Source organism: Schistocerca gregaria, chromosome 1 (assembly GCF_023897955.1).
Source record: "Schistocerca gregaria isolate iqSchGreg1 chromosome 1, iqSchGreg1.2, whole genome shotgun sequence".
Lineage (NCBI taxonomy): Eukaryota > Metazoa > Arthropoda > Insecta > Orthoptera > Acrididae > Schistocerca > Schistocerca gregaria.
Genome location: NC_064920.1, coordinates 63148975 through 63221063, shown reverse-complemented (window position 1 = coordinate 63221063; position 72089 = coordinate 63148975). Strand labels below are relative to the sequence as shown.

Below are 72089 nucleotides of genomic sequence, written 5' to 3'. Positions count from 1 at the left end.
GGAGGAACCCGTGGGGAGGGTAGGTTATTTATTGTCCCTACACCCTCCCTCATACCCCCCCCCCCCCCCCCCCATCCGACCAACCAACAGTTTCCACCGCTTTCTCCTAATGCCTCCTCACAGTTTGTAATCTTTTACCCTCACTGTGTGTCGTCCTATGCCATTACACCCACTCATGTTTCCCATTACCTGCTTTTCTCATTTTCCACTCACCATCCCCCCACCCTGCCCTGTAGTCTCTTCGGCACTGCACCTTCAATCTTCATGCCTCCCTCAAGTCCCTGCATGCTCCACCAAAGAGAGCTCACTACTGCTTCCACCCGTATCTCCCTATCATTTTTTATTCCCTGTCCCCTGCACATTACTGCTTCTGTTTGACATGAGAGTGGCATTGCAGTTCAAGCTTCCAGATATTGCTGTCATGTGTGTAAGGTGGGCATGCTGGTGTGAATGAAAGTGTGTCTTCATTTCTGTTGAATGTTTTGGGCAAAAGTAGAATCCTAACAATCTTTTCGTTGTATTTGTCTGCAACTCATCATGTCATCTTTAAGATGAGTAGAAATGTATCCTTTGGCTTTTCCAACTTCCAGTTTCCGTTGTTTGACAGATGTAGAAGTGATAATTATTTTCTGCTGAAAATTACAGCTTGGTACTTGTATACCTAAAAACCTTAACCCATGATAATTAATTGTAGAATTAAGGTTACTCTACACTGTGCCACTGTGGAAACTGTTATTGGTGTGTATTTAAGGATAAAGGAAGCTAAGAAATGTTACAATGTTGAATGCAGAGCTTTTCCTCAAATTGTTGTAATTGAGTGTAGGATTAAGAAACATCCTAAACATAATTGCCATAGTTATTGATTTAATTGGTGGTGTCTAGTGGACCCCCCAGGGGCTCAGCATTCACTTGCTGAGTACGGGCTTGGCGACCCCGGGGTCCTGAGCTGGGGACTGGTCTGCGCCGCCAGTGTCCTGTCACCGTAACCCCCGGACATGCTTCAGCGACCACCGTACGGCGCGGCGGTGAAATGTTGTGTGCTGCGGGGAATGGTAATCTTGGCTTGACCGCCTGGATTGCGAGGAAGGCCAACCTCTATAAAAACCCCTCAATCTTTCGGTGTGCTCCGCGCCTAGAAGATGCATGGCTGTTGGGGTGGAACAGTCGCAAGCGGGCAACCTCTGAGGCACCTGCCGCACCCCAGTTGTATAAGGCTTACTCAGGCACGCGGGGCTCTGTCTGAGCGGACTTTTAGTTCCCTAGCTGCTCGTGGGACCACAATGGACCCTTCGACCTCTACATTTCCCCCTACCAGTGGCTTGGGTGGGCCGCTGGTAGGAAAACACACCCAATCGAAAAAGCGGCTACGCGCAGCGAGTCCTCCAGCGCCTGGTGTTGCTAGAGATTTAACAGAATGTAGTAACGGAGCACATGCTGATAATCAGAATGTGTTTTTGATTATTAAAAGGAAGGAGGGTAGCTTTGAGAGGGTTTCTCCCTTTTACATCCACAAGGGTCTTGAGGGAATTGCAGGAACACTGAAATCTGTAAAGCGACTGCGCAATGGGACTCTGTTAGTTGAAACTTCTAGTTCCCGTCAAGTCGCTGCCCTTCGGAAAGCAAATTGTCTAGGAGAGTACGCTGTCGAGACCGAGCTCCACTCCACTTTGAACTATAGTAAGGGTGTTGTGACGTGTAGGGACTTGGTGGATATCCCCATAGACGTGCTAAAATCTGAGTGGGCTGACGAAGGAATTGTTGACGTGCAGCACATTATGAAACGAGTCAATGGGGACCTCGTCAAATCTGACTCGTTTATTCTCACATTCAGTTGCCCGAGACTGCCGGAGCATGTTAAAGTGGGGTTCTTACGTTTGTCCGTACGGCCATATTTCCCCAACCCATTGCGCTGTTTTAAATGTCAGCGCTTTGGGCATACTACGTTGGGGTGCAATGGAATAGCCACGTGTGGTAAATGTGGTCAGCCTGCCCATGACGGAGCCGATTGTTCATCGCCTGTGAAGTGCGTGAATTGCTCTGGGAGTCACCCTGTCTGGAGCCGGATCTGCCCCATCTATCTCGAAGAGCGGAAGGTACAGGAGATTAAAACATCTAAGCGCATCCCCTATGGTGAGGCCAAGAAGATCTTTAAGGCCATGCAACCTCCTGTGTTTTCCACATCTTTCGCTTCCGCTCTCAAAAAACCGGTACAACTGGCCACTGTTGCTACACAAACGGAGGTTGCTAGTGTTAGCACTAAAACCTGCGCTTGCCAGTGCACTTGTGCTGCTGCGGTTGTTTTGAAATCTGCGGCTCTCCCCGCTACATCGGACAAGGCCGTGGTTGCTGACATTGAGGTACTTCCAGCCTCCCCCCATATGGCGCCTTCTGCCCAGGCGAGTCCACCTCCAACTGTTGACAAGGCTCTGCATTCCAAGCCCCCCAAGACAAAGCCTCAGAAGATGAAGGTTCTGCCACCTGAGGAGACTAGTCAGCGTCGGTCCGATGATGATGCCATCGTGCTGTCTGACATCTCCCGTGGGTCGTCATCGGATCTTATGGACATTGATGTCGACCGGGGGCGATCTTCTCGCCCCAGGAATAAATCTCCGGCCAGTACGGTCTCTCCTCCAAAGCACAGAGGCAGGGTGAAAGTTCAACCACCCTGATCACTGGCTCCCATATTACAGTGGAACCTGAATGCGTTCAGGACGCATGTGGCCGAATTACAACTCCTCATACGAGAGTTCCCCTTCTGCTTATGTCTCCAAGAGACACATTTTCGGGCCACTGATTCTCCTTCTTTACGTGGCTATACCGCATATCGAAAAGATGATCTGATGGGGCAAAGGGCAAAGGGTGGTGTTGCAGTTTTTGTCCGTGATGTGCACCCCTCATCTGAGCTCCCTCTCGTCACCGACTTGCAAGCAGTTGCAGTTGACATTCTTGTGGGTCGGAGGCTCACAGTCTGTTCTGTTTATTTACCACCTCCGGATGCGATAGACACTGAGGCTCTCATGGACCTTATTAGCCAACTCCCTCGCCCGTTTCTTCTTCTGGGGGACTTCAACGCTCATAATGTCTTATGGGGCTCTCCGACTACTTGCCCCAGGGGTCGCATTCTGGAAAGCGTCATGATGTCTGAAGAACTGTGCCTCCTCAACTCTGGTGCTCCCACTCATTTCTGTACTGCTTCCGGATCGTCATCGGCTATTGACCTTTCCTTTAGCTCTCCAGCACTCGTGGATTCTGCTCTGTGGGAGGCTGCAGCTGACCTCCATTCTAGTGACCACTTCCCCCTCTGGATTCGCCTCCTGGATGAGGCTGTGGCATTACCAGTGCCGCCCCGGTGGCACCTTTGCAGAGCTGACTGGACACTTTTCAGCCAACTGGCTGTTTTGGAACACCGTGCCAGCGTCCACGAATGGGTAGACCATGTTGCAGCCGTGATCTCTCATGCTGCTGAATTGTCCATCCCACGGTCATCCGGTCATCCCAAGAGGCGTCCTGTCCCTTGGTGGACCACTGAGTGCCACTCAGCCATCCGCGCCCGCCGTGCAGCACTGCGCCGCTTCAAGTGCCGTCCCTCAGCTGACAATCTTGCGGCCTTTCGAGTGGCAAGGGCCAGAGCGCGGCGGGTGATTAAAGAGAGCAAACGACGGTCATGGCAATCGTTCTTGAATTCCATCTCTCGCTCCACTAGTTCTACGAAAGTATGGGAAGCCATCAGGAGGATTTCCGGGAAACTCAGCCAGCTACCTGTCACGGCATTGCTGCATCAGGGATGTCTCCTCACGGCGCCGAGAGACATTGCCCAGACACTGGCCATGCATTTTGCGGAATCTACCGCCACTATTAACTGTGATCCAGATTTCTGCCGCTACCGCACTGCCGTCGAAAGGGGTCATTTGGACTTCCGGTCTCTAAATTCTGAACCCTATAACTGCCCCTTCACAATGTGGGAACTGTATTCTGCGCTGTCTGTGGCTCATGATACTGCGCCTGGTCACGATCAAATCCGGTACAGCATGCTGCGGCACCTGTCGCTGCCATCCAAGGAAGTTCTCCTGAACTGTTTCAATATGATATGGTTATCTGGCACGTACCCTGACTCGTGGAGGGAGGCAATTTTGATTCCCCTCCTCAAACCAGGGAAGGACCGAACGCATCCCAGTAGTTATCGGAGTATTGCCTTGACGAGCTGTGTTGGGAAGACGTTGGAACGCATGGTCAACCGCCGCCTGGTTTGGCTGCTCGAGACCAGGCAGCTCCTTAGCCCCTCTCAGTGTGGCTTTCGGAGATGTCGTTCCACTGTAGACAACTTGACCCTGCTTGAGGCCGCCATCCAGCAGGCCTTTCTACGTAACCAGCATTGTCTAGGGGTCTTCTTTGACATTAATAAGGCGTATGACACTACTTGGCGCCGCCTTATCCTCAATCAACTCCATGAGTGGGGCTTTCGTGGCCGTCTCCCCATCTTCATTTGGTCCTTTCTTTCTCACCGCCTCTTTCGGTATCGGGTTGGTAATGTGCTATCGGATTTGTACGTGCAGGAGAATGGTGTTCCTCAGGGCAGCGTTTTAAGTGTCACCCTCTTTGCCGTTGCTATTAACAGTATCACGTCCACTATCCGGAGTCCTGCCCAATGCTCCTTGTTTGTGGACGATTTTGCTGTTTTCTGTTCTTCCTCCAGTCTTGTCACTGCTAGCCGGCAGTTACAGCTTACGATAAAGCGCTAAGAGGCATGGACTGCAAAGACGGGTTTTACCTTTTCTGCAGACAAATCTGTGTGTGTTCATTTTAATCGTTCTCGGCGTCTTTTTACCTCCCCTGAATTGCGTCTGAGGGACACCGTTCTTCCTTTTAGAGACACTGTGAGGTTCCTGGGCCTCACTTTTGATTCCAAGTTGTCGTGGTTGCCTCACCTTAAAGACCTCAAGGTGCGGGCCCTGAAGGCACTGAATATTTTGAAGTGTCTGAGCCATCGGTCCTGGGGAGCAGATCGGGCGCGTCTGCTGCAGTTTTATAGGGCTTTCGTCCGATCGCGTCTTGACTATGCTTGCACCGTGTATGGGTCAGCAAGGCCTTCGTATCTGAAGATCCTTGACGCAGTACACCATAAGGGTATCAGGCTGGCCACTGGTGCCTTCCGTACCAGTCCCATCCCCAGCCTGTGTGCTGAGGCAGGGGAACCGCCGCTCGCCATCCGGCGGAAACTCCTCATGGTGCGACGGGTGTGTCATTTCCTTGCCTGTCCTACCTCCCCTGCGTACCCTACCGTTGCCCGACCGCCTATGGAACGTCTCTTTTCCAGTCGTCCCAGGGCAACAAAACCATTTGGGATTCGTGCCAAGCATTTGCTTGAGTCCCTTGGTGTGGAGCGTGTGGCCCCCCAACGACAAGGTTTTACTCGCCTGCCTCCCTGGTTGCTCCAGAGGCCCAGCGTCCTCTTAGACTTGTCGGAGAACCGGAGGAACTGCACTCCGGCGTTTGTTTTTACCTCCTTATTTTACGATATTTTAAACCAGCATCCGGACCATGTACCTGTATTCACAGATGGCTCTAAACAGGGGGACACTGTTGGTTGTGCTGTTGTTTTCCCTGATCGAGTCGTCAAGTTACGGCTTCCTGCGGTGTTTACCATCCTCGATGCCGAATTGTTTGCAATACTGCGGGCATTGGAGCAGATGAGATGTGTTCCCAGTATTAAGTTCCTCATCTGTTCTGACTCCCTGAGTGCCCTTCAGACCATTCAACACTTGTACCCAGCGGATACGGTCGTCCAGAACATCCATGATGCCCTACACCACCTGCAACGGCAGGGGAAGGAGGTTTCTTTCTGCTGGGTGCCGGGGCACGTGGGTATTAGGGGCAACGAACTGGCGGATGTGGCTGCCAAAGATGCATGTTCCCTCCCTCACGTTGTTGAATGTGCCGTCCCCCTCCATGCTGTAACCTCCCTTTTGCGTTTTCGTGTTATGCATCAATGGGAAGAGGAGTGGTTGGCAGTTTCTGACAATAAGCTGCATCTGGTAAAGGCCACTACGCGACCATGGCGTACGTCCTACCAGTCATACAGGCGGGATGAGGTTCTCCTCACTCGCCTCCGCATTGGACACAGTCCCTTCACGCATGGTTTTTTACTCCGGCGGGAGGACCCCCCAATCTGGAGTGCTTGTGGCGTCCAGATTACTGTCCGCCACATTTTACTTGACTGTCTTTTATTCTCTGACCAGAGGGCGGTGGTTTCCTTGCCACCGGATTTGCCCTCTATTTTGCAAGACGACGCAGCGACTGTGGTTAAGGTTTTACGGTTTTGTGTCCTGTCCAATCTGTTGCCTCGGATTTTAGGGAGAAGGTTTTAATGTGCTGCTGGGTGACTGGCTCACCCAGTTTTTAGGTAAGAGGTCCGCCAGTCACGATTACCTCCTTGTTTCACTTCGGTATCTGTTCTCTTTTCCTTGTGTTTCCTTTCCTTTTTTAGTGTGTTTCTTCTCCTCTTGTTTTGCATCTGTATGTGCGCATTTGGAACTGCGTCAGGCCTGTGTCTTTTAGCCGTTCTCCTTGTTCGGCGTCCGTCTTCGTCCCTTCACCGCCTGTGTTCCTGTTTCTATGCGCTTGGGCGCTGATGACCACGCTGTTTAGCGCCCGTAAACCTCAAACACACACACACACACACACACACACACACGGTGTCTAGTGGAGATCAATTAAGCATTCCACAAAATGAATGTTAGTTACCATTTTTTCTTCATATCATTCAAGAAAGTGTCTTAATGACATTACCTTGTCAAAACAAATATTAATTCTCAGTTTCACTTACTAACTTAGATAGACACTATGAATGTGCCAACAACACTGAAAAACGCTGTATTTATCAGAGGCTAGACGGCATCTTTCCTGGTGGCAAGCACAGGAGTGAGAGAACAACTGCAAAATGTGAGACTGTAGCAGGCATTAAAAACTGCATCATGTCTGTTAGCCAGTACTCCAGCACCCACAGTAGCCTGTATCACTCAGCCATCTACTATTGTGACATTTCAGGTTTATTACTTGATAAACATTTCTACAAAGATAATAATTTAACCCTTGAAAACAAATAAATAAATATTTTAACTGCTCATCAAAAAATTATTTGTTTGAAAGAAAAAATAAAAATTAACAAAATTTGCAGGCAGTCTCGTGAGTCTCTTAGCTCCCAGCAATAAAAGCCTGTTCCAAAGAGGAATAATTTGAAATAGTAGCAATATGTATTGAAGAAGTTATTCAGAACTTGCATTATTTGTGTGAATCATTGAATTAGTTTTTCTCAAATGAACAGCTAATTAAATATCAGATTAAATTGTGAATCAAGAACCCATAAATGGGCATCACATACCCTTTTACCATGTTGGCAAAAGGGTATGAAATTTCTGTTGAACTAGTGTCTGCTTCGTTCTTTGAAGAAAATGCTAGTAGGAAACCATTAACAGAATTCATGCACATATTATGTATCATCCCAGGGCTTGCAAATATTTTTTTGAGCATGTACTTGCTTTCCATGTATTGCCAGCCTTTGCAGCATTACTTCATTTCTGTGTTGTTTGATTTTACTTCCACTATCTTTTTCCCCCTCTTCCACTGCATTGGATTGTTTTCTCGTTACTGGTCCTGCTTGGACCTCATTTGTGATTTATCTTTGAATTACAACTTCTAGTATATTCTACAAAATATCATCAAATAAACATATGACCCCATTCATGGGTTTCACCCACCACCTGTTTTCAAAATCTCCAGAACTCTGGATTGTGCAGCAAGAGACACTCAATGTGGAGGGTGAGTTTTGGTGGTGGTGGTGGTGGTGGTGGTGGTGGTGGTGGTGGTGGTGGTGTGGGTGGTCAGGGGGTGTGTGTAATTAAGAACCTGCAAAGTGGTGGCCTCTTGACCCAGCAGGGGTCGCACTGTCTGTGCCTGAGCTGAAAGCTCCCCAAGGAGTATGTGGACAGCACAAATGGGCTACAGGACTTCGAGCAGGGATTACTGACCAGGTAGCCATTGCTGAGTCTGGTTGACAGCAGTGGGGATAAGCCCTGTTCAGAGATGGTGGCATCATGACAGATCAGCCACAAATTAAGTGGGTGAGGTTATCTCCCATAGGGCCCCAACAGTCTCTATGAAAGAACAGTCTTCTTTCAATGCAGAGAGGTGGAACCCTAAAATTTTCCCTTTGCTGGATATACCTTGGGAGGAATAAAGGGCTAAGTGCTAGCAGAGCAATACTCCGTGCCATATTTTGATCTACAATGTTGTTCTAGACTCTCTGTATAACAAACTTGTATCTGTTAATACCTCTTTGGAGGTTGTTGCTTCTTGGTTAAGGGCATTTCAGATTATTGCCATCTGCAAAGTTTACCTCCGTTCCAGTGGTGAAGTGTTTCAGAACACATTGTTCACATTGGTATCTCATGTGCCCCACCTTTATTGGTCTTGGGTAATTCCAATGCCCACAAACTTTTGTGTGGTGGAACCATGGTAACTGGCCATGGTAAAGACTTCTGAAATGTACTTTCACAACTTGACCATTGCTCTCAACTTATGGCAGCCTAACACACTTCAGTGTGCCAAACAAACCTTCTCAGCCATATACCTTTTCATTTGCATCTTTTGCCCTCTCCCATCCATCCACCGGAGAGTCAACAATGATCTATGTGGTGGTGACCACTTTCCAAACTTCCTGTCCCTCACTTAGTATCACTCACCTGGATGCCTGCACAGGTGGGCTCTCAACAGTACTGGCTGGGCTGTTTTCACTTCTGCTGTCTACCTTGGCTCCCTACTGCACGGAGATATTGGTGGGGGAGTCTAACATACGACAACAGTCATTCTTTCAGCAGCTGATTTAGTGATCCACTGTTCCTTGGGCCTGCCACAAATGAATACAGTAAATCCGTAGTCCTGAGAAATTGCAGAGCCCGTTAGAGATCTTATATGGATACACTCCTATGCCACAAGTGGCACCTGTTAATGGAGCACCGCATTTCCTCCAAGTGTCTCCATGCCTAGGTCCTCCACCTAATGAAAAGATGAAAGTGAGAATGCTATATTTCTATGATCAGACCATGTACCTCTCCTTTGCAGGTCTGGGTTGAGATCAGACCTCTGGATACTAGACACCTGCAGGTATACCTGGTATTAATTTGAGTGGCACTATCTATATTGACAAAGGTATCATCACTGAACATATTGCTCTGAACTGCTCTCGAGGGTCAGAGGCTGAGAGTTACCAACCTGCCTTTTGTTTCCTAAAAGAGAGGTAGGAGCAGAAGCAAATATCTTTTACTACATGCCACCTGGAGTCATATAATGCTCCATTCAGAGCAGTAATTCGTCAGTGTCCTGGACTGCTGACCTGATACAGCCCCAGGACTGGATCACATTTACAACCAAATGATCAGGCACATACCAAATGATCAAATACATATCCTCACCACTGTTAATCACATCTGGAGCCATTGAAATGGCGAGAGAGCATCATTGTCCCAGTACAGAACTGTGTAAGTGGCCTCTAGAGATTGACAGTTATCGCCTGATAAGTCTCACTGATGTTCTTTGTTAGTTGCTTGAACGTACGATGAGCTGGCAGCTGTGTTGGTTCAGAGTTTCATGATCTTTCACCTCTTTTCTAGGGTGGTTTTTCCTGAGGCCATTCTAGTACAGATCATCTGATTTACCTGGGGTCAGTCATCTGAAGAGCTTAACAGCTTTTTCCCACTGTCAACATCTTACAGCTGTCTTGTTCAGTCTGCAAAAGGCCTATGACACCACACACCACATGGCAACACCACAGGCTTGGTACCATAAACGAGTAGGGTCTCCAGGATCCACCCCCAATTTTAATCCAGAACTTCCTGTCTTACCTTATGTTTTGGGTCTGAGTTGGTGCTTCCCACGGTATCCCCCGTACCCAAAAGAATGGCATCATGCAGGGCTGTATACTGAGTCTCTGTCTCTTTCTAGTAGTAATCCATGATCTTTCAGCAGCTGTGAGTTGATCAGTATCCCTATCCTTGTATGCTGATGACTTTGCCTCTACTGTGCCTCCTCTAGCCTGGATTTTGCTGATCGTTGACTGTAAATGCCATACGAAAGGTGAAGGCACTAGTCTTTTTAGGACTGGTCTTTGATTCTCGATTGACATGGGTTCCCCATCTTTGCCAACTTAACCAAAATTGCTGGCTGCACCTCAACACCCTTTGTTGCCAGAGTAAAACCAGATGAGTCACAGAACACTGTACCCTTCTGCAACTTTATAAAGCCCTGATACAATTCCACCTTGACTATGGGAGTCTGGCACACAGTTCAGCATCATTGTCAGCATTGTTCATAGTGGATTTGGTAAACCACTGGAGTTCGACGTGCAACAGGAGCTTTGTCAAACTTGCCATGTGAACAACATATCTGTGGACCCTGGGGTCCATCCATTGTGGATCAGACACTGACAGCAGCTTGCTGATTACACTATCCACCTCTTTCCAAACACAGTAATCTATCTCCCACAACGGCAGCCCCAATCTGGGATTACGATTGCAATCTGCATCCAGTTTGTCCTCTCTGAACTTTAGTTATTTCCTCTCCCACTTCTCCTCTGGGCCCTCTCCAATATGCCTCCACACTGCATCCATCAGCTACACATATCACAATGTGCAAAGACTCAGTTCATCTGGAGGCCCTCCACTGTAAACTTTTTTCCATCCTCAGTGCATCCCAGGACTCAGAAGTTGTCTACGCTGATGGCTTGATGGCTGCTGGTTATGTAGGCTTTGCTTATACTTGTGCAGGAGATGCTGAACTGCTGTCTTTGCCACACGGCTGTAGTATTTTCACTGTGATGTTGGTCTCTGCCTCTTGTGCTCTTGACCATATCCGATCCTGCACTTCCTGAACAGTTTGCACACTCGACCACTGCTACCTGACCATCCCTTGGTTATTGCTGTCCGCGATACCCTGTATGCCCTTAAATGATATGGAAGCTCAGTGACCTACGTCCAGATCCTGGGTCATGTTGGGACCTTGCTGGAAGCCTGAAAACAGACTTCTGGTAAACTGACTCTTGAGATGGATTTTCTAGAGACAGACCTCTTATACGTATTACACTATCAAGTTGTAGGTTGCCCGGAATATGAAATGGCTCGGTCTGACTTAAGCAAACTAGCTACGGGTGAAAAAGCAAACCATGAATCTGTGGAGGGCCTCCATGCTGGCCTGTCACAAGGCCTCTACCTTTGCTGGCTCCATATTGGCCATACTTGTCTGACTGATAGTAACACCCTCCATAGTGAGGACCCATCCGTTTGTTGTTATGGCATCCGTATGACAGGGATCCAATTTTTTCTAAACTGTCCCAACCTAGCTGACCGATGGAAGACCCATAGTCTCCCTGACTCACTACCCCTGTGTTAGGAGACAATGCCCCAATGTCTGATTTAGTTTTATGCTCTATTTGCAAAGTGAGCTTCTACCACTCTCTTTGAGAAGGGTCACTTGAGCTTACCAGCCAATTTAGGGTTTGGCAGCAAACTCTGTCTTCTCTTCTGCCGAGACCAAGCTGCAGCTATCTGGGCTTGGAGATCTGGTGCAGTCCTGACTTACCTGCTCTGACTCAGTTACTGCCGTTAGACCCATCCTCATGTGTTCTGTACAACTTGTTCATCTTTTGTCTCTCTGTGCTTTGCTGGCTGCAGTGGCTATGTAATTTGTTCACACCATAAACAACAGTGAGGACCTCATTTTCTATTTGAGAATAATTGCACTGAGATTGAGTGAGCAACTTTGAGGCAGAAGCAATGGGTCTGTCTTGTGCACCAATTCTGTGTGAAATCACCGTGCTGATTCCTTAGCAACAAGCATCGACTTTTAAAACTATTGGCTTTGCAGCATCAAAATGCACTAAACATCTGTCACTAAGCAAGGAATTTTTGAGTTTCCAAAATCTGTCTTGACGGTTTTTAGGCCAAACAAAAGGTTCATATTTGTGATGCAAGCTATGCAATGAAGCCACAATTTGTGTGGCATTTGGTATGAACCGAATGTAGTATGTCTCTTGTCTAGTACTGACTGCGGTTCAGACACAATGTAAGGGACAGATAGGTCACAGATTGCAAGCAAATGATATTGGAGGGAGGTGCACACCCTAATTTTTTTATCACAAAATCTAAGTACTGAAGCTCAGTCTGAAAAGTCATGCTTTTTGAGATGACACTTGAGAAAAAAAAAGAGTACTCAAATTGGCGATGTGTTCCTCTGGTGTATCACCTGGGATGACAATATCATCAAGGTAGTTCAAATAAAAAGGCACTTTTGCAGTCATCTTTCCAAGTAATATTGAAAAATAGTGGGTACAAAAGTGTTGCTAAAGGCCAAATGCAAAAATTTTAACAGTCCTAAGTGTGATTTTTCATCCAAAGGAATCTGGGAGTAGACATCAATCTAATCTAGCCTAGAAAAGTAATGTCCTGCACCAGGCATGTTCACAGGTTCCTCAGGCTGAAGTAACAGACAAGTGTCAAATGCTGTCTGTAGTTTGATTGTAGACATAGTCATCACAAATGTGAATGCGGCCAGAAGGCTTAGGCAACAAAACGTGATGACTTGCCCATTGACTAGCTTGAATGGGAGCAGTTACATAATTATCCTCCAGTTCTTTCAATTCGCCAGCTGTTTCACCTCTAAAAGCAGTTGGAGCAGGGTGGGTCTGAAAAAACTTCAGCTGTGCACTGCCTTTCAATGTATCATATGCTACAAAGTTATTAGCTTTTACTACTCCTGATAAAAAAAAAGTTCAGGATATCCTTTAAGCAAGCTGGCAACACTGTCTTTTGGTGCAAAAGCAGTTACTGATAGTATGTTGTCTCGATGGTAAGTCCAAGGATATCAAAGGCATCTAAATAGGAATAGACAATACAAATATTAAAGAAGAACCAAAAGAAAAATATAGACAGAGACTGACAAAAATACTGAAAACAGAATTGACAGCAAGAAACAAGACGAAAGCTATAAATACTTATGCTATACCAATATTGACCTACTCATTTGGCATAGTGAAATGGAGTACCACAGACCTAGAAGCACTCAATACACTTACACGATCACAATGCCACAAATACAGAATACATCACATACATTCAGCAACAGAAAGATTCACATTAAGCAGAAAGGAAGGAGGAAGGGAATTTATTGCCATAAAAACCCTACATTATGTACAGGTAGACAATTTAAGAAAGTTCTTTCTAGAACGGGCATAAAGTAGCAAAATACACTAAGCAGTCACTCATATAAATACATCGGCTACAACACTGCAATTTCATAACCACTACTACAACCCTTTAGATCACATAACATCAGCAGATACAAAGAATGTACATTGGAAAAAGAAAAGACTACATGGAAAGCACCCGTATCGTCTAACACAGCCACACATTGATCAAGACGCATCCAACACATGGCTAAGAAAAGGCAATATATACAGTGAGAGGAAAGGATTCATGATTGCAATACAGGATCAAACAATAAACACCAGATATTACAGCAAGCATATTATTAAAAATCCCAATACCACAACAGATAAATGCAGACTTTGCAAACAACGAATAGAAACAGTAGATCACATCACAAGCAGATGTGCAATACTAGCAAATACAGAATACCCGAAAGACATGACAATGTAGCAAAAATAATACATCAATGACTTACCATACAACGTAAACTAATAAAACAACAAGTTCCCATGTACAAGTACACACTACAAAATGTACTGGAGAGTGATGAATACAAATTATACTGGAACAGAACCATTATAACAGATAAAACACCACCACTTAACAAACCTGACATCATACTCGCCAATAAAAAGAAGAAATTAACAACTGATCGAAATATCCATACCCAATACAACATACATACAGAAGAAACCAGGAGAAAAAATTGAAAAACATATATATAAAACTACAGAAATCTCTAATTATTGATACATGTTCAATTACCAGAAAGTTCCTAAATGCAATGTAACATATACTGTACAGTTAAAAGGAAGTTACGCTTAATCAAGGTCCACATCACTATACATTGTTAACCAGAAATAACGTCTGAGACAGGAAAGAGAAATAATTATACGCAGTGTTTAGCACACTGGACTCGCATTCAGGAGGATGACGGTTCAATCCCACATCCGGCCATCCTGATTTAGGTTTTCTCTGATTTCCCTAAATCACTCCAGGCAAATGCCAGGATGGTTTCTATGAAAGGGCATGGTTGACTTTCTCCCACGTCCCCAAATCCGATAAGACTGATGAACTTTCAGTTTGGTCTCTTCTCCCAAACAACCCAACCAACAATAATAATAATTGAAATTTTTGTCGTTTGTTAAAAACTGTTACATTAAAAATGTATCATAGAAACACAGCAGAGCACCTATGATAAAAGTGGTCATTGAAAAGAGTTGCACTTACAGAAAAGTCTTAGAAATGATGATGTAGATAACTCTCCTGTGTTCCTTATATATATTTTTAAAAATTGAGTTAATTTCTTTGTCATGTTGTTATATGTATTCCTGTCACATTAATTAGAATGGAATTGATTCACCAGTACAATCAGAATTAGTAATTTGACTTTTCCATGCAGCAGGTACTGGAATTGTGCTCTGTGTGGTACAATATAATGCACTGGTGAATTGCAATACATGCTGATTTTTGGAAATGTTTTTAGTATGCACATCCCTTGAGACCTTCTTTCAGCGTCAAAACACACATTTCTGTGTTAACAGATTCAGTCACATGGTGAGCATGTGAGAGATGATGATGATGGGAAACCAGCACATGTCCCAGGACAGCATCAGATACAGCTCAACCACTGTGGAGAGGGCTACCATGAAGCCTGAGGGTATCAAAATTGCCATCTTCACATATTGAGAATGTGTCCAGGCCATTGTGTCTGTACTGCAGTAAATTGAAGCTGGAAAGTACCATGACTTTGACCGCATCAGTGCCAGGTATAGAGCAATGAAATACTATCACTAATTTGATTTGACAAAATAAGAAATAATATATTTCGATAAACACATCCTGCACAGTACATGTTCCAGTGAATTATGATAAATATGTGGCTTAGGGGTATTGAAGTTCTGTTGGAATTGTGTTTATTAATATTTTGCTGAAGAAAACTATAACCAATCCATTCCAGCTGACTTCCTTCAGGTAGTAATGAAGAAGACAGCCAATACCAAGTCATGAGTGAATTGCAGTTACCTGTAGTTCAATTTTAGTTACATAGCAGAACAATGGTTTTTTCTGGCCATTTCTTATGATACTTTCTCAACCACCTTCTAGGACTGGTAGCCATATCTGATGCCATATGCTGTATCTTTTTCAACCAGTATACATAGTATAAATTTCATTTATTTAATGGATATTAGTCATTTTCCAGATATTCAGTTTTTCTTAACAGCCTTTAGTTAGAAAGCTACATATAATTACAGAGATTCAAAATCCCTGTGACTAGCATTTCCCAATTCTATTGCATTTGAATTGGAGTTCTTGTTACCACATTAGCTGTTTCCAGAAATCTGGTTCTCTTCTTAAGCTTTTCTTCTATTCTCCTCTTCTCGGGCAAAGAAGTACATTTACAGTATTGTCAGTTGATATGCTATGAACTACAATTATTAACCAGTATTGTGATGTAATATGTTCAGGATGTATTGGTTTCTTTGTCAAAATTTTCATTTAATAAAATTTTATGTACACTATATTGCTTCTCTGTGCCAGTTGACATCAAACTTAATGTTAATTACGAAATAATGTCGATGGGGTGAAATTAAGAAGATAGATTCCCTGTACTTATTCATTTTTAAAATTGTGTAATGAATTTTGCAGTAATCTTTTGGTTGCAGATATAATATTCACAGATGGCACAGTTGGCAGTAATTACTAAATGAGAGCTTGAAGTTGTTAACAGGAAAGACAGTTACCTGTGAAATTACCTGCTGGAACTTCTTGCAGCTTGCTGTCTTCACTTGGAGCTTTCTCTCCAGTCAGCCGGATCTGCCCCATCTATCTCGAAGAATGGAAGGTACAAAAGATTAAAACATCTAAGCGCATCCCCTATAGTGGGGCCAAAAAGCTCTTTAAGGCCATGCAACCTCCTGTGTTTTCAACATCTTTCGCTTCCGCTCTCAAAAAACCGGTACAATTGGCCACTGTTGCTTCACAAACGGAGGTTGCTAGTGTTAGCACTAAAACCTGCGCTTGCCAGTGCACTTGTGCTGCTGCGGTTGTTTTGCAATCTGCGGCTCTCCCCGCTACATCGGACAAGGCCGTGGTTGCTGACATTGAGGTACTTCCAGCCTCCCCCCATATGGCGCCTTCTGCCCAGGCGAGTCAACCTCCAACTGTTGACAAGGCTCTGCATTCCAAGCCCCCCAAGACAAAGCCTCAGAAGATGAAGGTTCTGCCACCTGAGGAGACTAGTCAGCGTCGGTCCGATGACGAGGCCATCATACTGTCAGACATCTCCCGTGGGTCGTCATCGGAGCTTATGGACATTGATGTCGACCGGGGGTGATCGTCTCGCCCCAGGAATAAATCTCCGGCCAGTACGGTCTCTCCTCAAAAGCACAGAGGCAGGGTGAAAGTTCAGCCACCCTGAACACTGGCTCCCATATTACAGTGGAACCTGAATGGGTTCAGGACGCATGTGGCCGAATTACAACTCCTTATACAAGAGTGCCCCTTGTGCTTATGTCTCCAAGAGACACATTTTCAGGCCACTGATTCTCCTTCTTTACGCGGCTATACCGTATATCGAAAAGATGATCTGACAGGGCAAAGGGCAAAGGGTGGTGTTGCGGTTTTTGTCCGTGACATGCACCCCTCATCTGAGCTCCCTCTCATCACCGACTTGCAAGCAGTTGCAGTTGACATTCTTGTGGGTCGGAGGCTCACAGTCTGTTCAGTTTATTTACCACCTCTGGATGCAATAGACTCTGAGGCTCTCACGGACCTTATTAGCCAACTCCCTCGCCCGTTTCTTCTTCTGGGGGACTTCAACGCTCATAATGTCTTATGGGGCTCTCCGACTACTTGCCCCAGGGGTCGCATTCTGGAAAGCGTCATGATGTCTGAAGAACTGTGCCTCCTCAACTCTGGTGCTCCCACTCATTTCTGTACTGTTTCCGGATCGTCATCGGCTATTGACCTTTCCTTTTGCTCTCCAGCACTAGCAGATTCTGCTCTGTGGGAAGCTGCAGCTGACCTCCATTCTAGTGACCACTTCCCCCTCTGGATTCGCCTCCTGGATGAGGCTGTGGCATTACCAGTGCCGCCCCGGTGGCACCTTTGCAGAGCTGACTGGACACTTTTCAGCCAACTGGCTGGTTTGGAACACCGTGCCAGTGTCCACGAATGGGTAGACCATGTTGCAGCCGTGATCTCACATGCTGCTGAATTGTCAATCCCACGGTCATCCGGTCATCCCAAGAGGCGTCCTGTCCCTTGGTGGGGCACTGAGTGCCACTCAGCCATCCGCGCCCGCCGTGCAGCACTGCGCCGCTTCAAGTGCTGTCCCACAGCTGACAATGTTACGGCCTTTCGGGTGGCAAGGGCCAGAGTGCGGCGAGTGATTAAAGAGAGCAAACGACGGTCATGGCAATCGTTCTTGAATTCCATCTCTCGCTCCACTAGTTCTACGAAAGTATGGGAAGCCATCAGGAGGGTTTCCCTGTCACGGCATTGCTGCATCAGGGATGTCTCCTCACGGTGCAGAGAGACATTGCCCAGACACTGGCCATGCATTTTGCGGAATCTACCGCCACTATTAACTGTGATCCAGATTTCTGCCGCTACCGCACTGTCATCGAAAGGGGTCACTTGGACTTCCGGTCTCTAAATTCTGAACCCTATAACTGCCCCTTCACAATATGGGATCTGCATTCTGCGTTGTCTGTGGCTCATGATACTGCGCCTGGTCATGATTGGTTGTGTTATGCATCAATCGGAAGAGGAGTGGTTGGCAGTTTCTGAGAATAAGCTGCGTCTGGTAAAGGCCACTACGCGACCATGGCGTACGTCCTACCAGTCATTCAGGCGGGATGAGTTTCTCCTCACTTGCCTCCGCATTGGACACAGTCCCTTCACGCATGGTTTTTTACCCCGGCGGGACGACCCCCCAATCTGCAATGCTTGTGGCATCCAGATTACTATCCGCCACATTTTACTTGACTGTCTTTTATTCTCTGACCAGAGGGCGGTGGTTTCTTTGCTACCGGATTTGCCCTCTATTTTGCAAGACGACGCAGCGACTGTGGTTAAGGTCTTACGGTTTGGTGTCCTGTCCAATCTGTTGCCTCGGATTTTAGGGAGAAGGTTTTAATGTGCTGCTGGGTGACTGGCTCACCCAGGTTTTAGGTAAGAGGTCCGCCAGTCACGATTACCTCCTTGTTTCCCTTCGGTATCTGTTCTCTTTTCCTTGTGTTTCCTTTCCTTTTTTAGTGTGTTTCTTCTCCTCTTGTTTTGCCTCTGCATGTGCGCATTTGGAACTGCATCTGGCCTGTGTCTTTTAGCCGTTCTCCTTGTACGGCGTCCGTCTTCGTCCCTTCACCGCTTGTGTTCCTGTTTCTATGCGTTTGGGCGCTGATGACCATGCTGTTTAGCGCCCGTGAACCTCAAACACACACTCACTCTTCTCTCCAGTTGCAGTAAAATTCCAAGTGGTGCTGTATCTATTGGACTCTACAGGAGAGTTCTAGGTGAATAATACAGCATTCAAAATACAGCAATTTGTGTACTGTGGATGGAAAGGAGTTTTTCAGTTCTTCTGCTACTGTGCTCTTACCACAGGGAAAGGGTTGATTATCCTTACCAGTGGTATCCATGAAACTTAAACTTCAGTTCAGCAGCAACAGAAACATGTTTCTGAATAATTGGGCAGGAGCAGTGCTAGATGTGAACTTATTGGCTTTAAGAACTTGGTTTTCTTTCACCTGATTGAAGGGAATGAGAATTTATACAGAAAATAATCCAGGGCTCTGTATAAATGGAACACACAGTATGCTTGTTGGAGAATGAAATCAACTAATGCTAACTGTTGTTGCATCCCATTGCATCCCATTTTCAAAAAATTTTGTTCTATGCTCCACCCTTACACGAGACTCTTTTTGTTGCTTTGCTAATGCTCATTTGCACCAACCCTTTTTTACGCCACCTACCAGGAGGAGCACATGGTTCTGAAAACTAACAACATATTTTTCTTTTCACTGTTGGTGTTATTGCTGTTTACTAAACAGGTACTTCATTTTATCTATTTATCAACTGATAGTTTTTATTAAAGTGTACACATTCATGTGCCATAACATAATTGTGTAGAACAAGAGATCGAAAATTGTAGCTGTTGGCTGCCTCTTGCACTTAAGTTTGTGAATGGTATTGATTACTGCAGTTTGTTTAAGGTAATTATAATTTCCAAGATGATGTAGTCATCTCCTGTTATTGGACTATGTGCAGATATACTTTGATTGTTCTATCTAAAAACCACTTGATGGTCAGTTTCAAAAACTACTGCATATGGGCAGCTGCTATCGTGGTCCCTGTAGAAGCTGTAGAAAGGTATCTCTTACTAAAATGGCTGAATATTTGGTGTCCTGGAGTACACTACAGTTACAGGTCACATCTCGATGGTGTGTAATACTTTCATTTTGATATAAACTATGATTGTGGAGCTTGTATTGTAACAAGTAGTGATGGTCCAAAATACCAGAACATGGGCCCTAGGCATCTAATATTACAATATGTAAAAATGTGGTACTACTAGTGGCTGAAGGGAATTACATTCACCAGAAAAAATTAAGGTACCATTCATTCAGATCTATCCCTTGTCCTTATGATGGCACAATCTGTTTCATATTTTAGACTAGAAAAGTAGAAGAATTAACAGAAAGGAAAACAAAAGCTGAAATAAGATGATGGACAGTTAGCTATTTCTGGGAAGTTTTATTTAGAGGATTATTTCAGTTTCTAATGTGATGATAGCCTCAAGACACTGGTCGCAAGCATGAAAACTGATTCAGTTTCCTATTGTAAACCTCTCTTGTATATCACAAGTATTAGATTGCAGGCTCTCTCTTCTGAGCATAACGGCAGTACATATGTTTTGCAATATGTTCAATTTAAGAATTCAGATTCTCTTACTTATTTGGTTTGTGCACCAATCTGATTCTGGTTTCTCCAGCTGTTTTGAAAAGTTGGAGAGTGGGTCGTTAATTATTAAACTGGACACAAGATGTTATTTGTTTGTTTATTTCCGAAAGTCACGCCATCTTTTCATAACTGCTGCATGTCAATCACAGTTTATAAAGCACAGTTTGTTGTGCAGCATAGCCAAGCATCAACGCATAATAAGCTATTGGCTTCCATCGTTGACGTCTCTCTCTAACCAACTGACAAAGCATTTCCCTTTCTTTACACACAGAATTGGACACTTTCCGATATATGGTAATGCCATACTTACTAGACATTTCAACAGGTTTGTTTTAATAAATTTAATTCTTGGAATTATATGATTGTTTGGTTAGTTGTCTTTAGTTTTTATAATAAAACATATGAAGAATTGTCATTTATGTAACCTTAATTAAGGAAGTCAAATTTGGTTGTTAATCAGTCTTAGCACAATTTAGAACTATAAATGCAGTTGTGAAAATGTGTCTTGGGTTTTCATGCACTAATAAATGTTTAAATAGATATATACCTACTCTGTTTTTCCTCTGAACATAAATACAAAAATTGCAGAGAAATTATATTACAAGGACATAACATTTTTCTGTTATGTGATAAAATTAGTTTAGTTACAGTGTGTTGGTTTGGATATCCTGTGGTCTAAATTTGGAAATGTTGTTGCAATGTGAAGAAAATGACAGTGGTGGAGGCGGTGGTGGTGGCGGCAGCGGCAGCGAGAGAGAGAGAGAGAGTTAAGTTTATTGAATATCTCTGTGACACTCTCCCATGGATCAGAAAAACCTGTGAACGTTTGTGCTGCTCTTCTCTGTGTACATTCAATATAACCTGTTAGTCCTCTTTGGTATGAGTCCCACACACTTCAACAATATTCTAGAACCCGTCACACAGATCATTTGTAAGCAATCTTTTTTTGTAGATTGATTGTACTGTATTCTATCACCCACTCTACCCCTGATTGAGCCTATATGATTGTCCCATTTTGTGTTCCAAAACATGTTACGTACATGTCTTTGTATGCATTGGCCAATTCCAGCAGTGACTCATCAGTATTACAGTCAAAGGATACAACTTTTCATTTTGTGAAGCGCACAATGTTACATTTCTGAATATTTAAACAAAGTTTCCAATCTTTGCACCACTTTGAAACTTTAACAGGTTCTGACAGAATATTTATCCAGCTTCTTTCAAACAGTTGTTCATAATAGAAAACTGCATGATCTGTAAAATGTCTGAGGCTACTAGAAGTACAGTCTGCAAGGTCATTAGTATACATCATGAACAACAAGGGTACCAGCACATTTCCCTGTGGTACACATGAAGTTACTTCTACATTTGACAATGATTCTCCATCTGAAATAGCATGCTGTATCTCCCTACCAAAAAGTTGTCAATCCAGGCACGAATTTCACTTTCTACCCCATATGATTGAACTTTCATCAGTGAGCTTAGGTGTATTACTGAGTCAAATGCTTTTTGGACAACTAGAAATAAAACATCTATCTGACTGCATTCAGTATGTCGTCTGAGAAAAGTGCAAGCTGGGTTTCACACAACCAGTGTTCTCGGAGCCCATACTGGTTGGAGTCAAGGAAGTCATCCTGTTAGAGATACTTCTTACCTTTGAACACAGAATATGTTCAGAGATTCTACAATATATTGGTGTCGAGGATATTGAGCAGTAGTTTTGTGACTCACTTCTATTACTCTTCTTGTAGCCAGATTTGACCTGTGACTATTTCCAATAACTGGGCTTGGTTTTTGGTTCACAGGATCAATGATAGATTATAGTTTGAAGAGAGCTAGCTAAGCCACAGGTTCAGTATAAAATGTGGCAGGGATTCCATCAGGCCCTGGAGCTTTGATCAGTTTCAACAATTTCAGCTGTTGCTCAACATCAATCACTTGCGCTCATACTTGTTTCATTTATCTTTTCAGTTGTACAAAGATTAAATTGGGGCACTTCTCCTGGGTTTTTTCCTTTGAAAGGAATATTTGAAAACAGTTTTATGCATTTCAGGTTTTTGCTTGCTAATCCCAATTGAAGTTCCTGTTTCATTATCTAGGGACATGACAATAATTTTGGTGCCACAAAGAACCTTTACATAAAACCCAAACTTCTTTCAGTTTTGTGAAGTATTTTTTGACAATAATGTGATACAATAGTCATTGGAAGCATCGTGCATTGCTCTCTTGGTGTGTGAATGCATTTCATCTGGCATCTCTTTGTCTATAGCCCTATGCTTTGTTTTACACTTACTTTCCAGTAATCACTGTTTCTTTAGAAGTTTCTTTACAGTGACTGTATAGTATGGAATTCCCTTGCATTATGAACTGTTGTGCTGGGTACATATCTATCCAGCATGTCATCAGTTATTCCTTTAAATTTGGGCAATAATTTTTCTGTGTGTTCCTGCACTGTGCTGAAAGTTTCAAGTTCCTCATTGAGGTAGGGCAGTATTGATTTCTTATCTAGTTGCTTTATGATTGGGTAGTAAGTGAAAATTCAAAGTGCCAAATTTTACTTGCAACTAACATAAGAAACTGGGAACCTGTTGTTCAATTAATTAGATACATATTATATATGAAATGGGAGAATCAATTTAGAAGTGACGGCATGCACACAGGATTACAAGCAGTCATTATTCATACACTGAACTTGTGAGTAAAATGGGAAGAATTGGGTATGATTAATAAAACCTGTGCTGCACTATGGAGGGTGGGGGATGTGATATTGACCAAAGAAGGAAAACCTTTCTAAGCAAAATTGCTTTATTTTATGTTTCTAGTATTGAGTATCATTATTTTTTCTGATTTAAAAAGTAGTCACTAACAAACTAACAATTTAAAAAAGGAAGCAACTATTGTTTTAAGTGTCTGAATTATGTCAGAACCTTTTTAGAATCAGCTGCAGCAAATTTTAGAAACGTGCACCCTCTCCCAAATCCTTTTCTTATGTTCTGAGACAGACTTCAGAGCTAAGATATTGTTACTGTACCGCTAATTTTACAGCTACTCCTGCTTTCAGATGACTGCAGGAAGCTTTCATGGGTGTCGGAGACATCCTACAGAAGAGTTCTCTGGTAAAAGTAGACACACATACATTTGGTCAGACTGAAGGTGCTCGTGCAGCAGTCGCAATGCTACCTTGACCAGGAATTTGCCTAAGGCTGCTGTCCTTGTAGCCCTGCCAACACAAAAGAGTGCTACAGCTGGAGGTGAGTCCTGTGTGTGTGTTTCTAGTAGGGTTTGAATACAACAAACACAATAGCTTGCAAGACAAGTTTTCTTTTAATTATAAGGTGTGAAACTTTGTTTCTGCGGCTTGCTGATAGGTGGTGACAACGGTAAGTAGCAGTTGAAAGAAACAGATCGCAGCCATTAGGCAGTTACCTAGGACCTTGGTCAACATAACTTCATTCAAACATTAGTTGATTTGTGTCTGTGTCCTAAAGTTGTTCTCGACTGAAAATGTTAGTTTATGAGACTAATTCTCGTCATTTGCTGGAGGTGTTACTGTTTTGTTTCAATGAGAAGAAAACAGTGGTTGAGTCTCATTGAATGTTCTCAAGTACATATAGTAATGATGCAATTAGTGAAAGAACATGTGAGTGGTTTCAATGCTTCAAGACCATTGATTTTAACATCATAGTTTGGCATAGTGGTGGAAGAGAGAATGTTTCCAAAGTTGTAGCATTGGAGATATTACTGAGTGAAGACTCGCATCAAAAACTAGAAGACTTGGCAAAATTAGTGGGAGTGACACTGCAAGCCATTTCAGAACGTCTCAAGTCTATGGGCAGAATTCAGAAATGCAATGCAAAAAATTGTGGGAATATCCCGGCCTTCTTGCACATCAATGGCCAAAATGAATATTCATGGCTCCAAGATCATATTCTGCATTTGGTGGGACCACTTTGACATCCTGTACTACGAGGTGTTAAAACCAATTGAAACAATCACAGGTGCTCATTATCAAATGCAGTTAATGTGTTAGAGCAGTGCATTAAAAGACAAATGGCCGCAGTACATTGACAGGCAGGATATAGTGATTTTGCAGCATGATGATGCTCGACCCTACATTGCGAAAGAGGTCAAAATGTACTTGGAAATTTTACAATAGGAAGTCCTACCTCACATGCCGTATTCTCCAGACATTGCGCCGTCTGACTGTCAACTGTTTAGATCAATTGTGCATGGCCTGGCTAACCAACACTTCCGATCTCATGAAGAAGTCACAAAATTGGATCGATTTGTGAATCGCTTCAAAAGATGAACATTTTTTGGACACGGGGTTCATACACTCCCGAAAGATGGGAGAAAGTAATGCCCATCAATAGAAATACTTTGAATGATATGTGTGGAACCAATTTGCTTCATTAAAGCCTCAAATGTTGGGGAAAAATGACAGAAGCAAAGTTCTACACCATTTAATATTTCTGTATTTACACCCTGGGGCATTGTACTCTGTATGACAGTCTGGATTTATTTCATTTGTTTCCAGTAAATAAAAAAATTAAAAAAAAAGGCACCTGTCATTGTTGTACATGTGAACACTTCTGTTAAAAGATCTGTGTGTTTCCTACATGTCACAATGGGGATATTGAGTTCGCCATATATTTAAATTGTTAAGATTGTTATGTAGGGAAAAAAAGAATGTTGATAAAATACTTTTTACAATAATTTATTTCATATAGTAACATTTATAAAAGGAAAAGTTTGGTTTTTATTTATTTACGTATTTGACAAACCTTTCATCCAAGACTGTGCAGACTGTCTCTTACAGGCTTTTAATGTTTTCGTTAGATATAAACTGTCTTGAGTGAAACTACTGTATTGTTCCACTTTAGTAAACTGCAGGTGGAGCCACACCACTATTCTCAAGAAAGCAGTATTATTGTTAAGTGGTTGAATCTGCTTCAATTTATCATCTAACATAAGTGAATAACACAATGGTTAGTTTAATGCAAAAATATCTTGAGTGAAATTATTTATAATTACCTCCAATTTGACCACAATATTTTTACCTTGTGTGTGCATAGAAAATATATTGCACTTGCACTTGAAATAGTTAAGTACACCATTCATCCAAAAAGTACAGAAACTGATTTTATTGCTGGTAAATTAGTATCATCAGTGGAGTATTAGGGTGGCAGCTTGAACTAACAACATTCAACAATAGATGTGCATCTGACCAGTCAGTTGTGAGCAGGCTGTGTTGAACAGTGGGAAGTGTGGTCACATCTCATCAGCATTGTTGTTGTCACAAATCAGACTAGCAACATCCCTAAACTGTGTTTGTTATAGGGTCTCCAAAATGCTATTAAAAAGAGAAGTGTGTGTGGAAAAATTGTCCCACAAACCTTGTTTCTAAGCAAAAACTATGGTGCTTGGACGCTTTTATGTGATGATTGAAATGCAAAATGAGGGCATTTGTTTTTTCAAAAAAGTAAGACAAGTGATGAGACGTAGTTGTTGTAATCTGAGAACAATAGTTTTCTGCTCAAACAGTACACACACTAGGAAGACAGAGTACAGTAGAATTAGCAATGCACAAGTGGCCAGGGAAGACCGGTGCTTTGGCCTGTGTATTCACTAGTTCCTACAGGGGGCACAGCTGACAGGCAACTGGTGTCATATTAGCATGCCATATGGCCTCTAATGGCAGAATCAAACACAAACTTCACACGCAAACTACGAAACGATGTACACACAAAGTTCATAGTTACAGCACACCTCTTCCTTCACAAAGAAATGAGCAGTGTTTTCACATCAGTTTCTTTTATGGTCAATGTAAGTCTTCAAATTGTGATACACTGCCATCAGCATGTAGGGTGGGAAGTGGTGAGACCACAAATGAGAGCGGTGCTCACACCCCCGTGAGAGGCTGAATTATAAGACCAGTGTTGATGGATCCATATTAGACTTCAGCCACAGGAAAGGAGACGGCAGTGGAGGCATTGCAGCAGGCAGCACTGGCTGCAATGGATGTGGCAGCAGCATTGGTGTCAGCTTTGACAGCCTCCGACAGGTTAAGGGGCGCCCACAACAGACGAGACAGTTGTGATAACATTGGCAGTAGTGGCAGAGAGGTGAGGGCCCCAGCCACGGAGTAGCAGCCAACTGGGCAGACGGAGGATGTGGTGCAGTTGCGCAGCTGCCATGTGGTGATGTAACTGGTCAACATGTCATGTTGCCCTCCCCTTGACTGGATGGATAGTGCAGAGGTGTGGGTCACAGGCATTCCGATTACCTCTGATACCCGTTATGGCCAAAGGTCGAACCTGTGATCCCAACAACAGCCTTGCCGAGTCAGAAGTTTTGTGGCACTACTACTGGTGGATGGCCTGGCATTAGCCAAAGCAAATGTCACAGAGACTGAAGCTGACGACTGTGCGACAACTCTGGCACACTGTTATCGCAGTTGGGGGTGGACCTATAAGAACCGAGGAACTAGTAGAGAGCTCCTGGCATGCCCCAAACACATTTTTTTTTGTATGAATCTCAAATGTCTGTACTAATTGTTCTGATTCCCCATTTGATTGAGCATGGAAAGGAGGAGCTGCAACATGTCGAACACCACTTTTATACTAATATCTTAAAGTTTCTCAGGTGTGAACTGAGGAACATTGTCTATAAGTGATATGGAAGGCCTTTCATTGCAGAAATATTGGCTAAAGCTGAAATTATTGCACTGGAGAAGTAGATGGACAATGCACCACATATGGAAACCCAGAAATTTATGAAAGATCCTGCAAAATATACACAATTTTTTCCCCAAGTGTTTTGTGGATCTGGCCACGGTGACAGGGAAGTATGCAGAGCCTCCTGACGGGTGGCCCACTGTGTGTGGGCCATTACACTCGCTCCATTTCCCCATTAGTGCCTAGCCAAAAAATGTCTACTTGCTAATTCTTTTGTACATGATACACCTTACTGATACACATGCAATAAACACACAACCTCACACTGAAGGATGGAGGGTGCTACAACCTGGGAGCAGTGTTCTCTGTAGCCAACATCAGCACTCAATACCAAACAGAAAGATGGATTTGTAACGCAAAATGATATCTTAAAGGATCAGAAGCATTGCCCAAGAGGCTTATCTGGCCAGTCATGTTGCACAAAAGAAACAGCTTTGCTTAACACAGGATTAGTAGTTACCATGGCTGCAAATTTAGTGCTAGTAGTAGTAGGGGAACCATCAATAACATTTTGATCTTCCATGGCTATATGAAAACAGGGTAATTCCTATTTACCAATGTCTGGATCCATACCAAATGGCAACTGCAATAAGGCACCACTATTAGCATGTTGCACCATAAGGTGGTACTGAATCTCATAATTGAATCACAATAGGAAAAGAGCCCACTGCTGAAAGCTATGTGTGGCTTTTCTGAAAAGGATGCCAAAGGGTTAAAAAGAGACAATAGTGGCTTTTGGTCTGTAATTGGGTGAAACTAAGAACCGTATAGAAAAATATGAAATAATTTAGAGCATAAACGATTTCCAAAACCTCTTTCTCTGTCTGAGAAGAAAACTGTCATGCTTGTTATGCTGAATTTAAGGAGGCAGAGTCATATGCGATATGGCATTCCGATCTGTCTCCATACTTTTGAGCAAGGGTGGTGCAGAGTCAGAACTGAGATGTGTCTGTCACAAATGAAAGTGGCTAGTCCTGTTGAAAAGTGACCAAACGAGGAGCTGACTGCAGCTTAAATTTAATAAACTTTGATGCCAAGTCACAAGCCAGGCATTAGTGGAAAGGAACATCATTAAGTAATAATGGACACAATGGTTGTGTCACATTAGTAGTGTCCTGTATTGATTTGGGATAGTACACGGTTTTGCTTAAAAATGCCTGCAATTCCTCAAGGGTTGTGGGATATGGCAGTGCAGCAATAGCATCAATGTGTGGGTGAAATGGTTGAATTCCAGCTCATGACATTAGAAACTCCACTACAGAGTGAAAATTTCATTCCAGGATAACGGCTGGTTGAGAAAGCTGTGTCTTGTCCAGATTGCACTTTTATCTTGCAGACTGTAAAACAGAAAAAGAGTATGAAATTTCTGCAAATGTCCCTCTGAACAGGCACCAGACGCTACTATGTCATCTAAATAGTTGAGGCAGTCTGGCACTAATGCAATAAGTTGCTGAAAAATGCATTGGAAACTAGCTGGTGTGCTTGCTACACCAAACGGCACAGACCAGTATTTATCAAAGGCCCAATGGGCTAGAGACAAGTGGAAGATGTTTAGATTACTTGTCAAGTAGCAGCTGTAAATGTGCCACTGCTTTAAAAAAATAAGGCTTCCAATAATTTTGCTAACAGCTCGCCAGGGTACAGCAAGGGGTAGGTATTGATGACTGTGCAATAAGCAATAATAGCTTCTTCTTTTTTTTTAAGTCATCACTGAGGTGTAATTTACCAGCATGCTTTTATACTATCCTTAGTGGTGCTGATCATTCACTCAAAGAAAGAGGTCTAATACCATTAAGGAATCGAAGGTTATCTAATTTTGCTTTTATTTAACCACATAATGTTACAAGTACCAGGTGGAAGCAGAAAAAAAATGAGGATTGGCATACTGTATTATTGTAATACTAGCTTGAAATTACGTTCCACAATCCAGTTCTGGAGAATACAGATCACAAAATTTGACACAGTGAGCGTCTAACTGTTGGTATGAAACATGATCTGGAACTAAATGCAGTTTACCATGGATGGAGAATCCATACAGTTCGAAAGTGTCAAAAGCAAACTTTTTTTTCAGTGTAAGCATTGTCCACAGCTAGAAATGTTAATGAACAAACCATAGCATTGTGTGTCACAGGTGCAGAAAATGGTCCAAGAATGGGAATATGTTGTTTGTTACAACTCGCAAGCCGATGTGGCAGCATGTTCAGAGAGAGCGAGTCCCCCTTCTGGCTGAGCCCCCTGACGACATAGGGAACACACTACTGATACCTGCGCTGTTTCATCACTTTGTGTGCACCAAGGAGTGGTTGCTTGTCATACTGGAGCATTGAAAGTATCAGCAATGACTTCTGTGCTAGAGAGCTTGCTGTTTCTGTGGTTGGGTGGCGGCCACGGGCAGAGCCCCCGATATGAGTGGGTGGTATAGAGGCAGATGATTGGTGCACAAATCATATCGAGCTGCAGAAATCTGGCCCTTCTCAAGTGGCCATCACTTTGAGTGGTGACTGATCATTGAATGCTGATTTTTATGACCCTGCACCCTTCCCTTCCCTGGCTACACACAGGGAAGAGGGCCTCGGGATGAAACCCATTCCCATCTATCTATTTGTACTAGGACGGGTAGGGATACATTCACAAACACTAAGGCACTGATTTTTGTGGAGTATTTCGTGGACAAGTTTGATGAAGTGGACTCCATCAGTAAAATGCAGTAGAGCATACTGTTCATCAAAACTACTTCAGCTCCCCAGCCGTTAGTGCTGGTGATCGCCCTGGTGATAAGTGGTGTCAATTACCACTTACCAATCTCTGAAAATGGTCCAGAGAGCGATTTTATCCTACAAAGTGAAGAGGTACACCATGCAACCTGGAATAACATGGCGTTCATTTAGTTTGACATTTGTAGAGGGCCATAAAGACGACCACATAAATTCTAGTACCTCTACACGGGCTTTCGAGGGAGATACACTGCCAGAGAAGCTCAAGGCTATGTGTTACCTATGTGATGTGAAGCTGTGTATCCTGCCACCTGTGAGGTGCTTGCAACACTTACATTACATTTTTGGCACATCTTCCTGCTGTGTGTGTGTGTGTGTGTGTGTGTGTGTGTGTGTGTGTGTGTGTGTGTGTGTGTGTGTGTGTGTGTCAGGTATTCCTGTGTGTGTGTGTGTGTGTGTGTGTGTGTGTGTGTGTGTGTGTGTGTCAGGTATTCCTGTCTGTCTCATAAGAGGTGACTAAAAGGAGTCCCACCCCCTCATGGGGGTAGTTAGGGCCTGCGTCCGGAGACAGATGGTTCCACGGGCTATATTTGCGGTCATTTTGGTTTGTTCACTTCTTCTGGTTTCTTCCTTCCTTTTACTGATTCCTTTCTTTGTATTTCTCCATCTCATTGTCTCACTTCCTCTTTCCCTTTCCTTTTTCTCCTTTCCTTTTTCTCCTTTCCTTTTTCTCCTTTCCTTTTTCTCCTTTCCTTTTTCTCCTTTCCTTTTTCTCCCTTCCTTTTTCTCCTTTCCTTTCTCTCCGTGCCTTTTTCTCCTTTCCTTTCTCTCCGTTCCTTTCTCTCCGTGCCTTTTTCTCCTTGCCTTTTTCTCCTTGCCTTTTTCTCCTTGCCTTTTTCTCCTTGCCTTTTTCTCCTTGCCTTTTTCTCCTTGCCTTTTTCTCCTTGCCTTTTTCTCCTTGCCTCTTTCTCCTTGCCTCTTTCTCCTTGCCTCTTTCTCCTTGCCTCTTTCTCCTTGCCTCTTTCTCCTTGCCTCTTTCTCCTTGCCTCTTTCTCCTTGCCTCTTTCTCCTTGCCTCTTTCTCCTTGCCTCTTTCTCCTTGCCTCTTTCTCCTTGCCTCTTTCTCCTTGCCTCTTTCTCCTTGCCTCTTTCTCCTTGCCTCTTTCTCCTTGCCTCTTTCTCCTTGCCTCTTTCTCCTTGCCTCTTTCTCCTTGCCTCTTTCTCCTTGCCTCTTTCTCCTTGCCTCTTTCTCCTTGCCTCTTTCTCCTTGCCTCTTTCTCCTTGCCTCTTTCTCCTTGCCTCTTTCTCCTTGCCTCTTTCTCCTTGCCTCTTTCTCCTTGCCTCTTTCTCCTTGCCTCTTTCTCCTTGCCTCTTTCTCCTTGCCTCTTTCTCCTTGCCTCTTTCTCCTTGCCTCTTTCTCCTTGCCTTCTTCTCCTTGGTTTCTCTGGTCTGTGACTCGGCGTGAGACAGTCTGTCCTTTCTTTCCCTCTCTCCTTTCTTTTTCCTCCTCTTCCTTCCTCCCTGTGGGTGCCTGAAGGCTGACCCATGCGTTTGCTTGCGTAGCCTGTGATGGGGTAACGTGTAATTCACTGCCCTGCGTAGACAAGTAAGGCACGTACGTACCCCCTGGTAAAGGCCAGGCCCACAGAGGGGTGATTGCCTGCGCTGACACCTTCCGACCACGCCGATTGGCCCCTCCGTCTGTTTCTCAGGAGATGTGACCTAAGGTGTGAACAATCACCTAACGCGGGAGTGCCCTCTGAGAGGGTCCCCACAAGGAAGGAGCACGCCATCGGAGACGCTGGCAATCATGGGGGATTCCTCCGCAATGGATTTCTCTTCTTCTTCTTCTCTCTCAACTTCTGCCCAAAAACGGAAACTTGACCAGCCAGCAGTGACAAAAGTACTACGGCCTGCCCCACAGTTCCTCGTAGTTTCTCGATCTGAGGACGGAAAAGATTTTTCCTCTGTCATACCTTTCATTATCCAGAAGGGCGTAGATGGCATAGCCGGATCAGTCAAGTCTTGTACCAGGTTGCGTAACTGTACCTTGTTACTAGAAACTGAGAGAGCCTTTCAGGCACAAAAACTGCTTCGGGCCACACTCCAGTACACGTTCCCTGTCCGGGTAGAGGCTCACCACACTTTAAATTCGTCTCATGGTGTGGTATACACTAGATCACTCGATGGATTGACTGACGAGGAGATTCAGTCTTTCCTCGCTGAGCAGGGCGTGACGGCTGTCCATAGGTTCATGTAAAAGGTCAACAATGACCTTGTACCGACCCGGACACTTTTCTTGACATTTGATAGTGTTCAGCTGCCATTACGCATCAAAACGGGCTACGAGGTTATTTCTGTTTGCACCTATGTCCCGACACATATGCGCTGCTACCAGTGTTCGCGTTTTCATCACACTCGCCAGTCTTGTTCCATTGCGACTAAATGGGTCACTTGTGGCAGGGATGCCAATGAGGGTAACCGTCCACCTCCCTCTCCTCGTTGTGTGAACTCCCATATGACCATGTCCTCCCGCGACTGTCCCATCTACAAGGAAGAACGCTGTATACAAGAAATTCGGGTCAAAGAGAAAGTGTCCACCTCAGCTGCTCGCAAGCTATTTGCAAGTAGGACGCCCACGCTGCTCCCAGCGGGGAAATACAGTACTGTCCTCACCTCTCCTCAGAAGGCTGCCCTGCTGTCACAACTAGGACTCTGGACACACCATCTGTGCATTCCAAGGTCGCCTGCTCTTTTTCAGTTCTGGATCTTGCAAAAGCTTGCTCTCCCTTTGTGCCCTGCTCTACTGAATCTCCGAAAGAGAAAAAGAAGACCCCTTAAGTATTGTAAAAGACCGCCTCCTGCCACTCCCTCCCCTCTAAACCCAGTGCTGTCACCCCCTTAGCAAACTGAATCTGACATCTTACCTATGGATGTCACCTCATCCCTGTCAGTGATCTTTGGCCTGGTGCTGTGACCTCCCCTCGGCTTCCTTATGTCTAACTTGGACTCTTGCACATGATAATCAGTCAGAACTGCAACAGATATTACTGTCGTCTACTGGAAATACAACAGCTTCTTTCTTCTTATTCTGTTTTCTCTCCTGCTCTTTTAGAAATGCCCTTCTGTGATGACCACTTTCCAGCATTTATTCATTATCAACCATTCCCCATTGCTTGCAAATGTTGCACAATGGTGAAATGATCGCAATTCATCACATTTGCCAGTTATTCAGTACACAGACATGGATCATCTTGGATAAATGCGTTAATGTGTAAATGATCTTCATCAGAATTAGAATGTCTTCCTGAACATAGAGAGTCACTAATGTGTGCTTAGAGCGTCACTAATGTCAAAACAATCCTCCTCAAAATGAGAAAATCATTTTGTTGCCTTGCTCATCCCAGTGGCATTATCCTTGTATACAGCACAAGTGTTTCTGGCTGCCTTAATTGAAACAGTGCTAGCCCCAATGATAATGTTTGGAGAGGGTATGCAATTTAGTTTGCACCCATGTCATTTTGACTGAAACCCCCTTTGTACCATACTGGAAGAAATAGTGGTATGAGCACAAAAGACGCCTGCAATCCCATTATCTGTGTCTACGTCCCACCAGGAAGGCACTTCCTTATGTTGACCTGCATACCTTAATACAGCAACTCATGCCACCCATACCACGCCCTTGGAGACTCCAATGCACAGCAGCCTCTTTGGAGCTGTGTTACTTTCAAGGGTAGGTGTCTTCTAATGGACCAACTTATTACTGACTTTGATTTGTCTCTTCTCAATGATTGGTCCCCTTCCCAATTCACTGACCCTCGTGGCACCTTTACTGCTATCAAGCTCATGATCTCCTACCCTGCTGTCATGGCTTCTGTGCATTGATCACCACATGGTGATCTTTGTGACAATGACCACTTTCCAATCATTCTGTCATTCCCCTACTACCATAAGGAGTCAGTGCCCCATGTTGGGCATTCCACAGACCCACTTAGCCTTTAAATACATGTGCTGTGCACTTTGACACATCTCTCTCAGGTTACATTGACGTGGTCATGCAAGATGCCTCTACTATCCATCTATCCACAGGTCCCCCTCATTGGCAGGTGGTACCGTGGTGGACCGTGGATGCGACAGTTGCTATCTGGGGCTGCGGACGGGTGCTGCAACAATTTAAATGACATCCATCACAGAAAAAATTGATCACTCATAAGCATATCTGTGCTAAGGCACACTACCTTATTAAGAGGAGTAAAAAGGAATGCTGGGAGTGCTATGTTTCCTCCCTGGGGTCGTGTGCCGCTTCACTGCAGATTTTGTTGAAGCTCTGTAGCCATCTGGGCTGCTAGCAACAATCGATTGCGTAAGGTCATATCCTCCAGGTTGCTCTGTATACTGATCCATTGGTGCTTGCAGTACAGCTCAGAACACACTTTATAACAGCATCCGCGTCCTCTTCCTATCTTGCTACCTTCCTCTGGCAGAAGCACTGAGTTGAAGGAACCACCTTATGTTTCAGCTTTGAAGAAGCTGAATCTTACAATGGCCCCTTCACTGAATGGGAATTCTTGCAAGTTTTTACCTCTTTACATGACCCGACCCCCACACTTGGATTCCAACCAGAACCAGATTGTCAAACACTTGGTCATTACCGAGAGGCATCATTTACTCAAGGTCTTGAACTGTATTTGGCTCATGGGTGTCATTCCTTCACAATGCCAAGACAGCATAGTTATCATAAGTCCTTAAACGTAGGACGAACCCAGTGTATCTTGTCAGTTATCACCAGATTAGCCTGACAAAATGCTTTGTAAATTGCTCAAGAGGATGATTAGCTTCCGATTATGTTGTGTTTCAAATCTTGAAGCCCTTTGTCCCCATATCAGTCAGATTGGAAACAGAAATCCAACAGGCTTGTACTAAATGATGTCTTCTTTGACCTACTTAAGGTGTACTGTGTGGCTCAGAACCATCACATTTTAGTTACCCTCCACGAGTGGAGCTTTTGTGGCACCTTTCCTATTTTTATCCAAGAGTTTTTATTCCACTAGCTCTTCAGAGTCTGAGGTGACACTTCATTCAGCAACCCTCAGATCCAGTAGAATGGCATCCCCCAGGATTCTGTGGTCAGTGGCACACTCTTTTTCACTGCCATCAATGGGTTCGTAAGCATTACTGTGTCCCTGGTTGACCTGGTGTCACATGTCAGTGAATTTTGCTTCTGGTGCAGCCCCCATGGAGTAGTGTCTGCTGAATGTCAGCTCTGAGGTTCCATCCAACTGGCCTCTGCATGGGCTCTCCCCGACAGCTTCCAGTTTTCCCACTACAAAATGTGGGTTAGGCATTTTTGCTGCTGACCCTCAGTATAAACAGATCTGGGACCTTATTTAGGCAACCAAGTCCTTGATTTTGTAGCACAGTATTGTTCCTCAGGTCATATTTATGATAAAAGGCTGATGTTTCTGCCCCATATTCTGCAGCTGAAGACTCTGTGCATGTGGTAGCTGATTGCTCTCTGCCCCTAGTCCACACATCCTTGGATGCAGACCATGCTTCTCTTCTTCATATTTTCTATACTCTGATTTTGTGCACACTAGATTATGGTTGTCAGGATCATGGCCCAGTGGTCCCTTCCATTCTGAAACTGTTCGACCCTGGTCACCATTATGCGGAACGTCTGGCTGTCGGTGTATTTTGCGCTAGTCCTTTAGACAGTCACCTCACAGAAGTGGGGATTCCCTCTCTACAAGTGTGACAGACACAACTCCTGGTATCTTATGCAATAGCCTTTTGATGATTCCCTGACCATCCCTTGTATCCCATCTTCTTCAAAAACAAGGGATGTCTCCCTCCTGCACCCTGCCCTTGTGTGGGACTGCATTTGGAATGCATCTCACTTCTCTCTGTCAGGATTTTCATCTCCACTCACTGGAAAATGCCCTGTGTATTTCCTCACTCCCCCCCACACCATTTGGCCCCCTCTGATGTTGCCTTGACCACGGATTAAGACTGACCTATTATGGGTTCCTAGAATCTCTGTCAGCCCGACTATATTCTGGCAACTCATACATTCTATCCTTGAAGATTTCCCGGGTCATATCATGTTCAACACTGTTGTTGTTGTTGTTGTTGTTGTTGTTGTTGTTGTGGTTGTGGTCCTGAGACTGGTTTGATGCACCTCTCCATGCTACTCTATACTGTGCAAGCTTCATCATCTCCCAGTACCTACTGCAACCTACATCCTTCTGAATCTGCTTAGTGTAGTCATCTCGTGGTCTCCCGCTACGATTTTTACCCTCCACGCTGCCCTCCAATACGAAATTGGTGATCCCTTGATGCCTCAGAACATGTCCTACCAACCAATCCCTTCTTCTGGTCAAGTTGTGCCACAAACTTCTCTTCTCCCCAATCCGATTCAATACTTCCTTATTAGTTATGTGATCTACCCATCTAATATTCAGCATTCCTCTGTAGCACCACATTTCGAAAGCTTCTATTCTCTTCTTGTCCAAACTATTTATCGTCCATGATTCACTTCCATACATGGCTACTCTCCATACAAATACTTTCAGAAATAACTTCCTGACATTTAAATCTATACTTGATGTTAACAAACTTCTTTTCTTCAGAAACGCTTTCCTTGACATTGCCAGTCTACATTTTATATCCTCTCTACTTCGACCATCAGCAGTTATTTTGCTCCCCAAATAGCAAAACTCCTTTACTACTTGTTCAACACTGATGGTTGCAAAATGATAGATGGGGGCAGGTGTGGGAAATGCTTTTACATCTCCTACTGCATGGAACACCATTAACTGCTGGTATCCTATAGTGTGTTCACATCATAGTTGCTTGCCATTTGTAGAGCCTTCCATTTTGTTTCTTAGGCCTCCCTGCATAATGTTTAAATATTGCTGACTCAATGTGCAGCTTGCAGCCTATAGACTGATGCTGTTCTAGTCACCTTTTGGCATCTGCTATCTGTGGCCTTCTCTCTGCCCTTGCCTGTGGTCCTGCCCTGTTGTCTTTCACTGGGACCCATGTCATGCAGGCATCCCCAGGAATGAACTAGCTGACCATGTGGCTGGAGATGAAGACATGTAACCCCTTTCCCTTTTATGATTTCTGGTGCAGCTATGCAGATCCACATCAAATCGCACTTTTTCCCAATGACATCTGGTGCTCTATCACTCTCAGTAATAAACTATGCACAGTTGAGGAGACTACTGCAGTTTGGCACTCTTGCTTACACTCTTCTCGGAAGGAGTCCACTGTCTTAAGCCGTCTACACATCTGTCATACGAGACTCGGCCATTGTTTTCTATTGCATAATAGTGGTGGAATGTCTCCTTCTTTTGGCCCTTAATGCTAAATATAGTCTTCCAGATTCCTTGTGTTTAATATTAGCAGACAATCCACTGATGGGTGAACTGGTCCTAAGTTTCCTACACGAAAGTGGTTTTTATTATCAGTTACAAGGTTTCACTTTACTCGTGGACCAGCAGCAGGGTGGTTATGTTTGGGGCCCTGCCTTCATTCTTTCTATGTCTGAGACCCATGGCTACTCACCAATGCAAAGACAGCTCGTTTATCCTTCTGTTTCTCCAGATTCAGATTTGGCCTACCCATTTGTGCAAACCACTGTGTGTGCTTTCTTCCTCGCATTATAATGTGACCACACTTGAGTTGATCCACCCACTTTTAGCAGACCCTGTATATTATGCAAGTAACCATTGAATCGAGGGTCTGATGACCTTGCCAATTACTTCCATAACTTGCTCTCAACCAATCAATCAAACAGAGAGGGAGAAAACAGATCCATGTAAGTCTGAGAACTGACCACCTGAATTCTTAGTGGTTTGTTAAAGCACATTAGCAAGTTATCAGCTATTCAAAAACCCTGCATTCTACCGTCTGGCAGCTGTAGTACTGTACTTCCTACATCTTGCTCCGTACACCAACACAGGGTGCAGTGGTAGAATGTTTTGTGTCTCAGGGAACAGGGATCTCGGCTCGACTACCCAGATTGTGAGAACAGGATAGAAACACTATAAAAAACCCTCAGTATCAAATTGTGTTGTGCACTGATGGGAAGTGTGACTGTTGCCGTGAAACAGTCTTTAGTAGGCAATCTCTGGGGAACCTGCTGCACCTCAGTTATATAAGGCTTCCTGAGGCACATGGGGCACTGTCTGAGAGTACCCTTATTTTCCTAGCAGCTCATGGGACCGAGATGGAATGCTCAAAATGAACAGCAGAATATTAAGGTATGGCTTATTGCTATCTAACTGAACACAGTGTAGTGAGATACAAGTGAGGGATGAGCTCAATACAATTGGAGATTTAAAGTTGTTGCCCGAGTTCTCCCACACTGTTCTTTCTCGTAGGTGAAATACTGACATCAGAGGAGCACTTGTGGGACAGTAGGGATGCTGGGAACTCTGCTTGTGATACACTAGTCTGCAATGACCTGCAGTTTTAGAAAGGTATGTGAGCAGTGGTGAGCCTTGACTGAGCTGTGTTCGAAGTATTCTCAGTCCAGGCAGAAGTGTTTCTAAATCTCAGCCCCAAGGATCAACATGACCATTCTACAGGCTGATTATGAGCTGACAAAGCTTTCAAGTTGATACTGTTATTTGATGGTTTGTCTGTCTGTCTGTCTGTCTGTCTGTCTGTCTCTGTGTTACCCGTATGACATCAGTGTGGAGGTAAGGAGATTGTGACTCCTCACTGTGTCGTCAGTAGTGCAGTTGTCAAGCAGCTCATCTTAATTGTTTTCCATGAAGTGCCCATATGGTCCTAGAGACCGTTACCCTGTGGTTAGCTGCATGGCTTTGAAACAGTTTACATTTTATCAGTTATAAATCTTGTATAGCTCCTCCTATGTCACAGATGAATCACTACCAACTGTAATTTCGAATAAATTAAACACACAGTAAAATATTCTAAAGTGACAACCGTATAGTGACATAAGGATACTGGTATTGACCCTAATGTGTCTCCTTCATCCTGACTGAGGTATTACAAGCTCTCCTCATATTAATTAATAACCAATACCTCAGTGAGAGAGTATGATATCTGAACCAGCAATAGGCTGTCTGAAACCTGTATACAAGACATGTCGACCTCAATTGGAGTGAACTGCAAAGTTATAGCAGTTGTTTGTGAACAATCTTTATGTGCAGTGCACATGTTGTACTGGTCTTGCTCAGGTTTTCAATGCTACATTTGATTGGGTTAATGTTTGCTGTGCTGCAAGTAGGATGAGATCTTTTTAGTTTTATTATTTAAAAAACCTTAAATTACAAAAAGAAAAAGATAAAATCACTCTCAATGCACAGTATGAACTAGTGGTAAATATTAACACACAAGAAGTTGAGAGACGAACTGTAGCTGGATGTGGTACATATCTAACATAGTATTGTTTCTTATTGCTTTGATGAACTACTTAGGGAGGGCCAATCAGCGAAGGGAGAACTATAATCTGATGTGTGTTTCTGAAACATTATGCAATAAGTTTCTCTATGATAGGCCATGTGGATAGACAGATCCTAAATGTTAGATTTTTGTAATGATTAACCAGTATCCCACATAGATTGAATAAATGATTTAGTGTGATCCATTTACCTGAAGGTTCTATACAGTATGACAGAATAAGCTGACTGTTGAGGCTTACAGACTGACATTCATTCTTGGTCTGGAATCAGTCTATGTTGATGCACAGACAATACTCCCTGTGTTTCCAGATCTTGTATCTTGTAATGTACTCTAAGACACTCTGGTCATCGTGCTTACTTCAAATCAGGTCTCATCGCTGAACAAAATTCTAATCCTGCCAACGAAATTCCAGACAGAAGACATGTCAAGAGATGCTGATCACTATTTTTTCAACCTCTTTCCCAGATTAAATACCAGATCTTCTCACAGTGTCTCACAATGTGAGGACAGACTACATAGTTGATGGTGAGCCATTTGTCAGATGGGGACTTGAAAGTTGGTAGTCCACTTGGTGTCAGTGGAGAGTTGTAGGCTACGTGCCAGTACAGTGTTTCTTCTTCTTTCTCCTTCTCCACCTCCTCTCATCATATATATATATATATATATAAATAAAACAGAAAGAAACTTCCACATGGGAAAAATATATTAAAAACAAAGATTCCAAGACTTACCAAGCGGGAAAGCGCCGGCAGACAGGCACATGAACAAAACACACAAACACACACACAGAATTACAAGCTTTCGCAACTGGCAGTTGCTTCGTCAGGAAAGAGGGAAGGAGAGGGAAAAAATGAAAGGATGTGGGTTTTAAGGGAGAGGGTAAGGAGTCATTCCAATCCCGGGAGCGGAAAGACTTCCCTTAGGGGAAAAAAAGGACAGGTGTACACTCGCACACACACACACATATCCATCCGCACATACACAGACACAAGCAGACATATCTGCTTGTGTCTGTGTATGTGCGGATGGATATGTGTGTGTGTGTGCGAGTGTACACCTGTCCTTTTTTTCCCCTAAGGGAAGTCTTTCCGCTCCCGGGATTGGAATGACTCCTTACCCTCTCCCTTAAAACCCACATCCTTTCATTTTTTCCCTCTCCTTCCCTCTTTCCTGACGAAGCAACTGCCAGTTGCGAAAGCTTGTAATTCTGTGTGTGTGTTTGTGTGTTTTGTTCATGTGCCTGTCTGCCGGCGCTTTCCCGCTTGGTAAGTCTTGGAATCTATATATATATATATATATATATATATATATAAAACACACACACTTCTGGAGAACCAGCACCACCCAATCAATGTTGTTGCAGGCTTACTGGACCTGGAGTAATCAGTTTCATTGGACTGTACAATTTGATACCCTTTTTTAGAATGTAAATAATAGTTCAAATTTTTCTACTCAAACATCCACTGAATTTTGTCTTTCACTAGTGAAAACAAAACATTCATGAGAGAATGTAGGCAGGAAGTTGAATTTCAAAATTAAGTACACATGGCACAAAGCTTAACAAAACAGGAATCTTTATTCAAACCAACAAGGGAACAAAATGTGTATGGAAGATCAAAAAGTAAATAATAAATGAATGTCAGTGTTACAAAGTGAGTGATGATGATGATAATAATATAAAAGCTGGGTTTCTTAATGCCCTGTTAGTGTCAGTGGTATCTAGGATTAAACTGCATTCCCCATTCAGCATATGTGATAATTGTTTTGTTGTTTCAGTTGAGGAGTAATCACAAAGGGTAGCTTTTTAAATGAAAGGTTTGACAACAGTTCACTTATTACTTAATCCATTTATTTAATACAGACCACTGCACTTGTACTGCTATGAACAAACTTTCATAAATGGTGAATGGGCTGACTAGCATGGAGTTCTGGTTGACCTAATTCGTGGATATCTTGTCTGCAACAACTCTCTTTCTTTTGCTAAATGTATCTTTGCTAAATGTATCTTTGCTAAATGTATCTTTGCTAAATGTATCTGTCAGCTGAAACAACAAAACAATCATCACATATTCTGAATGAGGAATGCAGATCAATCCTAGATATCACTGACAGTGACAGGGCGTTAACAAACCCAGCTTTTGTGTGTTTTGCTAATGTATAGGAAGTATTTGTCACCTTTTCATTCTTTTTGTGTCTATTTGGTACAAAGCAGAATTCTTTTACAGCATAGTTAAGATTGCAGTGTTGATGATAGTTATTGATATGTCTTTATTTATGTTTTCAGGTTTCCCTAATGAGATAAAAAATAAATTTCAGTATGACATTCCAAGATTCTGGAAGCTGTATACACAAAATTGGAGAAAGAATGAAGGTAATTAATGTAATTTTTGGTTTTTGCTGTTTTGAAAGTAATTTATTTACAGTTCATAATGAACTCGGTATTGGCAAAAGGAAGGTCACTGTGAGAAAATGATGGAATAACCAATTTATTGAAAGCATTACATCAATAGATCTTCAATCACGTGATACATACACAAAGATTACTAAGTTACTATGTATCATCATTTCAACACATCTATCAAACATGATACCTTACAACACAAATGGCACTAGCTACAGGTGAATGTTGGGGTCTGTTATACAGTTCACTAATAATCAATGTCACAGCCATGGCCCTTCCCTGCCTTTCATAAAAGGTGACTAATGGGAGTTTCCTCCTATTGGGTTAAGCTTTTTATCTTAGTCTTGTGACTATTCTTCCAGCTTTTGAAGGTTTCACTCTTTTTCACTGTTTTCCCTTTTTTATCACATCTCCCCCTCAAATTGTTTGGTTTCTGACATTCTTGTCACCTTTTCAGCCTTTACATTCACTTTCCAAATTTTACCAACATTTGGGGAAGGATGCCTTACTGTGGAGCATTACCTCTCCACTGTGCATTGTTGTCTTTTGCACCTACCAATCAAGTGGATCTAACTATGTACCAGAAATCCAGCATGGTAGCCAGTCCATCATTGTTAGGTTGCCTTGTACCCTCTCAATGGAAGCCTCCTGATAACACAGGGGTTGCACTGCAGATGCCTGAGCTGTGTCCTCCAGACGTCAACCAAGGAGTAGGTGCCTGTCCACTTCAGAGTACTGGGACTCTGGGCAACAGCTACTGTGCCAGGTGACCTTTGCTTCGGCAGGCTGCCACTCGTGGGGGGAAAATCTCTGATCGAAGTGAGCAGCATTAGGACAGATGATCTATGAAAAATGACTCGAACTTAGTGGTGTCTGTGCAAACATGACTCCCTCATCAATCAGGGACATATATTTTAATGCAGAAGTTTACAATCCTACAGGGTTTCTGTCATGGACCATGCCTTACGACAAAAGCTTGGCAAGGGGAAATGGAAGTGGACATTTTGCTGAGTTCTCAGTTCATTCCCAAACTGATGGCAGCTCTATACCTGTCACAAGCCCGATCTTTTTCATTGAAAATATTGAAGATTGGTTTGGGGAAGTTGAGACAATAGAGAAAATGAGAAATGTACCTTTGCTGGTCAAAACATCACTTGCCAACCAGTCAAGAGCGTGTGTCAAGTTTAGGGATACACCAGTCACAATTTCTCATCATAATGACCTCAATATAATTCTAGATGTTGACTTCCATCGGGACCTAATGCTGCAAACTGATGAAGAGCTGCACACTAATCTGGCATATCGTGGAGCCCATTTTGTTTGCCACATCCAGAAGGGACCCGAGGATAATAATGGACACTGGAGCTTTCATCCTTTCCTTCAGTGGCAACATTGTAACTGAGATGGCTAAGGTCACAGTTTGTGGGTGTGGTGTCAGGCCTTGTATTCCTCCTCTGGTACAATGTCTTAAGTGCCAAAGGTATGGTAGGGCGTGTGAATGTGCGTCCCATGAGGGCAACCATTGTGACCAACCCCCTGAGTGTGTCAACTGCACCCTCCTCATTCACCATAATGGTTAGTGTTTGAGAGGGAGAGGAAAATTTGAGAATATAAAACATTGATCACTTGTCTTACCAAAATGCAAGGAAAAAGTTTCAAAGACTTCATCTGACCAGTATGACCTACAGTTTTGTGACTGTGATGTCCACACCTCACACAATGACAAGGTCTTGCATGATATCTCCTTGTGGTCATAGTCCAGTGACGGCCCACATTTTGGGGAGGGAATGTCAGTTACATTACCTACCCCTTTGCTACTCTCTGATCAGAGGCTGTCCCTTTGAGTGCCACTACGCCGTGTCAGAGGTTACCTGGCACAGTAGCTGTTGTCCGGAGTCCCAGTACCCCAAAGTGGACAGGCACCTACTGCTTGACTGACATCTGTGAAGGTGACACCCTTACAAGCCAAGGAACAGCAGCTATTGATGATGATGATAACGATGTGTTAAGGGGACTAAACTATGTTGTCATCAGTCCCTCCTTATCACAAGAGAAAAATGTAAGAAGGTAAAACAAAGTGGGAAAAAAACAGGGACTTAACTGCTCAAACTATATAAGCAAGCCAAAGAGTTTGGAAGTGAGTACAGTAGTTGTAATATAATAGATAAAAGAAAATAGAGGTAACCCAGGCACCTTCTTTTACAGTGTGATAGATAAAACAAAATAGAGGTGACCGAGGCAGCTTCTTTTACAAGAGGATCTAAAGGCACAACAAGGTTAGAGGGGAAAAAGGTAACTAACAGTTGTCAGTGGGTGCTCACTACAGGGAGGCACTCACCTCCACAACCACCCATAACACTGGATGTGGAAGAGTATTATAGGTTAGAGTAAAATCCACTTAGGAACTGAAACACTTTAGTAGTGCCTGTCAAATGGCTCTGAGTACTATGCGACTTAACATCTGAGGTCATCAGTAGCCTAGTGCCTGTCACTTCATCCACAAGCAGCTGAGGTAGTTAAATATGCTAGCTGAGCGCATACCACACATCAGCCAGTGGGACACACTCAACAAGGAATGCACACTATCATAAGTAGGCTGCCACAGCTGCAGACAGGAAGATCTTCCCAGTCCAGAAGGAACTTGTTGGTGAGTCTCGTGTGGCCAGTGCATAGTCGGTACAACACAATGGCATCTTTCTGGGAGCCCTGGGAAAGTGCGTGAAACACCTCAGCTGACCCTTTAATCGCCCTCCACTTATTTTGGATCATAGCAGCCTGGCATTCCAATTCCCAGAGCTTCACAATATTGTGTTGAAGATGCAATCTTCAAGTCTGTGCCTGGTATCTGACATCAAGTTGAACTCCTGTAGTCCCATCTTTAACTAGACAGCTGACAAGTTCATTTCCTGGAATGCGTATGTGGCTCAGTGTCCAGATGAAGCTCAGTGTCATTCCAGAGCTGCAGAGGTCAGCAAGCAGTGCCTGGATTTGGCAACCAAAGGAATTTTTAGGTAGCACAGAGTTCTTACTTTTAAGCAACTCATGGAATCATTATCCATGAGAATGTTTGTTGTGGCCTGGAATTTGATATACCACAAAGCCTGAGAAATAGCAACCACCTCTTCAGTGAATACACTGCAGGCAATTGTCAGTGAGTGCTTCTCACAATTATTATTATTATTATTATTACTATTACTATTGTTATTATTGTTATTATTATTTCTATTTCTTTCCTTTCTCAGACGTTATGTTTGGTTGAAAATTTAAAGTGACGTGGGCGTTGATCAATAGTGACTTCCTTTTAACTGTACGGTATATGTTACATTGCATGTTGCTCCTTTGCTACAGCCTTTTTATTCTTCATATATACTTTTGTTCTGTGTGACATTAATTTCTGGGTAATCACTGAAGTTAATATTTTGTATATTGTTGGTAGCCATGTTATGGGGCAATATTTTGCTGGGTTTGCTGTGTCTGCCTGATCTTTAGGTTTCAGATAAGTTATTCCTTGTGTAAGTGTATCAGGGACTGTGTATGGGTATGCAATGTAAATGTTAAATAATTTAGTTAGTTGTGAATGTGTTGAGGTGAGCTTCTTTAGCCAGAAATTTGCTTTTTTTCCAATTGTGCGAGGAATTAGTTGCTTGGGTGGCTTCCTGTTGCAAAATTATCACTTCAGGCATTTGTGGTATCATCTTGTATGTGTTTGTTTCTGCTTGTACCCACCATGCATGTCTGTTATGTTGTACTAGGTTTGACCATATGTTGCTCCAAAAGTGTTCCATGTCTGTTGTGTTGGTGGATTGTCTAATTTAATGTGTGTGTTACCTTTTGTGTGATAAAATTTCTTTTGGTTTGTGTTGAATGTTTGTTTTGTTTCCCCTTCTATTTTCCCCTTTTTGTCCAATGCTTGTAATTTCTACTTCTTTTCATCTAATTGTTCTATCGCTTCTTGTTCTCAGATTTTACCTAACCTTTTTTGTTTTTTGTGTGATATTTTATTTCTTATAAATTGTGTTACCTGTCCAATGTCTTTTCTCAGTTTTTCTATTCTAATCTGTAGCCTGTGTTGCCATGCTGGTTTTGTGGGTTTCTTCTGTGTGTTGGTTGGTTCTGGTCTCTTCCTAATGTGTATATTTAGAGTAGTGAGTGTTCCTATATAAACCAGTAGTTGTGACTCTTCCATAGTTGTATTTTCATATATTTTGTTGTTTATGATTGTATTATTATTATTATTATTATTATTATTATCATTATTATTATTATTGGTTTGTGGGGTGCTCAACTTTATGATTATCAGCACATGTACAAGTTCGCAGCCATTACACAGTCCAATCTAGCCACTTTCATATGAATGATAATGAAATGATGAGGACAACACAAACACTGAGTGCTTCTCATGTCCCCTCACACATGCAAAATTGTAATGGGTTCTGTGTTGTACTTTTGGGTCATCTGTGTAGATACATATTGAATTAAAATAATCATGAAAGACTGAAAGCAAAAAGTATTTGAGAAGGGTGGGGTCAGCATCCTACTTGGGACCACAAAAGAGCTCCATCCAAATCACAGGACAGAGTACAGGCGAAGGAGGTGTAGAGAGGGAGCTCTAGGGACCCAGACTAACAGATGCATTTGGAAGTCCTTCATTTGAACATCAAGTCAAAACACAGCTGACGTTCCCAGTTTTGGGTGATGCAAAAAAAGACTGGGCTGCTAGTTGAGGAACACAGTTGAATGACACGGTGGTGGTAGGGCGGGGGGGGGGGGGGGGGTTAGGCATCTGACAGGTTGTTACCGTGTGATTTGCCAGATTATGCTGTCGTCTAACCTACCACAGCAGTGGGACACCAGCTTCTCCTCGAAAGCTGTCAACAGGGCTTGTACAGAAGATCCCCAAACCCAACTGCACACCTGTGTGCAGTACAGGTTCAAGCAAGCTCAGTACAGAGGGTGCTGCTGTCCCATAGGCAGCACATCTGTAGTCCAAGTGAGATAAAAATCAGCACTTTGCAAAATCTCTGAAGAACTATGCAGTCTGTGGCCCACAAAGAGACAAAGAAAACAGAGCATTCAGCTTCTTTATACAAGTTGCCTCCAGTCAGCAGACATGTGGCAGCCAAGTTAGCTTGTGGTAAAATAAAATACCTAAGAATTGGAAAGCTTCAATGACTTCAAGTAACTGATCACCAAGATAATTTTATGGGTGCAGGTGCACAGTACAGAGTTGACAAACATGAATAATTTGTGATTTTGCAGCAGAAAATTGATAGCTGTGAGTCAGGGCCCGGTCATGGGCTCTCCAGACAGACCCCTTAAGTTGTCTCTCAGTGGTGTGCAGTGATTTACAGGGACAGTACAGGCCAAGATTGTCCACATACATTGACGCAGAGACTGTGGGGCCTACTGCATTTATGATACCATTGATGCGATAGCAAACAGCATTACACTAGGAACCTTTCCCTGAGGAATTCCAGTTTCTTACACATATCAATTGCTGAGAGTCTAACCTATCCAGACCTGAAAAAAATTGTAGGGATAGGAAATTCTGGATAAAAATCAGTAAACTACCCTGGAATCTGACTCGTGCAGTGTAGATAGGATGTAATGTCACCTGATGGTATCGTATGCCTTCTGTGGGTCAAGAAACACAGCAATCTGATGATGGTGATGCACAAAAACATTGCACATTATAGATTTCAAATGAACCACATGATCTGTGGTGGACTTGAGAGGCCTGAAGCTACTTTGGAATCACAATATATGCCCTCTGCCTTCAAGGCACCTACAAATACAGTGATTGACCATTTGTTCAAATGGCTTACAAAGTCCATTTAACAGGGAGATTGGCCAATAGTTAGTCTTTTCCTGGAAATACGTTGGTCCTTTCCTGTTTTCCGGACAGGAATAATACTATCTTTCCACCACTGAGATGGGAATGCTCCCTCCTGCCAAATGCAATTTAAAAGTCTGAGGATACATTTCACGGTGTGGGCAAGATGATGATTGAGCATTTGCTTACAAATTTTATGAAGACCAGGGACCATATCTCAACACACTGGCAAAGTGCTGTGAAGCTCCCATTCACTAAAAGGGTCACTGTATGATAGAGAGAGAGGTGCTTGGAAAGACAGCAGGTGGCACTGAACAAGATGTTTCCACATCAAGAAATGAGGATTGTAATTACTGGAAGTGGACACTTCAGTGAAGTGTGCTGCAGTACTGTCAGCAAGTACCACTGGATCAGTGCAAGTGTTACCACTCACAAAGACACCAGGAAATGCATCAGGTGGTGGATGGTTGCATATACAGCTGAGTTTAATCCGTACTTGGGACAATGGGACCTGGAATTTCATAGTTGAGGTATGTTGATTCCTTTCCTTTATCACCTGAAGTCTTTCGAATTTTATTAAATTGTCCATAGAGCACTGGTGCTTGTGCTACTGAAGCACTCTGCAGCATTTCCTGATAGCTGCTGTTATATCTTCAGACCACCATGGCACTGGTGGCCATCAGGATGAACCTGAGAAGTAGAATATTGTTGCTGCTGCAGCGCAAGTGATAGTATCCTGTACAAATTTGTCAATATCCGTCACATGACGGGCTTCAACAGTGGCCGCAGAGGAGATGGTCTGCCAATCAGCTTTGATTGACCAATGTCATGAATATTCTAGATATCTGTGAGTGGAGAGGGAGAGAACAGGAGGAAAATGGTTGCAGTCACAAAGATCACCATGGATGCGTCACTGAATCAGGGGTAAGATAATCAGGCTGCAAACTGAGTTCAATAGCTGAAAGCTGGACAACACTGAAATGCATTGCAGTGCTGGAGTGGAGTACGCAGACATCCAATTCTGAAAGGTGTTCTAGTGCCCAGTTTCAGTGAGACAATGACATTGCCCCAGAGAGGATTAAGGGCATTAAAGTCCCCAATAAGAGAAAGGGGCCAGGGAACTGTGACACTAACTCGAACAGCTCATGATAATGAAAGTATCATTAATGGGTAGACAGACATTACATATTGTCATTGAACAAAGAGGTTGACACTGACAGCTGTGGCCTCTAGTGCAGCAGTAAGTGGCACCCACTCACCGAAAATATCAGCGTGTGTGAGGGTACAGGCCCCATTGATGCTCTCTTGATATTAACACAATTTTTACAGTAGGGTTAGTAGTCTTACAGAGCAGGGAGGTGTGTTGCCTTGAAATGTGCTTCCTGGAGCTTGTCTCCAAAGAAGCCATTAAATGATGGAGTTCTCTCAAATGGCAACAGTAGTCATTACAGTTCCATTGAATGAGTGTTTGTGTCAGGTCTGAGAAAGTGGTAAATGAAAGAGACAGACGTGATTACTTCACTAGTAGGTAGTAGTCCACCTGAATGCATAATACACCATCAATGTCCATAGGCTCGACTGCTGCCGGGCTGGGGAGCGGAAAATTTCAAGGCTCTGAAAGTAGCTTATCTTTCCACTTATCCTTCTGAGACTGCTTTCTGTGAAGGTTACCCCATTTAATCTCCCAGAAGAAGAGGAGCATACTTTTATTTGGCCCATGACCTGTAGATAATAACTACAAGGAAGGGTTTACTGTTTCCAACTAATATGTTCTCAGTATCATTGCCTATTTCCATGGAGCAAGTTGTAATGACTCAAGGCAAACATCTGGAGCCATGAAGCATAAGCAGTCAGATAATTCCAAAGAACCCCTAGTTTAAATGAATTTGTCAGAAGAATTGAATGCCACTGAAATTCTATAATTCTGCAAGTCAAAGCATGAAATGTCAGGAGTCTGAATGTGGTGAGGAAGCTAAAAAATCTTTGATGAATTTGTCGTTAATAGAATTGTAGCGCTGAGAAGGAACCATTGTAAATGCTCTGTTCCCAGAAGAGAATGTCATATAATGACGCACACAACAAACTTTATTAAGTCTAAAACACAACTTATTATAACAGGTACACTAGCCACAGAGAGGTGCACAATAGCAGTTTGATAACATGTATATCAAGGTAAAAGTGACTAATTTAGAGCTGGCTGGGCCCATCTCTAAAAGCTGTCAGCTGGCGAGGAGAGTGTACATATGAAAACTTTTGTGTGCATCCACAAGTTGCAGCCTGTGATGGTCATCAAACTTCCAGCTGTGTCTGCCACCTTGTGTGGTGCGCATTGTGCCTGCACACATAGATCTCAGGTGTGAATCCATGTGGGGCACTACAGTTAACAGTTCCATAATGGATTTATTCTCATCAGAATCAGCAGCAAAAAAAGCCAACAATAATAGTTCTGACTTATTTGCCAACATAATGAGCAGAAGATGACGAGACTCTGAAAGTATATGAGGAAATATTTATGTAAAATGGGTAGAAATCCAATAACCATGAGTGATTGTAATGCTGCAGGACAAGTAACACAAGGCAGAGTTGTAAGAGAATATGAGGTTGGCAAGAGGTGTGGCAAAGGAAAAAGTCAAATTCAGTTATTCTAGAAATTTTAGTAATGCTGTTCAAAAGTCACAAGAGGTAGAGATATAGTTAGAGAAGTCCTAGAGATGTGAGAAGATTCTAGTTAGAATACATCATTTTGTGACATATTGCAAAATTTGCTATTGGACTGCAAGGTGTACCCAGGAGCAGATAGAGGAGATTGATATCACAGTTCTGTAATGATGAAGAATAGCCTGAACTTTATGGGAATTGCCCAGACCTATAGGTGATGAAGGAAGTTGAGTACTCAGAAGAATGTTGTGTGTTTGGAGTTCAAAGAGGCAGTAAACAGTGTGGTAATGAATACCACAATGGGCAAGTCAGTTGAAGAGGAACTGACCTACAGAAGTTGGACAGACAAATTTAAGTATACACGAGGTAACTGTGAAGAAACATGGTGTTAAAGAAGAAATGCTTGAATTGATTCATGATGTAAGGAAGTTCAAAAATGTGCAGTAAGAGACAGGAAGACATTAATGTAAGTCACTTATGTTTGACATAAGTAGGAAAGCTGGGAAGCTGAAGTGAAATGTTTGGATAAAATATGTGAAGGAGTCAAAAATTAAATGGTTATTGCTACAACTGTTCAGCAAGTAAAACAGTCAAAGCAATCTTTGGTGACAATAAAACTAATGGAACAAGCATTAAGAGTGCAAAAGGATCTCCACTGTTAAACTCAGAGGAGTGAACTGATAGGTGGAAAGAGTAGATTAAGGCATCTATGTGTGGTAGGATTTGTCTGATGAGATGATTGGAGAAGAGTTAGAAAATATAGGTGATCCAATGTTAGAGTAAGGGTTCAACAAATTTTTGGGAGACCTGCAATCAAATAATACTGGAGGCACATGTAACATTCCCAATTGTATGTTTGGAATGCAGAATTGTATAGAAGTCAATTACATACTGTGGGGAAACCAGAGATGAAAATAATCAAAGTGTTTGAGATAAGGTTCTACAGAGGACTGTTGAACATTCAGTGGACAGATTTTATAAGGAATAAGGAGTTTCATCACAGAAACATAGATGAGAAGGAAGAAAATGGTAGGTCATGTGATAAGAGAGCAATGAATAACTTCCATCATACTAGAGGGAGCTATAGAGGGTAAAAACTTCAGGAGACAGCAGAGATTGGAATATGTCCAGAAAATAACTGGATATGTTATACTCTGCGGAGAAGTAGTTGCAATAGGAGAAGAGTTCATGGTGGGCTACATCAAGCCACTCAGAAAACTGTTGAATGTCACCATTCCCTCTGAACTCTTATGAACCATATACAATGAATTTTATGAGAGAAAACTTGGGTTGTAAAGCTTTGGATATTAAACCTAACACATTAATCAGTTGTCTAAAAGATAATCAAGGGAGAATACTATATGTTACTCTTAGGGCACTCTTTTTTACAATTAAGTCTTCATTATGGTATCTAATTCCCTCAGAATCACCAGCTTCAATAAAACTACATCCCGTTACACTTGTTACACTTGTTACACTTGTTTCACTTGTTTCACTTGTTTTTCACTTTATAATCTGCATAAAAGGCACTGTCCACTCTGTTCAACTAGTCTTCCAAATACTTTGCCCTCTATGACAATTAAAATTCATTTGCAAACCTAAAGGGATTTTATTCTTCTCCTTGCTTGTTGTCCTCTTCCTACAATCTATAGCTGCATAAACCATTCTGTGTGAGTACATTGTTGTGGTCAAGGCCTTTGAGATGGGTGCATTAAACAAAATCGACTTCCATACCCTCCATGCATTCCTTGAAATTGTGTATTCTAAAGCTACTCTGTGTGGACAGTATTTCAAATTATTTGTTTTTGTGTGTTAAAAGTATCCATTATGTCTTTCCCTCATAATTTTCTTTAATTAGCCTGGAATCTAACTGTGGAACATCCATATGAATGTGAGAGATCCTTTTTCTCGTCTTACAATTTGTCCAATGTTTACAATTGTAGATGGCTGTTGAAACATTTTAGAATTCATGATATATGATATTACTGTGACATAGGTTTGTTTATTGGCTTAGCTGGATGTTATACTTAACACCTGAGTAATGATTCATCACTTACACATATTCTAAAGTGCAGTAATGTAGCTTGTGGGGAACAGACCATACTTGCCTGTCTTGATTCTCCGTAACCAGGACTGCAATCCCAGATTGATTATGTATGTGTACTTCTGTATCTACTTGACATCTACACTGAAATACATTTTGTACTCTACACCATGAGGGACTTAAATGAAGTATAAAAAAGGTCATTTTGTATGGAAGACACCTGAGGAATGAAATACTAACCAAACCAAATTATTTGAAAGAAAGGAACTTCTTGACCAGGTTAGTTATATCTAAAGGTAGGCCGATCCTATGTCTGGTCACAATAAAAAATATCATCTCTTTGCTGGCCTCTTAAATTGACCAGGCAGACCTATTGTCAGTTTCTCTCTTTCAAATGGTTGTGGTAGCCATGTCTCACACCAGCTGATGTTTAGTAATCACTGTGCCATCACTGAAGGCTAAACTTTAGATTACTATGAGCACCTGTTGCAACTAGTGGGTGATTTGAATGTGTACGACATCTAAGAACCACAGTTGGAAAAGAAATTCTCTACAGTGCATGGTATTGTTGTGTAAGTCTCTTCCTTCTGCCTTACCGTATCTGTTGATGTTTGGCAAATTCTGTTCTAGTTCTATATTATAATTATTGGCTCCCTCTTTAGTATCTTGTCATATCTTGTTCTTCTGGGGTAGAATTCCGACAAAGCACTTCTACACAGCTATCCCACCAACAGTTTACCTCGTGCCGTAATAGGTTTTCCTAGTAACAACTGAAACATCCAACAAAATAAAATTAAAACAGTTAATATTAACATATTGTGTGATGCAGTATGTTTTCTATCTCCCGTGGACTAACAAGGTAAGAAATTTAAATACCCAAGGAAAGTCATGACCCAGCCTCACACCTTTACCTCTGACACACACACACACACACACACACACACACACACACACACACACACACACACACACAATTCACAGAGTTAATTTCATCTGTTTCTGATCATATTTTATCTATTTTATGTAAGTTTGCTCTTATACAGAACCTTTTCTGTGCAGGTGAGGGTGCTGCCATACACAGCACCAGGAGAAGAGGAGGATTTTCTGTACAGGTATCTTATAGATTATTAAAATATTGTTAAAATAATGCATATTAATTTGGCCACAGTGTCTGTTGATTCAAGCTGAAGGATATCATTAATCTGTCCAACCCTCAAAGCACTTTCTTTGGGTTTTAATTTTGGGGAGGTACTGTGATATTAGTATCTGTTTTATATCGTAAGCCTGCAGGTAATGTTTCCATTTTACACTGATAAAGTTTCATCAAATATCAGAAGTAATTGCTTCTTGCTTGCCAACATGTGAAATGTAATTTTCAATAGTCTATCACATTGACAGTGCAATAGAGGCACTTTTCAAGATACATAATTCAATACATATTTGTAAAATAGGTCACATATTGTAACAACATGTTTAACATCTGCATGGCCCCAAGAAATGGGGCTGCGTAAAGTCAATGGCAACGATTTTCAGGATTTTCTTGGTAAATAGTTTGAAGCTTTCACATCATTGACAGAGTTGGCATCTCTAGCTAATACATTTTACTCTCCTTTGAAGGTAAGGAAAATAGCAATAGCCAATGACTTTCCAAGCCCATTTAGCCACCTTAGGATCCCCAATACTCTGTGGGTGTAAAATATTAGGTTCTCCAGTTTGTCCTCTGGAATGCCATCACACCAGTTATCATACCATTCATACCATGTGAAATGGCAATAAAATGATACATTATTGTGAAGCATATAGTATCTAACTAGTGCCTCAAGTCAGGTAAGGGTAAATTGTGTTCTGATTTATCTCCACCAGGCTTCCCCATCTCGGAGATTACACATCACTGCAGATGTTTAATGCACATGATAAATGATGTCTTGCCTCAATAAGACATATTTCATACTTTATTCCTTAGATCCCAAGTCACTAGACATTCCTTGAGGCACACACAATAATACCTCAGCTACTATATTTCTCTCTCCCTTTGTGTAAACTATTTCAAAATTGTGTTCTTGAATTGAAATGATCACGCATGAAGTAATTTCCAATCAAGAATAAAGCCTAAAGGTTGATGATGACAATATACTATGATGTGATTACCAACATAATAGTGAGGGAAGTTCCTAAAAGTGAACACAATTGCGAGAACTTGTAATTCAGTGGCTATGTAGGCCCATTAGTGAAGGGTATTGTACAGAGTGTTCATCTGCCATCAGTATCTCTGAATTGGAAGGGACAAGCTCCCAAACTGGTGAATGAAGCATTAGTTGTTAAGCAAAAATCCTGAGACATATGTAGATAGCGCAACATTTGTGTATTGTTTAGTACATCTTTCAACTTACTGGAAGTAGATTGGCATACTTCTGACAGAATGGATAGTATCTGTTTGTATAGTAAGTTTAGTAATGGAACTGCATTTAATAATTAATCTGGAATGAAATGATTACAGAAGTTTTGTAAATCTAAAGGTACTTTTCATTGTCTTTTCCTCTGGGGTACAGGGAAGCTATGAACAGCTTGTATTTTTGTTTTGTCAGTTAGGACATCCTGGGTCATAATAATGCACCCAAGAAATTTAATCCCTCTTCCCATATTTGATTTTTTTTTTTTCAAATTGCCCATAACATCTTACTACTTAAATTAATTTCTCTACCATCTCCATGTGCTCTTCCAAATCTTATGTGGCAGCCAACAAATTGTCCATGAAATAAATAATTCTTTACTGTAATTCTGGGCCTAATACATAGTCTAGTGCTACCATAAACACGCCAACACTCATGTCAGGAGTAAATGGTTTCATTATCAACTGGTAGCTATGATCTGCAAAAATAAAAACAGGACGCTTCATAGGGGGTCCATATAGTAGTATCTGATGACACGCTTAAATTAATTTAAATTAAGTACATGATCCCTTGGATCCACTGTATTTGTTGATATAAATTTTCTGGTTCGATTCTCACGTAATTATTAATTTTTTAATTTTCCTCACTCCAATACCAATCGAATACTTCTCCCTTCTTTAGCTACGGCTCACACAGGTTACAGCATTGGCTTTTTGATGGCTGAATAATATTCCAGTCTATCATAATAATCACCTGTATCTCTTTGGCTCCAGTTGCCTGTTTCAAATAAGGAATGGACAGATAGAGAAACAGAATGGTTCATGAGATAGAATACCCAGAAGACATGTGCTTTTCCTTAAAATACTTCAGTTAATTTTTTAGTGAAATGAACTTGAGCTGTTCTATGAATTTTAGTCAAATACTGAGATTCTAATTACATATGTTCAATTTGCTGTTCAATATCCAATTCAGTGAATGTTTTGGAATATTGGAGTAATAATCTGGTAGTATCTGTGTCCATGAACTCTGATTTGATCCCTAGCAATAGTTTTCATGGGCTAAATTGATCTCAATGATACCAGGTTCTGCTTTACATTTTTTAACATAATTTATCATTTCCCTACGTGGAGATCTACATCTATATCTACATGGTTACTCTCCAGTTCACACAAGTGCCTGGCAGAGGGATCATCAAACCATTTTCATACTACTTCTCTGTCATTTCACTCTTGATTGGCGTGTGGGTAAAAAGGACACCTAAATCTTTCCACTTGTTCTCTGTTTTCTCTTATTTTATTATGATGATCATTTCTCTGTACATAGGTGGGTGTCAATAAAATATTTTTACATTTGGAAGAGAAAGTTGGTGACTGAAATTTCATAAACAGATCTCACCACAAGGAAAACTGTCTTTGTTTCAGTGACTGCCACCCCAACTTGCATATCATATCAGTGACACTCTCACCCCAACTGCGTGATGACATGAAACGAGCTACCCTTCTTTGCACTTTTTGGATGTCCTCCATCAATCCTACCTGGTAGGATTCCCATACCAGGCAGCATTATTCCAGCAGAGGATTGACAAGTATAATGTAGGCTGTGTGTTTAGTGGGTTTGTTGCATCTTCTAAGTATTCTGCCAACAAAGTGCAGTCTTTGTTTCACTTTCCCCACAATATTAACTATGTGGTCTTTCTAATTTAAGTTGCTCATAATTTTAATTCCTAGGTATTTAATCGAATTCACAGCCCTTAGACTTGTGTGATTTATCGTATACCCAAAATTTATCGGATTTCTTCTACTACGCATGTGGATGACGTCCCACTTTTCTTTGTTTACTGCTAATTGTCACTTTTCGCACCATACAGAAATTCTCTCTAGATAATTTTGTAATTGGAATTGATCATCTGATGATTTTACTAGACAGTAAATTACAGAGTTATCTGCAAACAATCTAAGGGAGCTGCTCAGATTATCACTTAGATCATTGATATAAATCAGGAACAGCAGAGAGCCTATGACACTACATTATGGAACACCAGATATCACTTCTGTTCTGCTTGATGATTTACTATCTATTACTACAAGTTGTGCCCACTCTGAGAGGAAATCACAAATCCAGTCACACAACTGAGACAGTACTCCAATGCAAGTAATTTGATTAATAGTCACTTGTGAGGAATGGTATCAAAAGCGTTCTGGAAAACTAGTAATATGAAATTGATCTGAGATCCCTTGTCAAGAGCACTCATTACTTCATGGGAATAAAGAGCTAGCTGTGTTGCACAAGAATGATATTGTCTGAATCTGTGTTGATTATGTATCAATAAGTCATTCCCTTCAAGGTGATTCAAAATATTCAAGTACAGTATATACTCCAATATCCTACTGCTGATTGAGGTCAGTGATATGGGTCTGTAATTCTATGGGTTACTCTTATCTCCTTTCTTGAATATTGATGTGACCTGTGCTACTTTCCAGTCTTCAGGAACAGACCTTCCGTCAGGAGAGTGGTTGTATATGATTGCTAAGAAAGGTGCTATTGTGTCTGCATTCTCCGAAAGGAAACTGATTGGTATACCATCTGGACCAGAAGACTTGCCTTTCTTAAATGATTTGAGCTGTTTCACATCACCTAAGATATCTACTTTTATGTCACTTATGCTAAAAACTATTCTGGTTTCAAATTCTGGAATATTTACTACTTCTTCTTTCATGAAGGAATTATGGGAAACTGTATTTAGTAACTCCACTTTAGTGGCACTATCATTGGTAACATTTCCATCACTATTGTGCGTTGACAGTATTGACTGTTTTTTTGCCACTGGTATACTTTACATATGGCCATAATCTCTTTGGGTTTTATACCATATTTTGAGACAATGTTTCATTGTGGAAACCATTAAAGGCACATCTCATTGACATCTGCATTAAATTTCAAGCTTCTGTGGAACTTAGCCAGTCTTGAGGATTTTGAGTGCTTCTGAATTTGGTATACTTTTTTTGTTGCTTTTGCAACAGTGTTCTGACATGTTTTGTGTACCATGGTGGATCAGTCCCACCTCTTATTAACTTATGCGGTATCAATCAATCTATCTATTGCTGTTGATCCTGTATCTTTGAATTTGAGCTATATCTGATCTACACTTACACAGTAAGCTTGGAGGGAATGGGGACTCACTCTTCGGAAGACATTAGTCAAATTTTTATCTGCTGTTTCAAATAGATATATTTTGCATTTATTTTTAGTGGTTTTGATTGATATGGTTTTGAGCCTCACTACAATGACCTTGTTTTCACTAATTCCTGTATCCGCCATGACATGCTCAATTAGATCAGGATTATTTGTGGCTAAGAGGTAGTGTGTGATTTTGCAACATTTTAAAATTCGTGTGTGCTCATGAACTAACTGTTCAGAGTAATTCACAGAGAAAGCATTTAGTACAACTTCGGAAGATGTTTTCTGTCTACCTCCAACTTTGAAAATATATTTTTGCCAACAAATCAAGGGTAGATATTCACCAATTATAATTATATGAAAGGTGTACTTATTTGTAATGAGATTCAAGTTTCCTTTGAACTGTTATGATATTATATCATCTGAGTTGGGGGGTCGGTGGAAGGAGCCAATTATTATTTTCGTACGGCTGTTGAGTATAATCTCTACCCATTGTAGTTTGCAGGAACTATCTATTTCAACTTCACTACAAGATAAACTACTATGAACAGACATAAACACACCACTACCTAATTTATTAAATGTATCCTTTCTAAACATGGTTAGTGCCTCTGTAAAAATTTTGGCAGAATTTATCTCCAGCTTTAGCCACCTTTCTGTTCCTATAACTATTTCAGCTTCAGTGCTTTCTGTCAGCCCTTGAAGCTCTGGCACTTTTCCAACACAGCTATGACAATTTACAACTGTAATACTGACTGTTGCTTGGTCGATTCTCATTGTTTCCTTGCCCTGTACCCTTTGAGACTGTAGCTCTTTTTTATCTTTCCCAAGACTGTCTAAACCTAAAAAATCACCCAGCCCAGGGCATACAGCACCTGCTACCCATGTAGCCACCTCCTGTGTGTAGGGGACACCTGACCTACTTAGTAGAACCCAAAACCCAACCACCCTATGGTGCAAGTTGAGGAATCTGCAGCTCACACTTTCGTAGAACCATCTGAGCCTTCACTCGGCTCTGTACTAAAGGTCCACGATCAGTCCTGTCAACAATATTGCAGATGGGGAGCTCTGCCTTCATCTTGCTAGCAAGACTGACAGTCTTCACCAACTGAGATAGCTGCTAGAAACCGGAGAGAACGTCTTCCAATCCATAGCGACACATGTCATTAGTGCCGACATGAGCCACCACCTGCAGTTGGCTGCACTCTGTACCCTTCATGGCATCCGGAAGGACCCTTTCCAAATCTTGGGTGACTCCCCCCAGTACGTACATGGAGGGCACATACGATAGCCTTCCTCTCACATAAGAAATGAATGCCTATCCGACAGTCCATGATTAATGCCTTGACTATGTGCAACATTTCCATCATTGCTATATCACTACCACTACTAAAACACAGGTCTGTCAGTTAATTATCTGAGATTGTGCACTGTGTCTATCACTACTATGATCCTACAACAATTGATCAGCAAATTGGGCATGACATGATTTTTTAAACAAGCCATGGGAAATAACATTTGGTGCGTCACCTATGTCTGTTGTTATGATAGTAGTTATGGCTCCCACTATAGAATGTGAACCTGCCTGCAACACAATTTATGATGAACTGACAGTTTATGTTATCATTGGCTAGATAAAAAGCCACTCACCAATAGGTGGCAGGAAAACTCTCCAAAAAAAAAGAAAAAAGAAAGAAAACAAAAAGGCTTTTACTTATGCATGACTTTGGAGCTAGTGGCAGCTCCTCATGGGAGAAGGGTTGATGGAGAAGGTAGAGGGGTGAAAGGAAAGGAACTGGAGAGGTTTAGGAAAAGGGTCGAGTTCAGGAAAGATTCCCAAAACCCTGGGTCTGTGGAGACTTAATGGACAGGATGAGAAGGAAAGGTGGATTGCTGGGAAATGCAATGGAAGAAATCTAAACCTGGGAGCATCGAGGTGGAGGACATGGTAGTATGCAAGGCACAGTTTTCTATGAAAACACCATACATCATTTAATAAGAGTGAAGGGCTGAATGCATTGTATATAACAGAGATGGGAGGGGACAGCAAAAAGTAAGCAGGTCAGAGAGTGAAAGATGTAGGAAAGTAAAATGGAATGAGGAAAGAACTAGTTACTGTGAAGAAATGCTAAAATGGAAGGTATATATGTAAATTAAGGCCAGATGGATGGCAAGGATCAAAAACATTTTGTAGCTCTAGTCCCCACCTGCAGAGTGCTGAGAAACTGGTGTCTGGGGGAACAATTGCAATGGCACAAGTGTGCACTGAGGTCATAACCGTCATGTTGTAGAGCACGATCTGCAACAGGGTATTGTGTGTTACTGGTATACACTTCCTGCATATGCCCATTCATCCTGCCAACTTGGTGCTATTCATGCTGATGCAAAAGGCCAAACATTGTTTACGTAACAGCCGATATGACATGTGGTGCTTCATAGGGGGATCTCCCTTTGATGGTATATGTTTCGCCAGTTACAGAGCTTGTATAAGTGGTGGCAGGAGCATGCATAGGGAAAGTCTAGCACCAGGGACTGTCACAGTGCTAGGAGCCACAGGGTAGGGAGATGGGTGCAGATGGAGCATAGAGTCTTACAAGAATATTGCAGAAATTGAGAGGACAATGTAAAGCTATTCTAGGTACGGAGGCCAATATCTCAGACAGAATGGATCTGACATCAGGGCATGGTTTTAGGAAATCATGGCCTTGTTGAAGTAGCTGATTACTACATTCCAGACCAGGATAATACTGGGTTACAGGTGATGTGCTCAAAAGTTGTTTTTTGGAGCAATTACCAGTACCAGGATTGGATGTGATAGCCTGGGAAACCTGCTTTTGAACTAGGCTGGTAGGGTAATTACATCCAGTGAAAGCTGAGGTGAGGAAGGTGGTGTAAAGTGTCGGCATCCAAACAAATATGTTTGCCCTGAATGTCAAGGCTGTATGGAATGGAACGTTTCACCTGGAGCGAATAGCAACTGTCAAAATTTAAGTACTGTTGTTTGTTAGTGAGTTTAATATGGACTGACACCTGTAGCTGGCCTTCAATGAAGATCAGATGAACATCAAGGAAAGTGGCATGGAATTCAGAATAGTACCATGTGAAATGTAATTTGGAGAAGGTATTTAGAGACACCAGGAATTTTAGCAGGTCAGCCTCAGCATGAGTCCATATGGTAAAGATGTCATCAATGTATCTAAACCAAAGTAGGGACTGGATTCTTATGGATTACAGGAAAGGCCCATACAAGCAGATCATGGTAACTTTGGCATATGAGGAGGTATCCTGATTCCTATGACCGTACACGTGGTCTGATAGTACATCTTCCACTTAAAGGTGAAGTAGTTGCTGGTAAGTATGAAATTGAGGTAAGCAGGAAGAATATCATAGGTTTTGAATCAGGTGTACACTGACTGAGAAAATGTCCAGGAGCACGAAGACCATGCTCATGGGGATTTTGGTCCAGAGGGAGGTGGCGTCAACAGTGACAAGCAAGATGTATGATGGGAGTGGGATTGGCATGGATTTCAGATGAACTAGGAAATGGTTGTTATTTTAATATAGAAGGGAAGTCTTTGTACTATGGGTTGCAGCTACTGGTCCATTAATACAGATATACATTCAGTGGATGCTTTGAAGCCAGTAACTACAGGATCGTCATGACAAATGGTTTTGTGGATTTAAGGAAGAAGGTAAAATGTGGGTGTGTGTGTGGTTAGGGTGGTGCAAGAAGTTCTATGGATTGCAGTATTAGTCTTTGTGAGGGGTGTGAGGTTTTAAGGAGGGACTGTGGATCAGTTTGAATAACAGGAATAGAATCATGATAGCAGATGCTGTGTGTAAAGGTGGCAGACAGCTGGCACAAACCTTCACTAACATGCTTCTGTCAGTCAAGCACCACAGTGGTAGATGGTTCATCTGCTAGGGGGATAATGGTGGAGTCATTTGCCGTTGGAGAACATAGCCTGGAGTTCTGCAGGAGACAGGTTAGGGTCATGTTGTACAAAACTGAGGAATTATGAACCTTCTGCCAGGCACTTGAATGTGATTTGCAGAGTAGCCATGTAGATGTAGATCGTGAAACAATACTGGATGTGAGGAATTCTTGGAAGGCTAGTGAGGGATGAGGTAAGGGATGATTTTGAGGTAGTGGTTGTGGACCAAGTTTGGTTCTTGATCAGAACTGTTTATGACAGGGGTCAATGTCAGGCATGTTTTTGAAAAGATTTTGGGATTGGGTTGACAAGTGATATTTCCAGTTGACATAGTGTGTGTAGGAAAGTGGTATCTTCACCATAGCAGCATGATGAAATGCAGGCTCAGATCTGAAAGTGAGACCCTTAAATAATACACATAATTCAGGAGGGGAGAGTGCTATAGGTGAGAGGCTAAGATTTCTGTACTGTTTTGCCTAGTTCTTGTGATTGAGTTATTATTGATTGAGGAAGCAGTGGCAAAAGCTGTGGTGTGTTAACGAGGTTGGCCAAGCTCAGTTTGTAGGATAGTAGTGGTAGCTGATGGTGTCACTGTTTAGGGGGTTGCAGAGGAACAGGAAAGGAAGCATCACTGTTGTAGTTTAGGAGGAGGAAGGAAAGATTTTTGTGGTGAGGTCTATCATGTTGTTGCAGTTTGAAGTCAGCTTGGCAGATAATACTGTAAAAGGAAACATGAGGGGCACATAACAACAGGACTTCATAGAAGGAGAAAGTCTGGTGGAGTGGAAATTGGCAGATGAGTCATGTAGATCACAAATAATCAAGGTAACAGCAAGAGATTGCTATATTTGAAACTGTAAAAGAGCCCAATGTAATGCAGGATTACATCCAGAAACAGAGTTTCAATGTTAGGCCTGTTGGAGTAACTCAGTCAAGCAGGTTTTGAGAAACAGTATATGGGACGTTAGCTTTGATACTGCATTATGAAAAGAGTGGATGTAACATGCAATTCATAATGGCCAGGGACGACAGTATGCAGTATTAGAAATGGTGGGAGTGACAAAAAATGAGAAGCAGAGGGTGAAAAAGATTGACAAATGGAAGAAAAGTAAGGAAATGTTTTTAAAAATCAGAAAAATTCATACAAAAATCATGAGAACAGACTATAGTTAACAAGAGATAAGGAGTGGATGAGAATTTCTTGCCAGAAAAGTGGTCTATATGAAGTATGAGAATGGACAGCTCTTTCCTATGGCAACCTTCTCATGGGCCACTTGGAGGGGGCTTTCCTGAAATTCACAAGCTTCCAGCCCTTGATTTGGTTTAGGTACATTGATGACATCTTTGCCTTATGGACTCATGGTGAGGCTGACACATTAAAATTCCTGCCATCTCCAAAGACGTTCTCCCAATTAAATGTCACATGGTCCTTTTCTAAATCCCATGCCACTTTCCTTGATGGTCATTTCACCCTCACTGAAGGCCATCTACACACTTCTGTCCACATTACCCCTACTGACAAATAACAGCACTTACATTTGGATGGTTGTCATCCTTCCAGTGTCAAACGTTCCTTCCCATACAACGTTGGTATTCGAGGCAAATATATTTGTTCAGATACATATTATTTACATCATCACTCCACCATTCTCACATCAACCTAGACTGGTTGCAATTACCCAACCAGCCTAGATGAAAAGCAGGTTTCCCAAGCCATCACATCCAATCCTGGTACAGCTGATCACTGCAAAAGAACAGCTTCAGAACACATGGCATGTTACTCAGTGTTATCCTGGTCTTGATGTAGTAATCAGGTACTTCAACAAGGTGATGACATCCTAAAATCATGCCCTGAAATGATATATATTCCGTCTGAGATTTTGCCCGCCACACCTGGAACAGCTTTTTGTCACTCTTCCTATTTCATCATGTGGCATTGATGGCAGGGGGCGACCCCATCTGGGAAAGTTCAGCCACTGAGTTGCACGTCTTATTTCATGTGATGCAACATTGGGCAACTTTTGTGTCAATGATGATGAAATGATGATGATAACAACACAACAACAGTCCACAAGCAGAGAAAATCTCCAACCCTTCATGAGAGGTAAACATGTTACCACTAAGCTAAGCAGACAGACAGCTCCACAATATTCTTATCAGACCCGACACTCCTACTGTCCTCATCTTCGTACCCCATGGCTCCTACACCTGTGACTGTCCCTCTGACCCTGCTGCAAGTTGCCCTATGTACCCTCTTACCAATGCCTATACCAGCCCTGTAATTGGCAAAATGAATAATATCACAGGGAGGGCAACCTGTGAAACAACATGTGTCATATATCAGCTGTTACACAAACACTGCTGGGCCTTTTACATCAGCATGGACTACCACCAGTTAGTCAGTTAGGTTGAATGGGCAAATGCAGAGGGTATATACTGGCAATACACAATATCCTGCTGCTGAATATGCTCTACAATGTTACAGTTGTGATGTCAATTCCTGTTTCCCTACAGGTGTCATCTGGTTTCTTCCCAGATACCAGCTTCTAAAATCTTCACAGCTCTCAGGTTTTCAAATTTCATCCAGTACTGTCCCCAATAATTAATCTTTCCTTGATATCCCATCCACTAAGTCTCACCTGACCTGATGTTCTGGGTGACTTCTCTGAACCCTATGTCTGTTTCTTAAACCTCTCCAGTTTCTTTCCCTTCACCTTCCTCCCTCCTTCTTTAACCCATCTGCCAGAAGATGGAGCCACTGGCACCAAAAGGTTACAGAAGTAAGACCTTCTTTATATTTGTGTTGTCCTGCTGCCACTTTGTGAGTAGACTTTTTTATCTATTCATTTACATTATATTGTCAAAATTGATTATTTTCTGTGTCACAGTTTGTGTTGTCAGCTATGAATTGTTCCCAAGATCACTACACTTGTCACATCATATTTAGTTAATCTTGTCATGCCTCTCCCCTTGCCATTCTTTGACTGAATATTTGTGCCCAAGCAGAGTCAAATGCAGATTTCTGAATGTGGTACATACTGTTGTTCCACTCAGATGCTCATTATCAACACTACTATTATTCATCCAATTATGGTCTGCAGATTAGTTAACTGGCTGATATTGCCACTGTGGAGCACAGTTCCTGTTCAGCTGCCAAGACTCTGTTCATGTTTGTGGCTTACTGTGTGATAGTCTTTTTGTTGTGCCTACCTGCAACTTAGTATCTCTGTCATATGGCAAGCAAAACCATCAGTTTCATAATATTCTTACAATTACAGTTTGCACATGCAAGATGAAATCTGTAATTTTGCTCCTTGTGTTTCTGTGATTGAAGTGGTTATTGTGGTTCCTGCATTACCATTCCACTGACCATTATAATTTTATGTTTGGTTTGTGTCCCTTTTATTATTAATGTTATAAAAATTAAAACATTGTTCCTTCCATTTTGATAAGTTTTTGTGTGTTAATTTATCATATCTATGAAATCTAATACCAATATGGAGTCTATAACAATCAATTATCTTATGTTAATTATTTTTTCCTTAGTACAAATGAGCAGTTCAATTTTTAAAGTTATTACAACATCTCCCTGTAAAATCAGATTGACCAACTGTCAAATTTAATTCAAGTATTAATCAAAATATTTTCTTAAGTTCCCCTGAAGTTCTTACATGGGGTCAGGGTTAACGACTTCTTCTCTGTATGGCTACTGACCAGTATTTAGACATAAATACACATTCAGAATAATCGCAGCTTGAGCAGTATTGAGCAACACTACTACTTAATATGCAGTCATCCACAAATGTGACTCAGCTCCTTGGAAGGCTTTTATCGACGTGATCAGATAAGAGCAGGGAATCGGTGATGCCTAATCAGCTTTTCTTGTAACTTCAGATTGGCAAAATATGTCACTGCTGCAGGTGGTGACTATTTGGAGGTGTGGCAAATTGATGGTGTGTGAGGAAGCACTATCCCAGTTAGCCAGTAGAGTTCATCAGGGAACTCAGCATCAGTCCCAAAGGTGAATGAATCATCATGAAGTGACAATGTTCATTTAGATTAAATCTGTATACCAGACCGAGACTCAAACTTGGGACATTTGCCTTTTGTGGCCAAGTACTCTACCATCCGAGCTACCGGAGCACAACTCGCACTCCCAGCCCTACTTCTGCCAGTACCTTGTCTCCTACCATCCAAACTTGCTTGTGAAAGACAAAGGTCCCAAGTTTGAGCCTTGTTCTGGCACACAGTTTTCATCTGCCAGGAAGTTTCAAATTGGCACACATACTACTGCAGAGTAAACATTTCATTCTGGAATTGTTTATTTACACTATTATGAGTTTTAACATTATTAGCACCAAATACAATGGGAAAGGCAGACTGACATTAAAAATTGGCATCCATTCAAGGATTTAAAGAAAACAACATTAAGTGTTTTATTCTAATGCCAATTCATTTTCTGTTGCATGCAATTCATGCAAGCACTTCTCCAATAGGAAATACAAAGGGTTGAAGCCAAGCAGTTGTGGACCAGACAACTTCACACAGGCACAATTACACCTTTCCAGGTATGTTTTCTGTATCAAGCAATAGAGTGCCTCACACTACAATGTGGTGCAATTAAGTTTTCAAAGCTGCACACAGACAGTTTCAATAGTTTGAACTTTAGTTGCTGCCATAACAAAATAAAAAAAATCAGCCATCCACTACATGACTGTGTTGTATACTAGACATCACATGTCATTATTATTGCTTAATAATGTCACCAGTAATGACAGTATTACAAGTAGCTTTATCAAAGAGACCCAACATTAGTGATTTTTCTTGTAGTTGTGTGCTAGTAAAACTCATTTGTAAATGGATAATTTAGAATCCAGATCAGATCAATTATCTGAGGAATCTTGGGATCTAGCATAACTTTGGCAACAGCTAGTCCAGCTCACAATATTTTAAATGCTTTATTGCAAAAGTCAGATGCTATCATGACTCATGAGAATGAACTTATGAGTCAGCAAATTGCTTTTTCAGCTGAGAGTACTGGAATTATGAACTAGCAAAGTACTATTGTGACTGACATTATGGTACTTTGGCTCATCAGGAAGCTATGCCACAAAGCAAAGTGAAATGATTCCATAACATATAGCTGAAGTCACTAAGATTGCAAAGAGACTGGATAATATTACAAAACATTTAACTGAGGAAATTAACATACTAAAGCATACATACACATGTTTACTGGAATTTGTGCAGCAACATTGCACAGGATTAGGGGATGTTTGAAAAATCAGAATGAATTGCTTAACACAGTTCAGTGTGTAAGTAGTGAAGAGGAAAATATCACTATTGAACAAAAGTAGATCTACACAATAGAAGTATAGAAGAATTTAACACTTGGTCTGCAAACAAGGCAAAACTAAACTAAATTAGTTGACACAAAAGTACTATAATAAGTAGGGAAAATCTCTGGAGAAATTCACAACATAAAAATAATAATGGATACTACAGTGGGAAGTGAGTTACTGGTGGTTAATGGAAAAAGTAACCAACAATGTTTGTGTCAGTGAAACATAGTCAATGGAAACCTTGGAGAATGTAGCAGGTATTTAAGAAATTACCAGAATGACATATCATTGTTTAGTCCTCAAAGGAACTTTCATGAAGAACCAACACATGGAAAATTACCGTGTATGCATCCAAATTCATTAGCTAACATATTTTGAACAAAATATGTAGCATGCTTCCACTCACAAGACTGGAAGAGTTGAGAAGCATCTGCTGGATGTAATGCATAAACAATAGACATTTGGTTGGGATGCTTGTGCAGATCCAGGTGTAGTATTTTTCTGCATGATCAGTGTGGTCTACCAGTCTCTTGCAATAGGCTCTGGATTGATATGGTAGGACCTTAAAGCAATTTCTGGTGAACTGAGCGATGTTTTTAGGTGTGTGGGAATGTTTTGGATTCTTTTTTGACTTGTTAAAAACAGGTCATGTATGATGCTATGTTCAGACTGAGCATTGCGTGACCCTCTTTGCTGGCACTTTGATACCATTAAACTTCTCAGCAAGCAACTGTCCATACTTTTTCTGTGAATTTGCTGTCACATAACTTTACATAAAAAAATATCCACTGCTCCACTATGAATACCATTATCCCCTTTTCAACACTCAACTCACACTGGCACAACCCGTGTCTTCATGATCTGGGCTCAGGCCCAAGACACCCTATCTTTGTTCCTTCACAACCTCAACACCTTCTCTCCCACCCACTTTAGGTGGTCCTCCTCAGTCCAGTGTGCCACCTTCCCCTATGTTGACCACCTCATCTCTGATGGCTTCAGCTCCACCTCTGTCCACATTTAAAGCATTTTGAGGGCTGTCATCCCTTTCACACCAAAAAATCCTTCCTGTACACCCTGGCCATCCATGGACTGCATATCTGCAGTGACAAAACCTCCATTGTTCTGTATGCTGATTACCTATCATTGTGCCCTTAAATGAGGGGCACCCTTCCTGAGATACTTCCCACCCCTCCTACGGTCATGTTCAATCACCCACCCAACTTCCACAACATCCTTGTCCGTCCCTATGCTGTCCCCAATCCCAAATGCACGCCACAAGGATCTTATTGTTGTTGAAAACCCGGGTGAAAACCTGCACAATCCACCCACCCAGCACTTCCTATTCCAGTCCTGTCACAGGTTTATGCTTTCCTCATCAAGTGCCGGGTGAAAGCAGCTACATCATTTACCAGCTGTGTAGCAACCGTTGCACAGATTTTTATATTAGTAAGAGTACCAACAAGCTGTCCAGCAAGATGCCAAACTGTGGCTGAGACCAAAATAGAGCACCCAGTGGCACAACAAGCAGCTGAACATCACACCTGATGTTAATGGCTGGTTCACTACCCAAGCTATCTGGATCGTTCCCTCCATCACCAGCTTTTCTGAGCCATGCAGATGGGAGTTATCCTTACAACACAGTCTCTGCTCCCATAATAATGCCAGCCTCAACCAATGGTAACATACCATACCAACATCCTCCACACAGTAGTTTTTCACCCCCTCTACCCATCATCTCCTCCCCATTCTCATCTCCCATCCTGTTTATTTGCAACCATCTTTCCTTACTCTTCTCCTTATTTTGCTCCTTTTTTTCCCCATCGTCCTGACACTGCACCTATTGGCAGTCTAGCCCATGCACACTCCAATAGACAGGTTTCATCACTCTCCCCACCACCCCTTCCCCTTGCCTGCCTTCTCAGATTGATGGTTGCATCCCTCATCATAGTTGCATTCCAGCCTGAGACTCTGCACTTGGCAGTCATATGTGCATGAGGTTTTCTTGCTTGTATGTGATGTGAATATGTGTCTTACTGATAAAGGCTGTCATCACAAGCTTTATATAAGTGTCTTCTAATTATGCCTGTCAGCAAATTGACATTTCCTCTTCATGGTAAATAGCAATCTATGTTTTCCTACATTGTTGATGATGTTACCAATTTCAGCTGTGGGAACATGGCACTATACTACTGGCCAATTTATGGAATACAGATACACTGATACCAAGTTAAAATTCAATAGTGACACAGTGGTGAGAGCAAATAGAGTTAAAGACAATACCACTGAGCATTGCACCACTTCAATGCGAGATGCCTTTAATAGGTTCTACAATGAAACATTGTCTCGAAATTTGGTAGAAAATCTGAAGAAATTCTGGTCGTATGTAAAGTACACAAGTGACAAGACGTAGTCAATACCTTCGCTGCGCAGTGCCGATGGTACTGTTACCCATGACTGTGCCGCTAAAGCGGAGTTATTGAACGCAGTTTTCCGAAATTCCTTCATCAAGGAAGATGAATGGAATATTCCAGAATTTGAAACAGGAACAGCTGCTAGCATGAGTTTCTTGGACGTAGATACCTTAGGGGTTGCGAAGCAACTCAAATCGCTTGATACGGGCAAGTCTTCAGGTCCAGATTGTATACCGATTAGGTTCCTTTCAGATTAAGCTGATACCATAGTTCCCTACTTAGCACTCATATACAACTGCTCTCTCACCTATAGATCTGTACCTACAGATTGGAAAATTGTGCAGGGGGCACCAGTGTTTAAAAAGGGTTGTAGGAGTAATCCATCTAACTGCAGACCTATATCATTGATGTCAGTTTGCAGTAGGCTTTTCGAACATATACTGTATTCAAACATTATGAATCCCCTCAAAGGAAATGATCTATTGATACGTAATCAGCATGGTTTCAGAAAACGTCTCTCTTGTGCAACGCAGCTAGCTCTTTATTCGCATGTAATAATGGCCGCTATCAACAGGGGATGTCAAGTTGATTCTGTATTTCTAGATCTCCAGAAAGCTTTTGACACCATTTCTCACAAGCGACTCCTAATCATGCTGTGGGCCTATGGGGTATCATCTCAGTTGTGCAACTGTATTAATGATTTACTGTCGGGGAGGTTGCAGTTTGTAGTAATAGACAGCAAATCATCGAGTAAAACTGATGTGATATCAGGTGTTCCCCAGGGAAGTGTCCTGGGACCTCTGCTGTTCCTGATCTATATAAATGACCTGGGTGACAATCTGAGCAGTTCTCTTAGGTTGTTCACAGATGATGCTGTAATTTACTGTCTAGTAAGGTCAGTGGAAGACCAGTATCAGTTGCAAAGTGATTTAGAAAAGATTGCTGTATGGTACGGTAGGTGGCAGTTGACGCTAAATAATGAAAAGTGTGAGGTGATCCACATGAGTTCCAAAAGAAATCCATTGGAATTCAATTACTCGATAAATAGTACAATTCTCAAGGCTGTCAATTCAACAAAGTACCTGGATGTTAAAATTACAAGCAACTTCAGTTGGAAAGACCACATAGATGATATTGTGGGGAAGGTGAGCCAAAGGTTGCATTTCATTGGCGGGACACTTAGAAGATGCAACAAGTCCACAGAAAAGACAGCTTACACTACACTCGTTCATCCTCTGTTAGAATATTTCTGCATGGTGTGGGATCCTTACCAGGTGGGATTGACGGAGGACATTGAAAGGGTGCAAAAAATGGCAGTTTGTTTTGTATTATCACGTAATAGGCGAGAGAGTGTGGCAGATATGATACGCGAATTGGAATGGAAGTCATTACAGCAAAGACATTTTTCTTCTTGGCGAGATCTTTTTACAAATTTTCAGTCACAAACATCCTCTTCTGAATGCGAAAATATTTTGTTGAGCCCAATCTATATAAGTAGGAATGATCATCAAAATAAAATACGAGAAATCAGAGCTCGAACAGAAAGGTTTAGGTGTTCATTTTTCCCACGCGCTGTGAGGGAGTGGAATGGTAGAGAGATAGTATGATTGTTTTTCGATGAACCCTCTGCCAAGCACTTAAATGTGAATTGCAGAGTAGTCATGGAGATGTAGTTTAGGCACTCTCTAAATCAGTGGTTTTCAACCTGGGGTTAATTACTCCCTGTAGGATAAAATGAAATTTTCTGATGGCTAAAAGCTAAGCAATTTAAATATTTCTATGTCAGTTATTTTCAAAAGATCATTAACATCATCACAATGTTGTAAGACACTAATATTTATCATATGATACCAATAATTACTCTTTCTCAACTTTTGGCATTTGTGCAGTGGAGGTTACATGTTCCACACATAGTCCACCCACTACGTACATATCCTGTGCTTTGTTCATTACATGGCTTATGAAAAAAGTGAAGACATATTCATAACAAATGCTAAATATCTCAAGAAATCTTCTTATTCTTCTTCTTCAAGTTTTAGGTAGTACCTACAGTAGCCCATAAATTGCTTCATTACTCACTTCAGAACAGATAAATGAATTACTTTGCAGCACAACACAGCTAAACAGCAGTAACATAAGCTGTACTATTGTGCTGTAAACATTGTTGTTGTTAGTATTATCATTATTTAAGTAGTTAGACAAAAAGCATTAACAGCCTGAAGTCATCCAGCATCTGCCAGGTCAGAAGCAAGGGGCACAGCAATCAAGTGGTTTTCAAACAGCCAGTATAGTGCACACATCTGAATTTGTTTGATTTTAAATGCAGTTGCAGTGCTCAGGACAAGCAAGTGCCACAATGGAGAGGAGTAATAAAGGATAAGTATGACTTGTAACAGTGTCTACGCTCACTGTGGATAGTTGGTTTTCTTATCTGAGAAGGAATTGTGGATATCACTTGTGATGCACCATGAATTCGTATGTCATTCATCGTTTTGAAAATAAGTGTTCCAGTGAAAGTCTTTCATTTTACAGTTTAGTAACGTGCTGCAGTTGGTGGTAATGTGGGGTGGGGTGGGGGGTCAGCAGATGCCAGGGGCCATGGTAGCTAATGTCTGTTTGCACTCAGGGGTAATGGTCTAAGAAAGTTTAGGAACCTCTATTCTAGATAGTCTATCTGCTATTGACAGTCACCACACAATTTACAAAAACTCCTTTCATTTGCTAAGTTTGAAATGGGGATTGATGCAAAAAAGCCCTTACAAATGAGCCATTGTCACATTTGGATATTCTT

At 42.1% G+C, this 72089-nt stretch overlaps 1 protein-coding gene across 1 annotated transcript; it reads right to left on the bottom strand.

Annotated features, from left to right (window-relative positions):
* Positions 1–30346: 30346 nt before the first annotated feature.
* On the bottom strand, positions 30347–43079 carry LOC126362955 (octapeptide-repeat protein T2-like). Its single transcript, XM_050007965.1, has 2 exons — positions 43042–43079; positions 30347–31118 (listed from the first exon to the last, which is right to left on the bottom strand). The coding sequence occupies exons 1-2, from the start codon at positions 43077–43079 to the stop codon at positions 30347–30349; spliced, it is 810 nt and encodes a 269-aa protein (XP_049863922.1).
* Between the last annotated feature and the right edge of the window lie 29010 nt (positions 43080–72089).

Excerpts from the sequence above, each read along its gene's own strand:
- LOC126362955 (XM_050007965.1), bottom strand. The coding sequence starts at position 43,079 with ATGGTGAATGAGGAGGGTGCAGTTGACACACTCAGGGG. Across the intron at positions 31,119-43,041 it reads GCAGTTGACACACTCAGGGG|ACCAGAGAAACCAAGGAGAA; the intron begins GTTGGTCACAAT and ends GCCGAGTCACAG.